The sequence below is a fragment of the Lissotriton vulgaris genome, chromosome 11 (genome assembly GCF_964263255.1).
Source record: "Lissotriton vulgaris chromosome 11, aLisVul1.2, whole genome shotgun sequence".
Classification (NCBI taxonomy): Eukaryota; Metazoa; Chordata; class Amphibia; order Caudata; family Salamandridae; genus Lissotriton; species Lissotriton vulgaris.
Window position 1 is genome coordinate 114,102,357 of NC_141699.1, and position 72,089 is coordinate 114,174,445.

At 45.2% G+C, this 72,089-nt stretch overlaps 1 protein-coding gene and 1 pseudogene across 1 annotated transcript; both read right to left on the minus strand.

Annotated features, from left to right (window-relative positions):
* Positions 1–9,467: 9,467 nt before the first annotated feature.
* On the minus strand, positions 9,468–44,988 carry UNC119B (unc-119 lipid binding chaperone B). The gene is made up of 5 exons (XM_086942848.1): positions 44,494–44,988; positions 29,342–29,455; positions 23,033–23,144; positions 22,421–22,593; positions 9,468–13,502 (listed from the first exon to the last, which is right to left on the minus strand). The coding sequence occupies exons 1-5, from the start codon at positions 44,711–44,713 to the stop codon at positions 13,390–13,392; spliced, it is 732 nt and encodes a 243-aa protein (XP_086798974.1). The 5' UTR covers positions 44,714–44,988; the 3' UTR covers positions 9,468–13,389.
* A 15,789-nt stretch (positions 44,989–60,777) lies between these two features.
* Positions 60,778–61,813, minus strand: LOC147679086 (presenilin-associated rhomboid-like protein, mitochondrial pseudogene; annotated as a pseudogene).
* Between the last annotated feature and the right edge of the window lie 10,276 nt (positions 61,814–72,089).

The following is a 72,089-nucleotide window of genomic DNA, read 5'->3' on the forward strand; positions in this document are numbered from 1 at the left end:
AATTGGACATTGCGTGAAGCAAGCATGCACGCCGAAAACAGGTGAAAGTAGCAAAAAGATGGAGTATAAATGAGGAATGGTTAAACCATGATGTGCTTCTCACCTCCCCAGGTCATGAAGTACCATAAGCGGCAATTAAGCGTTTCCAGGAACAAATTTGCTAGATCAAACCTAGAGGAATTATGTTGCGTTCCATGAAGACTCTCCTCGCATGGGCAAGTATCATATTACATCATGTATCAAGGTCACATACGTGGTGGATGTGCATTAAGTTTGGAAACAAAACACATTTTTAAAAGCTTTCCAGGCGGGGGCGAAGACAAGGACTATGGCAAAATAGTTGCTGCTCTTAATGCGCAGTTCAAGCCACAAATAAACCCGAATTATGAGCAATTCATCCTGAGACAACCATAGCAGCAGAAGAATGGGACTCTGGAAGCATTCTACAAAAGGCCTTGAGAACTAGAAAACATATGCACAGAATGAGGAGAAAAATGCTCTAAAGTAATATTTGTACCAGGTGAACTATTACCCATGCAAGCATTGCAGATGGAGACACTTTGGTACAGATGACCATAAAATAGGAGTGAAAAGAAGGTAAAGTTAAAAACAGTGGGAAAGTACTTGAGAACCGTTTGGAGACTACAAATTTAACCACCATTTTAAGACCAAGCACGCGTGGGGGAATCGTGGTTTAAAGGCACATTCACATATTGGGTGCTTGAGGCATGAAGGCTCTGGACTAATTGGTTGTCTGCGCACTCCCGAGTAGGACGTATTTTCCAGTGCCTATACCAGCCTCAAAGGGCTACTTTCCTTCAGATGTGTGTTTCGTGAACATTACGCGCACTAAGGAGTCAAGGGACGCGTTCTCCTGAGGAAGAGCAGAGCTGCAGGCTGGCATTAGTCAGAGACAGGAGGCCGGGGCTAATCCGGATTCCAGTCTGGGGAACACTGATATTTTAAGATCCTCTCCTAAGGAGCATATTGTCAGCTGCAGCCATGGAAATGACAGGAGAGAAAATCATTAATTTGTGTAACCAGATGTGAACAAGATCACCGGCTCCCAGGTCCCACTGCCCTTAATGACCTGGGACCTGAGATACATCATGCGTTAGTTTTGGAAAATCGCTTGGCCGGTGTTCTTATTTATTGTGGAAAACAGCTGTGCAGCTAGGATGAACATTCTCTGGAACCCCAGTGGCAACAAGCGACATTTTACATCAAGCACCATCACTTATCTCTTGCATGGAGACCCAGACTTTACTACATTCCTCCCACACCCCTTTAGCCACATTAATCTGGTAAGTGTGATCATACTGTTGGGACTTGGGGGAGAAATCATCCATGGATCAAGTCATTAAGCAGTCCTTCGAAACATCTTGGACCTGGAGCACGGTCGGTCCCTAGAAGACCAGGGTTGTCCGGATGACTAATGTATGGTCTACAGTTTCCAGGAAACTTACCTTTTTAATGCAGGAATGCTGAGCACAGCTTATGCGGTAGGGGGCTAGTGAATTTAGGAAGCAGGGGGCTCACCTCCATCATTCTGTCTCTATACCGGGTGTTTGGATTGGGTGCAGAGTCCGGCAAGGCTAGACTCAAGAATGGTGTATGAAGAGAGGTACCAGTCTCCACAAGAACTCCAACCCTACACCCCAAAGCACTTCTAATTTAGTGCATGGTATTTAACTTGACTGGCCCACAGGGAACCATGTTTTTAGGTTTCGGCTTACCAGACTGGTTGCTAAAGACCTTTCTGAACGTTAAATCTACTTACAGCCTGCCCACTGGTTGACTTTATTCTCACTCATTTGCTTGCTTCTTAGTCAAAGTCTTTCCTTCCTCCATTTGTGTTTGTTCCTCCTCTGGAGCATAGCAGCTTTACCACTGTTTACACTGGCTAACTTGTAGTCTTCCACTGTTCACTTTTAGGAAAGTTATTTTTGGTTAAGCATTCACGCTTGCATGTTCCAACAACTCAACTTTTTTTTTGCACTCTCCCCAGTGTGCTGCTTGCTGTCCTGCTCTCATGTGCTTCTTACCCTCACTAGCCCAGAGCTCTTTATTCTCTCCATGGTGTGCGCTTCTCCTCTTGCCACAGCTATTGCTATACCACTTATGTGCTGCTTTTTTACCCTCCTCCCCAACCCGCTTCTCCATTGCACACCACCCTCACGGTCCTTTATTTTAACGTAAATCTGAGTTTGCCATCTGGGATCACCTAATAAAAGAAAAAGGCATCAATGCCATTATGTAGACATGTGCATGCATTATTGCACTTTTTACTTTCATTATGTTTGCCGATTCTACTAAGCATGGATGCTGCACATCACTGACAAAGCCAATATGTCCTAAAGGAAAGACCTATTGCCTTGCCAATGCTTGATATTTAATTCTCCCTAATAGCACACTTGTAGTCGAAATCCTATAAGCCTTCTCCCACCTAAAATACAAAAGGGCCACAGATCATCTCAACGAGCCAGAGAACTGAAAAAACATTCTATTCTCTTACCATCAGAAAGATTGTTAGTTATAGATTCCTTACCTTAGAATTACCCCCTCCCCCCGGCGTCAGACTGGATCCGGAGAATTTATTCTTAGCAGTACCCCGTGCGTCTGTAAGGGGCGTCAGTCATCGGCGTAGTGTTTGCCGGGATGACGTTGCGGTGAGCATGAAGATGCCGCCCCTGCGCAATGACATCGGTTCTCTCTTTTTCCACACCAGCCTAGCGCAGTTCCGAATAGAGATACCCCTTTAGTCACTTTTTGACTACGCTTTTGTCGACTTCTTTTTTGAGTGTTCAACGCCTGATGCGCAAGGGATGTCTCATTGTCGGACCACTTTCAAGCCCTGTCACAAACTGATGTCTGCGACGGACCCACACCTAGTGTGCCTCTGGTGTCTGGAGCGCGACCACGACCTGAAGTACTGCTCAGACGGTCTGTCGATGAATCCCAAGTCTTTGCAGGACCGGTCCCGAAAGCCTTTGGAGGCCAGCAGTGCGCTCCGCATCGTTCCCGGTCCTGCTCGAGAGGATGGTCTTGAGACTGGGTGTGGAGCCCCCACACCCAGTCGCACTCCAAGTCGCCCAAGTCTTCAGGTAAGTTGAACCACAAGAAGACAAAGACACATCTTCGCTCTTTGCATTCTCCCCGGTTGGGTTGGCGTGACGTGGGACCCTAAGCGTTGTCGCTCAAAGTCAGTCTTCGGTGCCTCCTTCTGGGAAGACTCCACGCCGCCCGCCCTTTCTGGGTACCGGAGCATCCTCTATCCTGTTTCTTGCATTTTATAAAGCTCTCCACTCTATCTTTGGCAGCCCGACTCCGCCGGAGCACCTTCGGGCGCTGCATAGCCAGTCAGGAGTTCTGGGCCTTTGAAGCCAGCGGCTCTGGCCCCGGAGCATTTTCAGTTGGAGTTACTAGTGCCCCACGGGTGTTCACGAAAGTGATGGCGGTGGTCGCAGCTCATATGCGCAGATTAGGGGTATCAGTCTTCACCCATCTTGACGAATGACTGTTAAACGGGCTCGCCCCAGAAGGTTGTCTCCCACCTCCACTCACTGGGGTTCACCATCAACTTGCAGAAGTGTCACCTGACTCCCTCTCAGATGCTCCCTTTCATCGGAGTCGTTCTGGACACAGTGCAGTTTCGGGACTATCCTCCCGAGCAGCGAGTCCGGGATATTCGGGCTAGGATACCGATGTTTCAGCCTCTATCCAGAATTTCGGTGAGAATGACCATGAGGCTGCTGGGCTTCATGAATCCTGCTGGTGAATCATGCCTGGTGGCATATGTAGGCTCTGCAGTGGGACCTGAAGCTCCAGTGGGCGCATCATCAGAGCAATCTTTCCGGCCAAGTCCAGATCTCGGAGGGGACAGCGCAACAACTGCAGTGGTGGAGAACGAACCAAGCTTTTGTCAGAGGCAGATCCTTCTCCGTTCCCCAACCAGACCTCACAGTGGGGACAGATGCGTCACTCCTTGGATGGGCTGGCCATCTGGGAGAGGCGGAGATCAGAGGCATCTAGTCTCCGGCAGAGTCTAGGCTCCATATCAACCTGCTGGAGCTCCAGGCGATTTGTCTGGCATGAAGGCATTACTTCCGTCTCTCAAAGGGAAAGTGGTGTAGGTGCACAGAAAACACCACCACCATGTGGTAATAAAACAAACAGGGCAGGGTGGGGTTGTGGACCCTATGTCAACATGCTATTAGTCTCTGGAGATGGCTGGAACATCAGGGAAGGACCCTGGTGGTTCAACACCCGGCAGGTTCTCTGAACGCCAGGGCGGATGAACTGAGCCACAGGTGCCTGAAGGATCATTGCACCATCAGGATTCAAGCAAACCGGGCCGAAGACGGCTGTAATGCCAGAAACCGGTCCCCGGGAGCTTGTTTCCTTCCCAGTGTAAGAATTGGCTTTTGTAGTTTGGTTTGCCCTGTTCCCATCATGCACTGGGACAGGAACAGACTAATTTGCATACAGCCAGGTTCTGAAACTGGGATGGTGCAGTGAGCTAAAAAACGGTGTTGGATCTAGCCCTGATCTCTTGACTGGGTGAGAGCTTTCTGCTTAATTCAGAGACTCTGTCCCTCACCACCCCTTGTTGTAAATATTTTTGTCCACCCTAAGCGTGGAAGGGTATTCTCAGATGTGAGACCCTTGCTCATTGCACCATCAGGATTCAAGCAAACCGGGCCGAAGACGGCTGTAATGCCAGAAACCGGTCCCCGGGAGCTTGTTTCCTTCCCAGTGTAAGAATTGGCTTTTGTAGTTTGGTTTGCCCTGTTCCCATCATGCACTGGGACAGGAACAGACTAATTTGCATACAGCCAGGTTCTGAAACTGGGATGGTGCAGTGAGCTAAAAAACGGTGTTGGATCTAGCCCTGATCTCTTGACTGGGTGAGAGCTTTCTGCTTAATTCAGAGACTCTGTCCCTCACCACCCCTTGTTGTAAATATTTCTGTCCACCCTAAGCGTGGAAGGGTATTCTCAGATGTGAGACCCTTGCTCATTGCACCATCAGGATTCAAGCAAACCGGGCCGAAGACGGCTGTAATGCCAGAAACCGGTCCCCGGGAGCTTGTTTCCTTCCCAGTGTAAGAATTGGCTTTTGTAGTTTGGTTTGCCCTGTTCCCATCATGCACTGGGACAGGAACAGACTAATTTGCATACAGCCAGGTTCTGAAACTGGGATGGTGCAGTGAGCTAAAAAACGGTGTTGGATCTAGCCCTGATCTCTTGACTGGGTGAGAGCTTTCTGCTTAATTCAGAGACTCTGTCCCTCACCACCCCTTGTTGTAAATATTTTTGTCCACCCTAAGCGTGGAAGGGTATTCTCAGATGTGAGACCCTTGCTCATTGCACCATCAGGATTCAAGCAAACCGGGCCGAAGACGGCTGTAATGCCAGAAACCGGTCCCCGGGAGCTTGTTTCCTTCCCAGTGTAAGAATTGGCTTTTGTAGTTTGGTTTGCCCTGTTCCCATCATGCACTGGGACAGGAACAGACTAATTTGCATACAGCCAGGTTCTGAAACTGGGATGGTGCAGTGAGCTAAAAAACAGTGTTGGATCTAGCCCTGATCTCTTGACTGGGTGAGAGCTTTCTGCTTAATTCAGAGACTCTGTCCCTCACCACCCCTTGTTGTAAATATTTTTGTCCACCCTAAGCGTGGAAGGGTATTCTCAGATGTGAGACCCTTGCTCATTGCACCATCAGGATTCAAGCAAACCGGGCCGAAGACGGCTGTAATGCCAGAAACCGGTCCCCGGGAGCTTGTTTCCTTCCCAGTGTAAGAATTGGCTTTTGTAGTTTGGTTTGCCCTGTTCCCATCATGCACTGGGACAGGAACAGACTAATTTGCATACAGCCAGGTTCTGAAACTGGGATGGTGCAGTGAGCTAAAAAACGGTGTTGGATCTAGCCCTGATCTCTTGACTGGGTGAGAGCTTTCTGCTTAATTCAGAGACTCTGTCCCTCACCACCCCTTGTTGTAAATATTTCTGTCCACCCTAAGCGTGGAAGGGTATTCTCAGATGTGAGACCCTTGCTCATTGCACCATCAGGATTCAAGCAAACCGGGCCGAAGACGGCTGTAATGCCAGAAACCGGTCCCCGGGAGCTTGTTTCCTTCCCAGTGTAAGAATTGGCTTTTGTAGTTTGGTTTGCCCTGTTCCCATCATGCACTGGGACAGGAACAGACTAATTTGCATACAGCCAGGTTCTGAAACTGGGATGGTGCAGTGAGCTAAAAAACGGTGTTGGATCTAGCCCTGATCTCTTGACTGGGTGAGAGCTTTCTGCTTAATTCAGAGACTCTGTCCCTCACCACCCCTTGTTGTAAATATTTTTGTCCACCCTAAGCGTGGAAGGGTATTCTCAGATGTGAGACCCTTGCTCATTGCACCATCAGGATTCAAGCAAACCGGGCCGAAGACGGCTGTAATGCCAGAAACCGGTCCCCGGGAGCTTGTTTCCTTCCCAGTGTAAGAATTGGCTTTTGTAGTTTGGTTTGCCCTGTTCCCATCATGCACTGGGACAGGAACAGACTAATTTGCATACAGCCAGGTTCTGAAACTGGGATGGTGCAGTGAGCTAAAAAACAGTGTTGGATCTAGCCCTGATCTCTTGACTGGGTGAGAGCTTTCTGCTTAATTCAGAGACTCTGTCCCTCACCACCCCTTGTTGTAAATATTTTTGTCCACCCTAAGCGTGGAAGGGTATTCTCAGATGTGAGACCCTTGCTCATTGCACCATCAGGATTCAAGCAAACCGGGCCGAAGACGGCTGTAATGCCAGAAACCGGTCCCCGGGAGCTTGTTTCCTTCCCAGTGTAAGAATTGGCTTTTGTAGTTTGGTTTGCCCTGTTCCCATCATGCACTGGGACAGGAACAGACTAATTTGCATACAGCCAGGTTCTGAAACTGGGATGGTGCAGTGAGCTAAAAAACGGTGTTGGATCTAGCCCTGATCTCTTGACTGGGTGAGAGCTTTCTGCTTAATTCAGAGACTCTGTCCCTCACCACCCCTTGTTGTAAATATGAAGGATCATGAATGGCATCTTCACTCTGAGGTGGTGCAAGGTCTCTTTCAGCGGTGGGGAGAGCCTTGGTTAGATCTGTTCACCACTGAAGAGAACGCGCAGTGTCAGCAATTCTGGTGTTGGAATTTCCAAGGCGGCACTCGCTTGTCGACCCTTTTGTCACGAGTGGAACTCCGGCCTCATGTACATCTTTCCGCTTGTACCACTTCGGTCTAAAGTGCTGAAGAAGATCAAGCGCAACCAGGCCCAAGTTATTCTTGTGGCCCTAGACTGGGCACGAAGAGTCTGGTACCCAGAGCGCCTGAGCATGGCCATCGATCCTCCACTCAGACTGCCTCTTTAGGGAGATCTTCTGTCTTAGCAGCAGGGGAGGGTTCTTCACCTGAACCTATCCAGCCTCCACCTCCTTGTGTGGAGATTGAGCGGAGACAGTTGACAGCTTTTGACCTTCCTCTCGAAGTCTAACGTCATCTTGGCAGCCAGGCTTTCATCCACTAAGACGGTATACGCCTGTCAATGGGACAACTTTGAGGCATGGTGCACAGCAAAAGTTGTGGATCCCCTTTCTGCCCCCCTTTCAGAGGTCCTGTTGTATATACTTTTTTACCCAACAGGGCTCTGCCCTGGGCACTCTTAAAGGCTATCTTGCAGCCATCTCTGCTTTCCTTCGGCTTCCAGATCAGCTATCTTTGTTCAAGTCTCATATTGTATATAGATTCTTCAAGGGGCATTACTAATCTTTCCCCTTCTCCCTTCATAATGCCCCAATGGGACTTCAACCTGGTCTAAACCGATCTTATCTACGCTCCCTTCGAGCCTCTTCACAACTGTCTTCTCAGGCACCTCCCTCTGAAGACCGCTTTCCTTGTTGCCATCACCTCTGCTCGCAGAGTGAGCAAGCTCCAGGCTCTTTTCTTCTAAGCCCCCTTTCTTCTCTGTGCATCCGGACAAAGTGGTGCTTAGGGCACGGCCTTTGTTCCTTCCCAAAGTAGTTACACCCTTTCACATTGGAGACAGTTACTTTGCCCAGATTTTTCCCACCTCCGCACCCTTCCAAAGTGGAGGAGAGACTCCACCGTCTGGACCCCAAACGTGTGTACCTTGACCGCACAAAAGATTTCCGGGAGGACAATCAACTCTTCATTGGCTATATGGGTACCAAGAAAGGTCTGGCTGTTCAAAAGAGTTACATCGAGATGGGTTGTCCTTTGTATTACAATATGTTACGCTTTGGCGAAGGAGGAACCTCCAGTGGGGCTCGGTGCTCATTCTACCAGAGCTATGGCGGCTACTACTGCTCTTGCTCAAGGACTTCCACTCTGACCTGTGTCAGGCAGCCACATGGGCATCTTTGCAGACGTTCACCAGACATTACTGCAGCCAAGTCTGGAGGTACTGCTATTTTGCCCATTCAGTCCTCTAGGACTTTCTGGTGTTAACTTAGTTCGCAGACCCTCCTCTGGGGTTGGTATTGCTGGGGTATCTATTCTAAGGTAAGGAATCTATAATAGCCTCTTTCAGATTAAAAAGTTACTTACCTTTGGTAACGATGCATCTGTAAGATACATGCGTTAGTTATAGATTCCTTACCACCCCACCAATCCTCCCTGCTCTGCGAACTTACTTCTAGGGACAGGGATACCTTGCAGGGCCGTACTTTACCGCACCAGTGGTCAGTGTCTTGCATGGCTCTGTGCTTCTGGTGTGGGAAGTAGTGTCAGAACTGATGTTAGACCTAAGGGGCGGCATCTAAATAGGCACCGCAAGTCATCCCAGCGAACAACACTGACGACGAACGCGGCGTCGACCAACGCCACCTACTGACGCACAGATGTACTGCTAAGAAAAAATTCTACAGATCCAGTCTGACACCTGGGGTAATTCTAAGCAGGGCTCGAAAAATCATTATAAAACACACTAGCCCTGCAGGTCTAGTAACCTATAAAATCTCCTCGACCTAACAAATGCACTTTACCTCGGACTCTGAAAGCTGAGCAAATGTGACAAGTTAAGATTTAACAGCATTTTTATTGCTCGTTTACTTTATGAGCAATAAAGATGCCTTTAAATCTTGCTATCTTGTCACATTTCCTCTGGTTTCAGAGGCAGAGGTCATGTGTCAGTTTGTATTCCTACTCCCCAGAAAGGGCGAGTAGGACCTAAAAATAGCTCGACCTGAATACATACGATTTGCAAATGCGAGCGGTCGAGTGAATATTTCGAGCCCTGCTAAGGTAAGGAATCTAGAACATACGTCTCTTACAGAGACATAGTTGCAGAAGGTAAGTAACTTGTTCATTATCACATGCAGGCGCACTACACACACTCAATGACAAATTACTATTACCCAGCATTCCTGATCTAGATGGTGACCCCCAAGAAAGGTCTTACCATCAAATGAACACACAAACGTGTATCAACTCTGTGAAAATTCTTTTTATTTCTTTTATTTGTGACAAAATAACCATTTATACAAATATGTCCCCTAGTTCACTTTCAACAAGGAAAGCCATCCATTACAAGACAGACAGAAATCCAACTTTTAATAGCTAAGCAGGGAAATCGTTTTCCAAACTTTTTCACAGAAAGATGGGAGTAAATTAAGCATTTACAAATAAAAACACATTATGACAAGTTAGCAATGTCCATGAAAGAAACCTACTGTATCTAATATATTTCAGTACCTACAAAAATATATATACATTTAAATATGGACACTTCGGCCCTGGAGCTAAGGAAGAACTCGGCACAAGTATACAACGTTTGTATTGGTGTTTCAGGTGGAAAAAAACCTACCATTTTCAAAAGACAAGTAATGCTGACCAATTAAGACATGCTGCGAGGAATGTGTGATTTTTCCCGACAGAGTAGATAATACGAAAACAGCTGATAAAAGTGCAAGGTCTACTCTGCAAACCAAACTATCCCAGAGCAGACTACGACTGGAAGGAGTGCCAATAAAATTAACTACAAAACAGCAAATATGTTACGGTTTTCTTTTCTGTACAGTTCTCTACATATGGAACAAAACTGTTGGATCCCACAACTTAATACCAAATAAATAGAACGCATCCTGAAAACATTTAGTGGTCTAACAATTTGTCAAAGTCTTGTTTACACACTAACATTGCTCCAGGGCCTTGTGCTACAGAAACAAATGGTCCAAGTGTAAAGGAAGACTTGGCTGATTGGTCCTTTCCCAAAGTAAGCAGGCAGCATGTTGAGGGCTATGAAAAAACCCTCTCAATGGTAATTTTCAATGCCAACTTTCCTCACTGTGATTGTGGATATGGGCTGCTGTAGTCTTCATCTCACATAAACTGGGAAAAATGAAACTAGATACAACCTACTTAATGTGCATGTTAAAAACGCAAAACTGAGGGGACTGTGCTGGTAGAGGGAATTGAGATGGTGCACCAGCAACACGAAGTAGAGCACCAAAGCAATGCTAAAGAGAAAATGCATAAAAAAATAACAGGGTCTGAGACTGCACAGGTGCATAAAATCAGTGCACACCATTATAGGGCAACATCCCTTTTTAAATATACTTAAACGTAGAAAATAGATTGTCAGAGGAAGAAAGGAAAGATGAGCTAGCAGATTTTCAACACATGCTAAACATGTTTGCACCATATGCCAAGGTGCATAGAAAAAAAAAATGTGAAAGCTTACAGGGGTACAAAGTTACACATTACTTTGCATTCATGTCTATTTTTATGTAGTAACTCATCAAACATTCATGTGTTTGCTTAAAGTATTCCATTTTGTTTGAGGTTTACTGCTGCTGCAGGCTAATACTTCCATCAGGATTGGTTTCAGAAACTGAGTGGGTCGCTGGAATCCAAGTACGTTCAGTGAGTGATACAAAATACATTGCACACAAAGATCCTTCGACTAGTGCAACAGTACAGTGATTCAGGAAACAGTTTATGAATCTATCAGAACAGTTGTATGCCTCATTGTACAATGAAAAAAACTGCTGCTCATATCATGCCCAAAAAAGCAAATTTAGGATGGTCGTAAAAACTTGCCCAGTAGTTTCAAGTTTGCACCTTTTTTCAGTATAAACAAAATTTTATTTGAATCCCAAGAAAATTAGAATGGCTGGCACACTTGTCATATCAAAAGCTTGTTAGCAAGTCAAATCCTGCTGCTACAGATCACCAAGCAGCTCAGTAAATTCTGAACTGGCAAATTTAAAGATGTTCCAAGACATCATTTAGTACATTAGAAAGAGATAGGGCAATGAGGAAACACTTCAAAACAGGTTTCAAAACATCAGGAACAGATATTGAAGCAGAGAGCAACGATGCCACACTTCAGAGCATCATATTCTTGTCACTGAACCTGGGATTTTATTAGCTCCCCCGTACAGTTTCTCTGCAATTTTTAAGTTACGTCTGAGACTCCTATGGTCTCATTGGTAACTTTGAGCAGTGGAAAAATTTACTCAAAAGAGAAAAGTGAGGTACAAACCTAGAGACTGTAGTGCTCTTAAAGGCCGGGCCGACTTGGTGAGTACAAGTGCTTGGAATTAGACATTATGTTTTTTTTTTGGTTCAGTGCTATACAAACCTTGCAGGGGCCATTCTCAAAGTGCCTGGGCATAAAGAACACCAAACAAGTTTAGTTTCTCTTATCATACACCTTTCAAGGGTACTTGGGTGCGCTTCTGGAGCAAGCTGCAGTCGCTTACACTGAAACCAGAGGTATCGGATTTAATTCGCTGCTACAGTGTGCCCTGCAAGAAGTCCGTGACAACCAGAGACATTGCTTTTTACAGCTTACCAGGCGATGTTAGTGACTCCCCACTCACTCCATCAGTACTGCTGAACGTATATAGCTGTAGGAGTAGCCAGCCATGGCACACAAGGTGTAACCTGCGAGTATCCAAGAAAAAACTACAGTCGTTTTAAGTGATAGAAAAAGGATTCAAGGACGGCGGACCACTCAAATCTCAATGCATTACTCTGTCGTTCTTCCACAGGATAAACTTTAATCTACTCTTCCAAGCAAGACAGGACAACTATCACTATTTGGAGACAGAAAAACACTCCACTCGCCAAATTCTTTACCCACTCTTTCCACCTGTAAATAAGGTTTGTAATGCATATTGCTTTCTCACAAGTCTACTCCTCGAATAGACTAGACAACTCCCTGTTCTCTATAGAAAAAGTTGAATCACCATTGTGCTATATCAATTTGACACTCGAGGCTAGTGATCTTGCAAACAGCACGAGCCCATTATCGTTACAGTGAACCACAGACTCTGCTACCATCTTACATTCCCTTGGACCCCTGGAAAAGCTGTGGCATCTCCAACAATCAACTCAGACAGTTCGTAGCTAAACTGACATGTAACGTCACTTCATTGCTTCAAAAGACCAACTCAATGTGCAGCATCTGCTTTTTTGTGGGTTCTGACAGGTTAACAATGAGGGCCTGAAATATTCCATAGCCTTTCTGCTTAATGTACACCACCTGGATAGGCTGAAACCAACGAATGCTAGAAGGCATCCCTAAAAGGAGCAGGGTGCTACAAGTTTCTCTGCACGGTCTGGCCCAAGGTACCCTCTCACCTCATGTGTGCAAAGTCATGCCCACCCTGTTCACATGGTTGGCTTCCTTAGGTAGTGACAGACTATATCCTCGAATACGAACTGGTCTTGACCATGAGGCAGAAACGGTCATTAGAATGGTGTACACACCACAGGCACTTCACGGGCACACAATGAAAATGATCTTCCAGAAAACCGACAAGGGTAGGCATTACCAAACTCTTTACCAGTGAGGCATACTGAGACAGGAAGGAGAGTTGGGCAAAACTGTGCATTAAGTAAACTGATCAGCATGAAGAAGGCATCATAACTTCTCACTGCCAGATGTTCACCCACCAAACTCCCCCCTTAATATTGCATTGGCTACTTGAGTCTGCTGATTGCGGATAGTGAAGAGCTGGCCGATCTTAGACCCCTTTCCAAGGAGTAGCTGGCCAGCTTTGTCTGCGTAACAGAAACAGTAGGAATGAAAAAGATACAAAAAAATACTATAGAGTCAATAAATAAAGCTTCTTCCCTTGTAACTAGGCAAACAGCAATACAAAATGCTACCCTGCTGTTCTGCAGCGCTACCTTTACAGAGGTAACCTGACCATGTGTATTGCAATGCTGGAAGCAGGGAGGTTGGGGACGGGAGGAGCAGCATTAGCAGTACCACTTGGGCAGTCCAAGCTCCAAGATTCCAGTTTTGGGTGTTCAGAGCCGCCTGGGAGCCTTCTTCCCATCTTATATTTGGAATGGTTAGCTGCAGTAGAGACCTGCATGGGAGGAAGAACTCTGTTTCACTGTCCTCCATTGTAGGCATAGTCTGCTTTGTTGTGCATGATCAGCTTGTTGTCCACAAAGTAAAAGCTGTCAGAACGAGTCTCGTAGGGGTTCTCAATCATCAGGCGAACTGTGGGACAAATGAAGGAATCGGTTAAAAGGAGTGAACGGACCATCTGAAAAGGAAACAACTACGCAACAGGAGAGGATCATGGAAGGACAATACCACTGATGCATTTCAGAACCGTAGCAGCATTGATTTGGGAAAGAAATATGTAAACGAAAGGGATGGGGAAAAAATTAAAAGCATAACAGATTTTGGCAAATAACAAAGAATTTACAATGCTATTCATACGTAACTGGCAAACAGCTATAGCATACATCACAACACTCTGCATTTCAGTGTACTGGTGGAAGGAAAGGTCTACTAAAATGGAGACAGAAGGAACTGAACCCAAAATCGATTTCTAGAATTTCTCATGTGTCTGCAGAGACGTAGCTCGACAACCATAACATAAAACACACATTTAGTATTTCAACAGCTCCCTGAATCGGCTGTTCCTCAATGATAGTGCTGCTGACCTGACACCAAAAATGAACAGCACTGGTGCACGTAGCTGCCTGTAAATACCCCAGTGGACAGCAGACTGGGTGGCATATATTGCAAGAAAACGAATACTCAAGTTTATTTCTTGACTCTAGTGTGAGCACAGTTTCTGAAATCTAAACATGCTATATTGACTTTACATCGAACCAGAACCTGGCGTACTGGCATCATGCCCAGTGCATGGTTTACATCTAATGGGCTGCCCTATATAAAACTGAAGAGCACAACCTGTGAAACACATAGCATCTGTACATCAAAGTCTACTAAGTGCATCCCTGGCATTACAGGTTTCTGCACAAAAGGGTCAAATACTGAGAGGATTCATATCTAGAGATAGAATTATGTTAGAACTAACCTTAAACACACAAACGCTGAACAACCTGTTCAATTTTCTTCTATCAATGAAAAAAAACAGTGTTTTAACAAGTAGACTGCAGACGGTCCAAAAATGCACCAGTCCAACTGTGCTTAATTTGTAAATGAAAAAGTGGTGGTGCCTGAATTTCTGCTCAGCACACAGCTGTTGCAATGAAATATAGGCCCGTCGAATACAAAACATGATCGTCTTAAATCCACTACCAGAAACTCTGCCCTTTTATCTCATTCTTGCAGGGTCCTGCTTTATCCCTTTGTTGGGGCTTTGCCACCTTTCTCTTCGTCCATTTTACCAATCTGTGCGTTTCCCCTTTTCTGGCGCTCGGTAAATCTGATGCGGAAAAATAAGTGCCGGTGGCCCCTTCGGATCAAATTAAGCACTGGACGGACTAGTCCTCAACCTCCCACTTTTGAGGCCACATCACACTACGCCCTTAGGGAACTCCACTGGCTCCTGATCCAGGTGCCTTCATTTTGTGGCAGGTCCTGGTAGTGACAAACACCCTATTTCGTATTTCACTACTGCAAGTGCTGCTCCTCTCATAGGTTTGCATTGGGAAATCCCGGATTTGCTTTTCTGTGGTAATTATGGATCTGAAAAGAATAGCGTTAACATGTTTGGAATAGTAGTGATATATCCTTCTTAAAGGAGTAGATGGATTTTTCATTACTATGGTTGTAATGCCACATTTAGAAAGGGGCCTTTCTATGTGCTTATAACTCTTCATGCTTTGCTGCCGGACTCGAATCCATGGTTAGGGCAGAAAGGCAGCTTAGAACGAAATCTTGTTTATATTAACAACAACATTTAATCAACAGTTCTAGTCATTAGCCTTGTTGTAGCCAAAATTTGTTGTGCTTTAATAAATCGCTAGCAAAATTCCCAGATTGATGGGCAGTGAATTACAATCAAGAATCTTTCAGATGGAATTCAGCCAAGTAAATCTAGAAACGTGGCAGGATAACCAATCAACTTAAAAATGATCCCTGTGGAGCTGTAATTACTATGAAAGATAGGAACTTCAATTGATTGTGTGTTCCACTTACAAAAAACCCAGGTACTGTTGATGTGCCTGATGTAAAGGGACAGGATAGTAGGAGTCGGAGCTTCAGTGTCACCATATGAACTATGCAGCTAGGAGTGGCATAAATTATTGTACCGAGATACTCTTTAAGTTAGATAACTATTAAGCACTAAAGATGGATCTTGGGGATTTTGTCCTTTTTGAGGATTACAAAATATAAAGTAAACTCCTTGTTCCAGTTGATGTATTGGCACTATGTCTGTTCCTACATTCAGTAGAAGTGCTTTTACCTCTTGCAATGATGGGTTGAGGTTGTCCTTTTTGATTTACGAGAGCTGGGCGGTACAAAACTCCAAGCAGTAACTGTGGGTGACAGTGGAGAAAACAGACCGAGCAGAAGTTCTGTCCTCCCAATATGAAAGGTACAACTCACAGGTGCGGAGGAGAACGAGAGGAAGGTTATTGTTTGGCAGCTGGGGGACCTCATCCTTGAGCACCTCTAGTCATCAACTAGATGACCTGAGAGGTGCTGCTAGACTTCAAGATGGAATCCAGAATTTCTTAGCCAAGCTGCTAAAGGATATCTGCACTGACATGCCTTGAGACGGCCTGCACTGTTTCCAAGAAACGTCTGATACGAGCATTGGAAATAAGTCTGCCGCTGTGTAAGATCTCTGTAGCCCTCTTTTTATAATCATGAGGATGCTGCTTTAGTTCCATCTCCTATTGGTGCTGGCTTGACATGCCACTGCATTATAGCCCCCCCAACAAGAGGCACTTCATGCCACAACAATCTTACTTTTGAAGGCAGGAGGCAGAGTGTCTTCTGTAACACCTACAAGTGCCGACTTCTTAGCGATGTGTACCATGAAAGAATCGGAAGGCAAAGTTTCTTTGTCAAGTATATGGGTGCAGTGTCTTCTTGCTGCATTTAATGTGAAATGGATGATGACTTGCTTGGCTTCAAATATCCTCTGGTGTTGAGGGAGCCCATCTTTCAGCATCTGACTGGCAGCAATGGCATTGTGAGGCATCAGCTTTCGATCTTTTTTCAGACTGTTCTTCAGACAAGAAATGGTGGTTCTTCGTCCTGGGTATTTTCAAGAAGTAGATATGCTTGATGTCCAGCCCAGGACAAAAGATCTTTAGAGTGAGCATCTGCCCAGAAGACTTGCCCTGCTCAGCAGGGGTGCACCCATCACCAATGTCTGCTCTGGATGCGAAGTGAGGAATTTGCCGCTGGCCAGATTGTGTTGTTGTAGCCACCAATACAGATCTCGCACCGTCTCCTCTCAAACCTGGCACAGTGGACAAGTAGAATACATGAGGCCAGCAGGCCTAGAAGTCTCGGAACCCCTAACTGAAATCCAGGACCACAGCTAAACATGAGGTTTAGAACTTGAATGTCCAGGACTAGTCATGAGAAAAGAAAGCTCCAAACGGCAGTGTCCAGAAGAGCCCCTATAAAAGGGAGCCTCTGCAAAGTAGTCAGGAGAACTTTGGCTCTTTGACGGGGAACCGCAAAGAGGGAAGTAGGTTTTCAATCATTGTTTGCAGTTTACAACAGACTGTGGCGAGCCTACCTTCGGCAGCCACCAAGAAAGGGAAAAACAGGTATCTCCCAACCTCTGGCAAAAAGGCAGCAATCGCCACCATCACTTTTGTGAACACCCAAGAGGAACTAGTAAGGCTAAAGGGGGCATTGCAAACTGAAATTGCTTCAGTCCTACCTTGAACCGCAGGTAACAGGTCATGCATACCACAAGTCCAAGGCAACCATCCGGTCGCCCGGATCCAGGGCAGACATACATCGGGCCAATGAGAACATTTTTAATTAAGTCGTTCCCCTGTAAGGCATCCAGAGGGCAATGTCCTGAAGAGGGTGAAGGCCTCTGTCCTCCTGCAGAAATAAATGGAGGGAGAAAACAACCGTATTTCCAAGGCTGGTACTCTCTCGATGGCCCCTTTTTCCAGAGGGGCTGAAACATGTTGACCTTTTATGGACAATATAGTGCGCAAGACTAATATGTCTACACACGTACAAAACTGTTTTTAGACAAATCTGGAACCTATACCATTAAATCATTTTTAAACTAGGTAAGCAAGAATTTTTTATTTTTTTTATTTTTTTAACATCACCACCTTGCTTCACACTCACTATAGCACTGTTCATCACTTACCTTCTAGTTGATCACTACTGTAATAACCAGTGGTTCTCCTCCGAATGGAGGAAGCATACAACTAAAACAAAACCCAATGATGATGCTGTCACTTTTTTTAATATAAGGCGGAGAACCAAGATATACCGCCTCACGATTTGAGATGTGAAGGAGGGTTTTTTTTATTGAGGATTTGGATGATTATTGCAAACCCTGGTTACTCCGTCAAGTGATCCATTCCTAATGGATTTTGAATATTATGCTAGTAGGCTGAATGGGTCAATATCCCTTCCACCTTCCCCTTCTTGATTTCAAATTAAAAAAGCAACTGGATACCTGCCTGTTCACTGATGGGGAACAGCAACGCTTTCCTTGCCATACGGGTGTCAGTGAGTGCTTCATTAAACTAAGTAAGGGTTCAGATGAGGCTGGCCCAGGTCTGTGAAGCTTGTGCTTGAAACCATAAGCCCAATTAAGGACCCGCTAACTCCAAAAATAAATGTTGGGTGTGTGGGCCTCTATGACCAGAAAATTGAAACAAAAGTGTCACTGAAGTTCTAGGTGCTTTACAGAACACCAACTTGTGTTAAAAGACCCCCTCAAAACTTTCACCTAAAAGCACATTTTCATTGCAGTCATTGTTACGAATTAAAATCGAAAAAACAGTTTAAAAAAAAGCGAATAAAAAGTTATGGTTAGGACCACAATCCATAACTCACACAATGGCCGAGCAAACCATAACTCGCAGACCAGATGCAATGCTTATCTTACGATATTCATACCAATAAATAACACTAAAGGGCAGTCAGGACAGTTGAAGTGGGCTTGCCTCCACCAAAAGCAGAGATGCTTCCATCAGGCCTGCAGGACCAGCACGTGAAAGTACTTATCCTATAGGCCCAGGGACATCATCCAATCCTTGGGGTGCAAGGCCAGCCGAATCCGAACAAAAGATAACATTCTGATCTTTTTGAGAAGCAAGTTTAACAAACTGAGGTCTAAGACACAACCAACCAACGGTCTGATGTGTTGGAATGTCAAATTAACCCACCAGGGAAACCCAATTGTCCCCAAGGAACTGGTTCAAATACTAATCATACAAAAAATAGTCCTTGAGGAATTATTTTGATCACAATTATTTCCGTACTTCATGCCAGTCCACAAAGTGAATCCGAATGTTAAATCATGCAAAACAGAACTAACAGTCACAGGATATAAAGAATAAACATATTTTTACTTCATTAATGTAATATTTTATTTTATACATGGGTATTCCATTATATCCAAACAGTATTTTCATTCAAATCATGACTGCCAATTCGAAATAATCTCAGCATCTGTTCCAGTAATTCCATCAAGAGATAAATGGAAGTGCAGTCACTCCTTTTAACGCAGATAATATTATCAATTGTAATCCCAGATTTATAAGCCTTGCTTCCTTAACCATCAAATCCAAACAGGCAGCATAAATCCCAGTAGGAGATCCAGTTCACACATGCCGACTCTAAAGTCTCGGTGTTTCACTCAGACGGCTTCTTACCAAATGCGAAAGAGGAGTCCAATTCATTTGCTATTGGTAATACTCAAACGTATGCTGCCTGTTTGGATTTAATGTTTAAGGAAGCAAGTATTCACAGGAGTGAACTGTTCAACAACGCTGAGTCCTGAAGAAGGGCTCACGGACCTAACTGGCCACTGAAGAGTGAAACGCTAACACCACATCCTTTATAACCCCAAATGTTATATATTGAATTGGGTTATATCCAACTGATACTAATAACTTCAGGCTTATAAATCTGGGATTACAATTGATGTTATCATTATCTGCGTCAAAAGAGGGGACTGCGCTTCAATGTATTTCATGATAGAAGTTACTGGCACAGATACTGCTAACATCTACATTTGCCAGTGTTATGATTTGGTTGAAAATACAGTGTTTGTATAGAATGTTGGGAACATGTATAATACAAAATTGTACATTAATGAAATAAAAGAATATTTTTCTCCTTAATATTCCCATGACTGTTAGTTCTATTTTGTATAATTTAACATTTGGATTTACTTTGTGGACCAACATGGAGTATGGAAATAATTGTGATCCAAGTAATTCCTCAAGGAATATGTTTTTTGTATGATTGAATATCAATAAGGCATGCAATGCTGGACCACCAATGGTCTCAAGGTCCCAATTAAGCTCCTGTGAGCATCATGTCTGTTTGCTGATATAACTGGTAAGCATGGGAAAGTAATCCATAGAACGAACCATAGTTCTGCTGTATTCAAATTTCTTGTCGCAGAGGTCTATCAATCGGTATGGCAATCAAGATGGCATGGAAATCCCCTGAGAATCAGGCTGAATACATCCATACATGCCATCTAATGAGGACAACTGTGCATACAGAAAGGGAAACAACATCTGTAGTGCCCAATGCAGAAGGTTCAATAAAATGTTCTGCATCCTTACCCTTACACTATTTGAGTGAATGTGTTGCACATGTCCTCAGGCAATGTCGACAAGATCTTCTTACATGCCATGCGCCATGAGTGAGTGTAAGGGTCCAGAAGGCTAACTCCATTCAGGGAGCATTATGCCAAATTGGCGGGAGAAATCACTTTTTTGCTGTTAGGGCAAATTCGTTAAGATTCATTCAGGAGTGGGGGAAAATAATGTGGGTTTGCCTTTATTAAAAGATTTTAAAGAGTTTGGTGTGGGGTCAAACATTTTGGATCCCCTGGAGGTGAACTGTGAAATCACACAATTAGGGGCGGGGCGATTTGTTTTTAGGCAAGCTGCCAGGATTGAGTTGGTTAGGGAATAGTCAAATGGCAACAAAGGCTCAAAAGAGTACAGCAGGTTTCAAAAATGTCTGAAATGTTAGCCATAGTCTCTTCTTTGAAAGTGTTAGGTCCAGGAATTCCACAACCATGCCGAACCACTACAGCATAAGAGGCATTCTCCTTCAAATAAATGCTCAAGTGTGGTGGTAGGGTGAACTGTGGAGCAGTATCCAAGCTACTGGAAAGGTAAAGGGTTAATGAGACATGGGAAAAAGAATCAACCGCGTTATTGTCTTACTCATGTTGCCGACAGAGGGCCAAGCAGTGGAGAATGTAGCAGTGTAGTGGAGACAGGACCAGCACAGTCTATGTAAGGGCTACTTTTTTCAGGGTCAGTCAGAACAAGGGAGGGGCCCGCTGAAGGAAACCAAGCTGATGAATCAGATGGGTCAATGGTGGTGATAGGTGCACCAAGGAGACTCAGAATGAACGTGAAAATCTGCAGAATTAGACCTTCATTAGGGAGGCCTTGATCGAGACCTACCCCACTAATTGCAATGTAAAGTTTGACCTCTCCTTCTCTGATGACCTTCAGATGCATAAGAACACTCGTTTCACAACTTGTAGTCATGCTTGGGCCCCATGTGCCACAAACAGATGCTCTGCGGATCTGTTATGGACATCCGTAGCACTGCTTGATAACGGCCTTAAGTGGAAACAGTGCAAAATGTAAAAAAAAATGGTGACAAATGAATCCAGTCTGACGCCTGGGGAGATTGATACAGTAAGGAATCGAAGGTTAGAAGTATCCACCAGAAAAGTGTGTAGCAACCTAACCTTTCTGCAGATTACACTTTACTTAAATGTTCCAACTCCCAGTGCAAGCCCCCGCAGTGCATAGAAATTGGCTCTTTAAAAGGTAAATCAAACTATTCCTCAATTACAATTCTTTCTTTTACTTATTGGCTACTGCTGAATGACTGTTCATGTATCCATGACAGTGTTGCCACTAAAACATGCATTTGCTGTACAAGCACAAGTGAACATCCATTCACGTGCAAGGTTGCCACTCTAGTCAACGTAAAAAACACCTGCCTGTGCAACTGTGACTTACATATCCCTTAAAGTAAAGGATGTCTGACATATAAACCGATCCATGGCCCTAAACCTATTCTGTACTACAAATACCGCAAATAAAATAAAGACAATGGTGCTTCAAAGGCCATTCTTCTCAGTTTTGTAGTTCTTTCACGGCTTAAGTATTTTGAATTGTCTTTTGACCACAACCAATTCCCTTTTCTACTTTTCCCAGTGGAATCAGATTTGTTCACTCCAATGTTTCCTGTGTCTTCAATTTAATCCGTGCCACTTTGGCTGTAAATTGGCCTCTCTCATCCTCATGGCATTCCAAACAATCCCCACCTCTCAACCAGTGACTTAGGTTTTCTTCTTAAGTCTCATTAATGTCTGTGTATTGCCTTGGGCCAGTATTTCACCTCCTGTGAACATGTACAAGATGTTCAGTGGCTGGTTCTTTATTTGCTAGGTTTACACTAGTTACTTGACTTGTGTCACACTAGAATTCAGAGAATTTGTCATCCCAAAGTGGGACTGTTAGATCAAGGCTAATTAAAACTCACTACCAAACTCAGACAGTAATCGAGATTAATCCCTTAGTTCCACATTTGTGCATATACCAATAGCATTTACAATGGCGTGGTAATGCAGATAAATACTATAAAGGAATAAAAAGTTGCCATCCCACGAGTCCTTCATAAAGGTTTAACTCCAAGGGTAAAACTTACCTAGTCAGCATGAAGCTGTGCATTCTGACTTAGAAATGGTCTCTGAATCAAAAGCAGTAGTACAAAAAAGACTGGACTTTCTTCAAATACGGACTTTAAAAACGATTGCTTTCTAAACTCCAAAAAATCCAACATTGAAGTACAAATTGAGCCACATCACAAATACTTAATGTGTTTTTCATTACATCTTCACATCAGTTAGCAGAAGTAGTTTCTTATTCATGGATACTTGCTATTTACAGCTACCAATAAGGTATACATTTACTCATTTTTACAATAGATGGTGAAAAGATTCATACCAAGGTCCTCTGAGAGCTGGGGAAACTCGTAGATGTGTTCACAGGTGTTCCGACTATTCGGGATACAGAACCCAAAATCAAAGTCGAAGCTTTTCAGCACATGGTCTCGGAAGTAATGCCTTTCAATCATTCGGAAATTGCTCACTGGTTTGTCTCCAACTGTGAACTCAACTCTGTAATCCAGGTCAAAAATAAACTCATTAGATAAAGGACACCCAGGATCATTTCACTTGTCTAGCACACCTCTTTTGCCCAAGCAAGACCACTTGACCAAACAACTCTATAATTGCACTAGTATGAGCTGTGGTCCTGCTGCTTTGGTCTGTTAAACCAGACATTACCACCACACAGACTTCTGGCCAAGAAATCAAATTATAACATTCCAAGATTGGAGTCATAGTATGCATAAAAATGAGCAAGTATTGCGTGTAGTAGAAAACATTTAAGGGCAGGATAAATTCAGACCTCCCAGAGTAAGAAAAAACCGCTTTAGCATTTATAAACACAAATTCAGACAGCCCGGGGAAAAATGACCTCTGCCATGCATGAGGGAAGAACTGGGAGGGAGTTATAAGGGGGTATTAGAATTTAACTGGATAAAAAATTACTTACGTTGCCCCAACTGTACGGAGCCGGAGGAAAGCTGGAGTGAACTGATAGCGTACAAAACGACCAGCGCTTGTATCAGGGTCGACATTATCTTCTTCGCCATCATCATCTTGTTCTAGAACATACATTTAAAAACATTTGGTTGTTGGATTTATTGTACCACAGAAACAAAATACTGTCAGGGAAACCAAATCACACAACAAAATACTACCTACCTGAAAAAAAGCAGTTTTTGGTGGAAAGGAATTAAAAGGAGCAGAAATACTTTCGGGGTAGCAGAGATGGAAGAAATATAATCTCATATTTCTGTATTTGCTTTCTTCTACACTATTTTCTGCAGTTAAACTACCCTACACGTTGACATCAGTAACACTGCTATTTATTTTGCTAACAGTCTTAGAACAAAATAGTATCTTACAATGGAGATGAACAAACAAACGTAGTGCAGAACTGCACAGCAACTTTTACTAAAAGCATAAGTAGGCCTTTTTGAATGGTATAATCCACATGCGATTTTTCACCATCCCTGAAGTTTGATTAGGTAATGTATAAGGGTCAAACTTCTAAAAATTTGAAGGAAATGGGGGGTGGAAATGCTGGGATCATTCACCCTGCAAGTACAATACATTTGAGATTTCAGTCTTTAACCATGAAGTTTCAGCTGGTTTCTCGAATCAGAGTCCTTGTTTAGAGCCAGAATTAAGTTTGGCATCACAATGATCAGCAGGTAAACAAAAAGCCCACTTCTGCTAAAGCATATTACTCCACTTTTATGCATATACTCTCCTGGGGTAAGTCCAAATCCATTATCAACAACAGACTGATGTAATTTGCAGCCCTGCACACCGAGCTTGAACTGTGCAAAGAGCCTGCAAGCAGCCAGCAATTATTTAAAAGGGAGGGTGGGGGTTTAGGAGATATATGAGCTACTTACGCACTGATCTGGGAAACCCATGAGCTCCAATAAAGACCAGAGTCTCATTCCTGAACCCGTTGTTACTTTGAACTGGTGTTGATGAGTAACAACTATTTCAGAAGTGTTCAGCTAGAAAGAGACCTCGGATATACAATGTCAAACGTTGGCAAGGCAGTCCTTCAGACTACCTAACGATATTCTAGCAATGACTGACAGAGCAAAGCATATTCCACACTTTAGCAGCTAGTCAGACTCCCTGTATAGGTTCAAGCTGACCAGCGATTGGGCAGATCAATGGTGGGCACAATGCAGTTGGATAGCTTGAGTTCTGGAGTGGAGGAACTCTTCTGACCTACTCCCCTTCTGATACCTACACCCGATGAAGACATTAATGACAAAAGAGGTTACAAATTCCTCACTGCCACTCGTTTTTTGCCCCTCGATGAACAGCAGCACTATATTCAGTATCCTGCTCCTTTCGGTCAATGCCTTAGGTCACACTTGAGACCAATTCAGGCCCCTTAGGACGGCCTACACCCCAGTTATCACTCTGCTCTAAGCAATCTACTTGGCTTAGCATTTGTAAAAAAAAAAAAAAAAACAGGACATCCAGGTAAAAGCATACGCACTATTAGTACCAAAAAACAACAACCAACGCTACCATATATTGGCTAACTAGTTGCTATCCCAATGGTACACCCAGAGAAAGCCATACACAAGCTTACCTCCTTAACAATATGGTAGATTAGACTACTTCATTACTCAGTCTTAACAGTATGAACAGCAAAGCAACATCAAGAGTCCTGGACTAGGCTTGATAAGAATTTTGGAAACAAAAAAAAACATCTCTAAAGTACATCAGGACCATAATAATGGGAGGAATTTCTAACCATACAATTTAATATGTGCTCTAGCTTTGCAAATTACATCCGTAGCAATGACCAACAAGGTACTTACCATTGGGTAATGGTCTTTCCGGTGGATACTCGACCACAGACTCCTCATCTTGGAATACTCCTGAAATGCTATTCTTGATCCAGACCTTTTCCAGCTCTAAGCTAGCTCTATGCCATCTAGAACAGATGGATTGGAGATGCATACAATCGCCGCCACTGTGCACAGTGGCGGCGATTGTATGGGTGCCCTTGTATTCCATGCCCTCAGATGTGGGAGTGTGAAACTAGCATCAGTACCACTGTGCAGAACCTTAACTTGGAATCTTTTTAGATGTTAAAAAGACCACTCCACAGAATATGGAGTTGCGAGGGATCTGTGGAATTTGGTTAGATAGAGTAGCCACTAGAAAGAGTCTTACTGAATGCAAGTAACTTCTTGTTCTGAATTTATTTTGATTTATTTTGAAAGTTTTATATAGCGCGGACAAGATCTTTGCAGATATCAGAGCGCTTTACACAGAAGGGGTACATGAGGGAGCATAGTCAAACAGGTAAGTCAGAAGAGCAAACAGTACAAATAAGTAGGGGCAAAGCCAATCATGTAAATCAATATTACAAGTAATACAAATAAGCAATGGGGTCAAACAAGTAGTACAGATCGGTGCAAATTCTTTAAAGAGTCCGAAATAATAGTTCAGGTGTATTTTGCCATGAGGATAGCTTTTACTTCTTTCTTAAAAAGTGTAGTGGAAGAGATGAGCCTGGTTTCGGGAGGGAGTGAGTTCCAGATCCTGGGTGCCATTCCTGAGAAGGAGCGTTTATAGGTTTTTTTCCTTCCGGAATCTACGAGGTTTCAGCAGAAGATTGTTTGTGCCTCTAGTGTTTCTAGCGCCGCCAGAGATTGTCAGCTTCTGAGTGAGGTAGCCGGGAGAGTTCAGGTGTAACGCTTTGTGAGTCATGCAGGCGATTTTCAGATGTATTCTGGCTTCAAAAGGCAGCCAGTTCAGGGATTTCAAGTCAGGGGAAATATGAGAGTGCTTTTTTGACCCAGTGATGAGTCTCGCTGCAGCGTTTAGAGAAGCTCTTAGGGGTGCGGTAGTAGTTAGGGGGAGTCCGCAGAGGGCGACGCTGCCATATTCTATTCGAGGGATGACTAGTGCTTGTACTGCGGTTTGGAAGTCTTTGGCTGGGAGGAAAGGTTTAAGTTTCCTCAGGGTATTGATTTGGAAGTTCGCTCCCTTAGTTGCCTTGCTGATATGTTGCTGCATGTTGAGATTGGTGTAGAGGGTTATGCCTAAAGATTTTGCTGAGTCCACGATGGTGGGTTGGACATTGAGTGTGGTTAGGTGTTTAAGCCAAATTTGAGTGGTGGTGAATGGATGCTTTTAACCGCAGATTCCTCACCTTACAATAGATACCTGTGGAATGGACTACAGTCATGCAGGACTTTTAGGTCTAACAGGCAAAAATTCCTTTCCGGGCACCTGGCTGTGAAGACAGTAGTGTTTGGCAAACTTGTTTACTGGTACCAACGTTGCAACCTGACATATCAGGTCAGACACTCAGTGTGCCAATGCAGTGGTAGAAATATTGGCTCTGTTGGAATGAGCTCTCAGACATCCCAGTTGCTGCTTTTTCACCAGTGTTCTGCATATCATAATACAGAGGACTATCCACCTCAACCAGATCTTAAGCACCTTCTTACCTTTCTTCGCCCCAGAGAACACAACAAAAATATGATAGTCTATCTACTAGTCCTTGATGTGATCAAATGTAAAAGCTTAACGCCTTTTTGGGGTCCAGTGAATGAAGTTCTCCTCTTGTAAGGGGTAAGGACAGATGAACACTGGCAGGGCGGTGAATTGGCAAACATGAAATGGAGACCTGACTTTTAGTAAAAGGGTAGCCCAAGTCCTCAACACCAGTTTCTGGTGGTGTAGAGCAGCTGCACCAACAATGTCTGAAATTCATTCATGCATGAAGCTAAAATGATCAGAATAAGGAAGATTACCTTTAAAGTTAGAAGATGCAATGAGCAATCTGTAATCAATAGGATGACTTGCGGTCCTACCAGATCAAGGCTAGATGAATGACTCAAAACTCCCAACAGATTGCTGTAGAGCTACGTTTTTGCTGGAGAGAACAGTTTTCTAATCGCCCCTTCTCCCAGTTGAGCTCCCCAACCCAGTAGCATCAGGGAATCACTACAGCAAGAGCTAGACGGGAAAGCAGATGGACTAATTGTGTTTGAGCAGCCACCACTGCAGATTAGGAGACATTCTTACAAAATCCTGATGGCATCCATCAGACTTCCTTGGGACTGACTCACTAACCTTCAAATTCCACTGCAGAGTCTGCTCGTGCAACCTGGCATACTTGACCAGCGATGTGCAGGAGGCTAAGAGACCAAGAAGCCTCATGGATACTCTCATTGAAATCCAGAAGAGAAGATAAAGCAGCAGGATTGTAGCCAAACGGCCACGGACTTGCTGCTGTTAAGTTAAGGCCTTGAATTGACCTTGTCTAGGAGAGCCCCAACAAATGACAACCTCTGCAAAGGAATCAGGAGTGAATGATTCATTGATCATGAACACAAACAATGTAAAGAAGTTTGCCAAGATCTTGAGGTGCTTTAAGACTGACAGCAGCGAGCACGTCTGCAACAGCAAGTTGTTGAGGCCAAAAGGGAGCACTGCAAACTGGAAACGCTCCTGGCTTACCTTAAAATGCAGGTAACACCTGTGGGACTGCAGGACTGTTATATGAAAATACGCATCCACCAATGCCTGTCGCCAACCACTCCCTCTGCCCCCACGTCACAAGTCCTAGGTTACCCCATAAATGGGCACTAGTGCAGATGTGTTGGGTGTTTATAAGTTGCCTATGACAGTGAAACAATCAAGAGCTGTAGAATGCATAGAGGTTGCTCCCTCAGAGGTCCTGTGAGCCCCACACACTATTCAACTGACAGCAGTTGCAGATGTGTAACAAATGGAAAAGTTGTGCCAAATAATAAGATTCAATGTATAGTATCCGTAGGCCTCCATAGACCCTTGATGATAATGATATTACTTGATACTAGTGTGCATTTGTGACTTGAAATTCATGAATACTGATCAGACCGGACTGGATTTATTTCTCTGTATTTGTTGTATGTTATTGTTTATATAATCAAAAATGTAAGATTTCATTTTAAGACATGAAATAAATAAATACAAAGCAGTCATGGCAATGCCCCTCTACTGCTTCAAGAGGCACTCCACTGGCCATCGCCCAATACCCAAGCTGCAAATAGACACAGTTGTGACCATGGAGATCAGCTTTTCTCCGACCATGGTGTGCAACTTTTGCACGCTGCTAATCAGATAGGAGGTCCAGAGGGACTCCCAGTATGGAAAAGCATATTACACTTTAAGCAGAAGGCCCAATAGTATGTCACATAAATTACATAGTAAGCAAGTCTGATGGGATATGTTCAGTAAGAGCAATTTTAAAAACTGCATACTCAGACAGTAAATTTGACTACGCAATTAGTTTTTGGCACAACAATTTTGATAAAGGGCATATACTGAGCATTTCTGTTCTGGTAATACAAATATTTTATGGCAGAGTTATGCAGTCAGTGCGCACGGAGGAAAGCAGCCAGATAGACCAATTATTTTTGCCTTTTCACCCCAACATGGTACCGCTTTGGCCTTAAATATTATTTCTCAGTGAGGTTTGTGAAAATAAAACTCAGCTGTTTCCTTCGGCTCTGGTTGGTTAATTATGTCCTCCAGTTCTAGGAAAACCTCTTGGCAAAAATAATCCATTACGCTTCATGAACTAGATTTCTTACCCAGTAGACCTGGACCATCTCTTCATCATAGTGGTTCTCCTGCCACAAAAATGTGGGAACCTCCTGCCACAAAATGTGGGAGCATAACACAGGGCTCAATTGGCAAGTCTTTTACTCTAGAGGAGGCATCACCAGACCGTGTCTGAATCTGGCTCTATGGCTTCATCAGCGTTTAGCAGGAGGTCATCAACTAAGACCAGCTATAATACCCCTTCTATGCCTTTAGTATGTTGAAGTACGTAGGGCACTGCATGACAGGTATTTAATACATATACTTGTTGAGTTTTCCTTGAATAGGACACCTGCCGTATTTAAGTATCTTCATGTGGTAAAGAAGGAACTCTTTTCCATGCATACTTTCCTGAGATCCCGTCTTCAGTTTAAGGTACACGTTATGATTAGGATGGTAGTCTACAAAAGTACACTACCACCAAAGTTTACATTATGAACTCTTCTGTGCCCCGACAGGAATTTCTTTCAACATGGGAAGCCACCAATTTCACTATTTTTTTGGGAAGCCAACGACAATTAAAGAGCAGCAGCAAATAAAAGACAAAATGTATTAAAAGAAAAAAACTCCAAATTCAGAAGGCACACAAGTGTATTTAGGACAGATTACACTACCGCCGCTTTACAAATGGAACATAAATTAATTAAATTACCCGAGGCTGAAGGCTTAGCGATCTCAAAAAGTACTGTTCCAGTTTCCAAGTCACGAATCTTGAAACGTGTGAAGTCGATGTTGTAGATGTTATCTTCAGGTTTGCACAAATAATCTGTGAAAAGAATACGAGAATAAAGAATGACAGTGTGACAAGGGAGGGCCACTATTATAATGAAAATCACCTTCACAACTCAACCCCCAGCCTGACCGGTCAAATTTGCTGCCCAGCTGTCAGCATGCATACACCCATCACATGGATATGGATGAAACACAAACAGAGCAAATGAGACTATAAATAAAGATTAAAACGCCAGTTTTGTAGTCAGACTGTAGCAATACGTGGTGTGTACACAGTTGCGGCTCAGAATCCAAGTCAACACCCTCTCCATCTCACTTCAATGATACCGTAATTAATCAATATAGCATACAAATGCATCTCAGTCATTTTCACAAATTGCAACTATTTAGCAGCTCATAAACAGCAATACTTTGGTCCCTAAACTGAGATGAATAAAAAGATGGATTGTTCAAACTACTCAATACAAAACATGAGGAACCCAGGAGTACACGCAAATTGGAGAGCAGAGGGAAGCGAATTAGTTACACATGTGCAGACTCACAAGCACTGTAATGGGATTTATGCCTATATCCATTAGCTTAAACATCCTTAAATAAATAAGGCAAAGGAGAGAGTTCATTTGTAGGTTTTTGAGCAAACTTGTATACGCACAAGATCGAGCCACAAAACTTTTTAGGTAGCGCCTAGAGTCTACAGCGAAATGTAACTGAAGTGCAGTGAGATCCAGCTGAAGTGCACTGCAGTGAGATCCAGCACACAAGGATGCGCATCTCAGATTTGAGAAAAATACTGCTGTCGTGTGAGTTTACTGTTGCCTTTTCACTGCTTGGTTACTGCTTTCTGTGATTTCCGGGCTTTGTATATGACTTCAAGAGCAATATCTGGAAACCTTTTATCAGGAATCTTGCCCTATTTAAGCTCCTTGCACAGGGAGTGCATGTATTTAATTAGATTAGAACATAAAACAGCAATCCCTGCTCACGAGGGAATTGGAAAAGTCAGGTTTTGCGCCATGCTACCCAAATGATGGTAGGTAGCCAAATGTCATGAAGTTCCACAATAAATGTTTGCATTTGGTCTATGTACTTCTAGAATTTGAATACTTCATTTTAGAACTCTGCGGACAACAGCAAATCTGAAATGCGTCGTAGCCCAGTTTAAGTGTGTTGTTCCTTCCACCTTCTCCCCCACCAACAAGTCTGTAATTGGTGAAGGCCAGGAAGCCAGCTATTATAAGCATACTTTGGCCTTGCAGTGTGCGATCTCACAAAACCCTGATGACATGTCGAACTGCACATGGTAAGCCCCCCATCTTTAATAGGATGAGGACACACCATGATTTTCGGGTGATGCATACAAAACAAGGCCAAAAGCAGTGGTAAAAAGGCAAAAACGTATATTCTTAGAACAATCATACAATTTGTGCAGATTGGTGCTTGAAGAAGAATGCAGGAGTGTGACAAAGCACAGATTGTTGTCCCTTGCTCTGCCTATTAACGACATACTACCCAAAATAAATTAAATTAGAATCTCTTGGCCATTCCCAAGTTACAATTTATTTGCATTTCCTGACTCTCCGAATTTACTCCTCAAATCCATAACAAAGTGTTGCAGCAAGGGTGCCATGTATACAACAAGCATGGGAAACTGCTCCATTTAATGTGCGGTCTGAAAAAGCCATTAACTGGCCGCAGTTCGCACGCCCAGAATGACTACATGTGATCAAATATTCAGGTACCTTGCAGCAGTCAAACTGACCACTTAGCAGGAACTAGAACAAGTATCGAAAACGCAAGACCCACATCTTGCCCTAGGTAACTAAAGAGGAGTTTAGAAGTCTGCATGCAGATGGACTTCATGCAACAGAAAGATTTTAATGAAACTAGCACATTAGGCGCTCTTAGTTAGTCGATAGCATAGGCCATTAGATCAAGGCACAAATGCAAGAATACGCACAAGGGTATTTTTCAGCCTGTTCCAATGCCTGGGTTTTGACAGTGCAGCTGTCAAACAGACCTACTGCTTATAATACAGAGTTGTATTTGGGGCGGTCACTTTGAACCAAGGCTTTCTCCGAACAAAATCTTTCAGCCATTGGTTTGAGACTTCAGGCTCAATTTAATGGAATATTCATCTGTCACCCACTGACTGACATTATCTGAGTAAAAGTGACATCTGTTTTCAAGAGACCTGGTCTGTTTCCATCGGCTCTCCATGGCTACTATGAACTTTTTCAATCAGCGTCCCAGCCTAAATCCTTTGGAAGACCTTCTGGGGGACTCTCCATTTTCATCAAACATAGGTGCAAGATCGCAGCTACCCCTCCCAATCAGAACTCAACGGCAGGGCAAATTGTACTAATGACCGGTCTTTCAACTTCTACCAGGGCCTTCCCTTAGCTTTTCATCAACTGTTACCAAAACACAGCTAAAACATCAGTCACTGGCAACAGCCCTTTTGGTCAAACATCTGGAAGAGCTTTTACTGGAGTTTGCTTCTGCAGAAGTTTTGTTATTAGGCGATTTTAACATCGGAGAACTGGGATCTAACGCTCATTTAGTCACCAAAACCAAAGAGCAAGAAGTCATGATCACTTTAACCAATTACAATTTACACTCTGCGTAGCAAATCGCATTGGAACAGGACCCAGGTGAACATCTGTCTCTAACATTTAAGAATCTCTCGACCATTGACTACATTTTCTTATCTCCATCTCTGGCAAGTAAGTTAGTCATGATGGAGATCCCCACTTGAACAGAGAGGGGCCATAGCCCTCTGACTAACAATGGACCTGCAAGTTTGTCGCTGCCGAAATAAATTAAGTGGGGCATTCAACGCAGATGGAACTCCACACTCTAGTCAGATGAATCAAATGGTAATCTTAAGGTGCAGATAAGGTGGGCACTTGGCTTACGGGAATAACTTCAAATTTCACTCACTACCCTCTCACGGACTATCATCACTGGTGGGACAATGCCATTGTTAAATTACAAGGCCTTCTAATAGGCCCTAAAGTTGATCACAGACTTCCCAGGTCTCGCCCGCAGCAGATTTTCGATCCGGTCTTAGTCACCCAAAGAAGAGCCCCAAGGAGGGCTGTGAGCATGCATAAAATCAAAAGGTACAGAGCTTTCTGCTAATATGCCCTTACTACACAAAGCCAATAAAAAAAAAACACGAGAAGCTAAGAAACAAAGAACAGAACGACGGTCTACAAATATTTGCCCTGTTAAAGCAACAAAACCTGACCCACGTTTGGAATCATATAAACAAACGTATTTCCTTCAACAAGAGCAGGGGGAAGGCTGTTCGTTAAGAAGTCTGGTCCCAGTATGGGATTCAACAATGATGCTGTGATACCCCGGACCTCGCAGAGGTCGAAATTAAAGATCCTGCCGATACTACGGGGATAGAAACCCATGAGCTGACTACCCCGGCCAATGTAAGCAAGTGTCTGAAATCCATGAATAACGATGGTGCTCCTGGGCCCAACAGCCTTCCATCTGCTGTACTCAAATGTGCGCTGGAAGATTGGGCTAAGCTATTAGTTCCCTTCTGCAACTTCGCGTTTACTACCAATCTGTTACAAGTCTCATGGAAAGTCTCGATCTTATGCCCAATTTTCAAGAAAGGAGATCCCCTCCCTTCCAGCCAATAACCGACTCATTGCCCTATTAGATCTTGAGACTGAGGTATATGCTCTGTGTCTTCTCAGTTTGCTAGAAAAATGGTAACGGAAATTAACATTTTACCATACTTTCAAACTGGGTTCTGATCTTTGGCATCCACAATAGACATCACCACCGCCCTAGCCATGCTGAGTCAACAAGCAGCGCAAAAAAATAATAATATTAAATTCAACTCCTCCTCTATTGCTGCTTTATAGACTACAGCGCTGCCTTCGACAAAGTGTGCCGTAACACTTTATGGAGGAAATTGGACAAGTGAGGGATTCCACAGTCTGCTCCGAGCCTTTATCTCCTTGCATAAGAACAAAAGTCAGAACTGGCCCAACAACAGTCTCTGAAAAAATTCCACCTTCAGACAGCATAAAGCAAAGATGTGTTCTTGCTCACCTCTTGTTCAACCTTTACACCGCCGACCTGGGGAGATTCCTGGAGAAAAGTAGTCTCCTTCTGCCAAAACTGGGCCTTGCAAAAACAAACCTGCACATTCTGCAATACGCTGATATTGTTATAATGGACTAGGCACAGCCTGGCCTCCAAAGAGCATTGTGCACGCTCCACAAATACAACACTGCTAACGCTCATAAAATTAACCAGGATACGACCACGGTCTTGATTTTCGGCCGTTGCAAGAAAAAGAAAAGTTTAACGTGGACCATTGGGTACGCAAAGATTAAAACGTCAAAATACAATTACGCTGGCGTCTGGTTTAGAAAGTCTTCCAGACCTTCAGCCCACTTGGCAGCCTTAAAAAAGAGAGCTGAAGCAACAACATAGAGTTTGACTCTACTCAACCAGTCCCTGAGTAGACCTTCTGACAAACCCATTCTGAAGGTGATTAAAGCCACTCTTCTCTCTGCCTTAACGGGCACCAGTCCTTTCCTGGTGCATGCTCGGCCAGTCTCGACCAAGTCCAGGTCACCATTTATAAAAAAAAAAAATCTGTCTCCCGAATTACATCCACAGGCCAAGACTACGACTGGAGCTAGGCCTTCAAAGACAATCAATTTTCTGTAAGGCTGACACCTTGAAGTACTACATAAGGACACTAAAAGCTTCTGATAACATGCTTAAATTCAGTTAAAAGAAACACTTGCCAGCTCTGGGAATCCATGGAACTGTCAAATTGTAAAAGCCATAAGAATGCTACATATTGACGAAACATTACTAACTGCAGACTCTATTCCAAGAAAAGGGCTATCAACAAGCAGGTCAGACAAATTTCCTACTAGATGGACTTTCGGGTCCTAAAAACAACAATTATCCTGCTTCCCTTGAACGACTCATACCTCCCCAGGGGTACCTCAACCTTACCTTCAGCATAGTCTGAACACAGTGGCTCGCAAAAATGTTATGTTCATGCGTCTCCTAGGTTTGCGCTCCACTGCCTTCAACTGATGGGCTCCAACAAGCGAGGAGGGGGCTTGTAGATTGTGGAATTACAGGTCTGAATCATGGCTGCATCTTCTGTGCTGTTGTCCCGCCCTTGACGCTCCCAGAAGACTTCTTTTAAAACCCTTATATTTAATAAAAAGGGGCATCAGTACATGTTGGGAGGCATCTGATCTCTGCTTTTCTTCCCCAGATATTCAAGTACTTGAAAGGTCTGGAAAATATGTGAGACTCTAGGACAATCTGCTTTCACCCTCTCCTGCCCTACCAGTTCCTCCCCCAAAAAAATGATCACAGACTATTTTAGCACTTTGTCCTAGCGTCTCTGTACCAAACTATTTTATCCTTGGTTTTTGAAACCTGTCAAGTGATTACAATAGTAACTACAAGACTGCCTCGTCAGTAATTTGTGTATGAATTGAAATGTTATGAGTTTGCTTCCTTTTCGTTTTTAATGTGGTAACAGTGCTATGATGACTTTATTGCAATGGTTTTAATTAACTGTGCTAATTTAATAAGCTAGATGTTGCAGAAATACATCACTCGGGCCTTACGAAAATTATATACAACAGAAGGGAAAATAAGGGTGCAGAAGAACCCGAGAACAATAAAAGATTAAGGTATAAACATGAGGTGTTGTATCGCTGCAGCTTGTATCTAAACACCTCTTGCTAAAGTTCAATCTACCTTGGCATACACCGACACAAGAGGAATGACTTTTGAGGGGACATGCGAACATTACATACAAATCAGGCCTAATTGTATGGCAAGAAAGAGAAAGACTTCGGGCCTAGAAAACAATTACTATGAATTGCAATAGCCGCAAAAAGTGTCTGTAAGATTGCCATGATATTTTAGAAGCAGATTAACATTAGTCGCCAACAAAAATAGCAGAAAGGCAGCAAAGAGGAAACTTCTGATGTCCAACATGCAGCAAGCAACACGGCCTACACAGTGCTCATGTAGAAGGAAGCATACTTTGATACAACTGCTTTCCCTTCGGTTAGGTTTCTAACTGAAGCCTTGTTTATGCAATGAGACAGATACAAGATACTACACAAACGTCCCCTCCCCATACAGAATCACATGGAAGAAAGGTATAAGACCTAAGCATTTTTGCTTGGGCTAAATGCCAGTGAGACAATGTATGACTGCAGGTCTGGAAGCTTACTAAGGATATGCAGGAAAATACGTGACTTGGCATAAGGTTGTGAGGAAAAATAATCATTCAGCCAATACCATAACTATGATGCAGATAACTCTATAGACATATCCTTCAAGTAGTGTTTACACCAATTATTACTGGTAGTAGGGATGTGCACTGTAAACATTGTAACCCAAAGCATTTTCTTTTTATCATGGCTGCTGATATTACAATAATTTCAATCATTCTGATACACAAGATCTGTGAGTGGATTGTAAATAATAAAATATTCTATTATGTAACACCTTCAACTGTACATCTGCTGCCTTTTTGGGCCCAGGTGACGGTCCACTTGTTCATACATACCCTGCAGAAAAGTGCTACGCTGACAGGGTTGTCAGAATCATAACACTCTGGTTCTAGATGAGCCTAATTTTTCACAGCAAAATGTGTAAAACACCAGTTCATGTTCCTCTTATTCAACAACGTAGTTGATTGATATTTTAATTCAGTTCATAAGAATCACACTGATGGCACTTTAACAACAGGAGATTTTAAAGGACTGGAGCCCACTGAGCTCATCCCTGCACAAAATACAACAAGAGTCTGTATCAGATCCATACTGTCACGCCAAAATAAGGCAAATGGATGAACCTTCATATCAGTAAGTGCTGATAACCCCAACTGAAAAGAGAAAGGTTGCACAACACCAATGCACAGACGCGGATACAAAAATGGAACATTATTGGTGATAATGTAGCGAATGCCCTAGAAAAAAAAAAAGATTAAAAACAACCCATTTTCCAGTCTGTCCATTTGTAAACACAAAAAAATGGAAGCAGCAGAAAACAAGGCCAGCAAAACCCTCTTGGGTCTAGTTCGCGCTATATAAAACGTTATAAATAAAAGGAGCACAAAGCTGCTATAAAACTCCAACGTTTCCCAATATAAAGGGAACAAACTGCAAAATTGTTTGAGGGAACTCCACCTATAAGACACCTGCCCCAATAAGTTCATTATAACTTACTGAGCTACCTTTTCTTGGGGTTCAGGGATCAATTAACAGTAGTCTGCCTAGGTACTGTTTACTACTAGTGCAACAGGGCTACCAACACCATAGCACACCAATTGAATGACCAAGCAACTCACTCTAGAAACTAGTCTATAGATAAACACAAGCAAACACAGCTCACTCAAGGGAATGGGATAAGGATGGAAACTTAGAAAAAAACGCCAAGTCAGATTGATAACTTAAAAGAAAATTACTCAATTCACAAGTAAATGTAAAACACCAGTTCTAAATAACATGCACAACAACTAAGACACTAGCACCGTCAGGGGGCCAAACTTCAACTCAAAACATTAAGCCCCAGATGTTCTATGATGTTTCCTTATAGTAAATGTTAAGCAAGTAAGCAGAATTTGTGGAAAGGATACGGAATAACACTGATGTTTCTAATAGCTAAAAATAGTGTTTTGCTTATTAAGAGTTATGGTACTCCGTTTACCAACAGTACCAAGTTGGGTGGTAGAGTCTATCCTGCCAAAGATTGAGACTTGTGACCAGATCAAGCTTTATGTCAGCTGTGAATGCTTATCTCCTCGAGTCATCCTACTGGATGTGAGGACTTTGACCAACCCCCTGAAAACATTTCAACTCCTGAAAATTATCACAGGGAGTCGACTGCAATGGTTAACTCTGAATTAAGAAAGTATTGAGCCCTAAAACGTACCACCCCCAAACGTGAACAGAGCCCTACCCTAACTTCTGGTAATGGAAAGTGCAGATCAGTCCAAGTCTCTGGAAAGTTAACTAATCATGGACACAATAAATGGTGCTGGGCAGGGGAAAGTCCTTTGCGGTTCACAGCTTGCTTGAGATCCTAACTGGACCCTCGAAGTCATTGAAAGCTCAGCCGCTTAATGATATAGAGGTAGAGCTGCAGGTTCACAATACAGACGTTGATATTCGGACTTTCTATTGGCTCTGGGTCAGCTCGTTACATGGATCGTGTGGCTCAAGCAGGTTATGTATATTGAGGTGACCTGCATAAGGATACTTCAGTCAGTTGATCCTCATCGGATTTCCTGGGTTCGAACATCGCTTCTCTTGGCAAGCGCAATCTACCATGATATCTGTAGATAGATATTCTCCTTCCAGGTCACAACAAGTAAGGCATCATACAATATCTAGTCTCCGGCTTAGTCTGGAGGGAAAACAGCAATACAGCAGAGGTAGCTCATTCTCGGTGAATCAAGGCAAAAAGCCAGAGCCAACAAGAAGGCTGCCTTTTCCAAACTTCAAACACCTCCTTATGTCTTGAAGAGTGTATTTTCCTTGTGTCCGGTTTTACAGGGCTCTTAGAACAGGAAGAGCAAGGTTAGTTACATTCCAACAAGCTTAGACATGTTTGTATATGGGACAGTAGACAGACCGGTCGTTGCAGGTCACAGTTGACAGATTACGACAGGCAGCACAGGAATAAGGGAATGGGGTGAATTTGGCTCAAGCAGGGGGGACCTAGATTAACAAATAAATAATCTGACTCTCCCCATGAATAGAGTACCTGTTTAGCGGATTCTAACGATTACACTGCAATAGGTAAGCCTCCTTGAAAGCATGCTCATCAATACAGTAAAAAACAAGCATTTGCAATGCAATGGTCTCGGCATCATTAAAGGTAGAGCAATTGGCATTGCTCATGACATTTCTTTTTTTTTCTTTAAATCATAAATAAATGGCATTGTCATTTACATTGCCAATACACTGCACTCTGCACGCACCTGCACTCACTACTCTGCACACTCACTGCTCTGCACACTCACTGCTCTGCACACTCACTGCTCTGCACACTCACTGCTCTGCACACTCACTGCTCTGCACACTCACTGCTCTGCACACTCACTGCTCTGCACTCACTAACTGCTCTGCATTCTGCACTCACTAACTGCTCTGCATTCTGCACTCACTAACTGCTCTGCATTCTGCACTCACTAACTGCTCTGCATTCTGCACTCACTAACTGCTCTGCATTCTGCACTCACTAACTGCTCTGCATTCTGCACTCACTGCTCTGCACTCACTGCTCTGCATTCTGCACTCACTAACTGCTCTGCATTCTGCACTCACTGCTCTGCACTCACTGCTCTGCATTCTGCACTCACTGCTCTGCACTCACTGCTCTGCATTCTGCACTCACTGCTCTGCACTCACTGCTCTGCATTCTGCACTCACTAACTGCTCTGCATTCTGCATTCTGCACTCACTAACTGCTCTGCATTCTGCACTCACTAACTGCTCTGCATTCTGCACGCACTCACTGCTCTGCATTCTGCACGCACTCACTGCTCTGCATTCTGCACTCACTCACTGCTCTGCATTCTGCACTCACTCACTGCTCTGCATTCTGCACTCACTCACTGCTCTGCATTCTGCACTCACTGCTCTGCACTCACTGCTCTGCACTCACTGCTCTGCACTCACTGCTCTGCACTCACTGCTCTGCACTCACTGCTCTGCACTCACTGCTCTGCACTCACTGCTCTGCACTCACTGCTCTGCACTCACTGCTCTGCACTCACTGCTCTGCACTCACTGCTCTGCACTCACTGCTCTGCACTCACTGCTCTGCACTCACTGCTCTGCACTCACTGCTCTGCACTCACTGCTCTGCACTCACTGCTCTGCACTCACTGCTCTGCACTCACTGCTCTGCACTCACTGCTCTGCATTCTGCACTCACTAACTGCTCTGCATTCTGCATTCTGCACTCACTAACTGCTCTGCATTCTGCACGCACTAACTGCTCTGCATTCTGCACGCACTAACTGCTCTGCATTCTGCACGCACTAACTGCTCTGCATTCTGCACGCACTAACTGCTCTGCATTCTGCACGCACTAACTGCTCTGCATTCTGCACGCACTAACTGCTCTGCATTCTGCACGCACTAACTGCTCTGCGTTCTGCACGCACTCACTGCTCTGCGTTCTGCACTCACTGCTCTGCGCTCTGCACTCACTGCTCTGCACTCACTGCTCTGCACTCACTGCTCTGCACTCACTGCTCTGCACTCACTGCTCTGCACTCACTGCTCTGCACTCACTGCTCTGCACTCACTGCTCTGCACTCACTGCTCTGCACTCACTGCTCTGCACTCACTGCTCTGCACTCACTGCTCTGCACTCACTGCTCTGCACTCACTGCTCTGCACTCACTGCTCTGCACTCACTGCTCTGCACTCACTGCTCTGCACTCACTGCTCTGCACTCACTGCTCTGCACTCACTGCTCTGCACTCACTACTCTGCACTCACTACTCTGCACTCACTACTCTGCACTCACTACTCTGCACTCACTACTCTGCACTCACTGCTCTGCATTCTGCACTCACTGCTCTGCATTCTGCACTCACTGCTCTGCATTCTGCACTCACTGCTCTGCATTCTGCACTCACTACTCTGCACTCACTACTCTGCACTCACTACTCTGCACTCACTACTCTGCACTCACTACTCTGCACTCACTACTCTGCACTCACTACTCTGCACTCACTACTCTGCACTCACTGCTCTGCACTCACTGCTCTGCACTCACTGCTCTGCACTCACTGCTCTGCACTCACTGCTCTGCACTCACTGCTCTGCACTCACTGCTCTGCACTCACTGCTCTGCACTCACTGCTCTGCATTCTGCACTCACTGCTCTGCATTCTGCACTCACTGCTCTGCATTCTGCACTCACTGCTCTGCATTCTGCACTCACTGCTCTGCATTCTGCACTCACTGCTCTGCATTCTGCACTCACTGCTCTGCATTCTGCACTCACTGCTCTGCATTCTGCACTCACTGCTCTGCATTCTGCACTCACTGCTCTGCATTCTGCACTCACTGCTCTGCATTCTGCACTCACTGCTCTGCATTCTGCACTCACTGCTCTGCATTCTGCACTCACTGCTCTGCATTCTGCACTCACTACTCTGCATTCTGCACTCACTACTCTGCATTCTGCACTCACTACTCTGCATTCTGCACTCACTACTCTGCACTCACTACTCTGCACTCACTACTCTGCACTCACTACTCTGCACTCACTACTCTGCACTCACTACTCTGCACTCACTACTCTGCACTCACTACTCTGCACTCACTACTCTGCACTCACTACTCTGCACTCACTACTCTGCACTCACTACTCTGCACTCACTACTCTGCACTCACTACTCTGCACTCACTACTCTGCACTCACTACTCTGCACTCACTACTCTGCACTCACTACTCTGCACTCACTACTCTGCACTCACTACTCTGCACTCACTACTCTGCACTCACTACTCTGCACTCACTACTCTGCACTCACTACTCTGCACTCACTACTCTGCACTCACTACTCTGCACTCACTACTCTGCACTCACTACTCTGCACTCACTACTCTGCACTCACTACTCTGCACTCACTACTCTGCACTCACTACTCTGCACTCACTACTCTGCACTCACTACTCTGCACTCACTACTCTGCACTCACTACTCTGCACTCACTACTCTGCACTCACTACTCTGCACTCACTACTCTGCACTCACTACTCACTACTAATAAATATGTTGTCAACAGACTAACTCGATGTACTCCCAGGCCGATCTAGTTTGCAGGGTTAATTGGAATTGGCCATAAATCAGTAATTTAGACAACTGATGGGTATACAAATGTAAGAAGTTAAGACCGAAGCCTACATTGAGCTGCACATGATGACTAATGGGGAAAATGTCCTGTCATTTAGAATTTGGCATTCATTTACATCACACGCCTTAAATTAACGATGGGAAAACCACAAGTGCTTTAAGGTTGAACTAATCGATAAGGAAATGGCCTGCTGATATGAAGTACAATACAAGTACAACATTACTGACATGAAAAACCTATAAATGAGATTAGCCTAATCACTATATAAAACGGATGTGACACACAGGCTAAACAATTCCACTCATCTCAGCTACGTGCAAACGGCGCAGCTGTCATCGTACTTCTCGCGCATTGCTGGGTTTCCCCGAGTTTATCTGATCACTTTTCCATCACAGCCCACAAAACGTTCACCCGCCAAAGGAATATTTTTTTTCCAGTTACAATCATGACACGTCTTTTTTTCTGCTTAACTAAATCACGTAGGTCACGGCAAAAAAAGTAAATGTAAACGTTAACCAGACGTTCGCCATGCACATGTAATATATTAGACACGGTTGACGCTGAACAAACTCAAGTGGGACTTGGCCCCGGAAGTCAGGCACGGTCGCCTGTGACGGGGGCGGGGCCACGTTAACACCGGAAGAGGAGGCAGGCGGAGTCGTAGCGTCTCGCGGCCCGGGGCTCCTGTGAGCGGTGTAGAGCCCCGGGGCCGCGCCAGCAGGAGGTTGGGCGCCGCGTGCTGAGGTAAGGTAAGTTCCAAACGGCTGGAGCGCGATTGGTGCACTTGTGTGTGTGTGTATGCTCGTGTGTGTGTGTGTATGTATGTGTGCGACGGTGACGGCGGGGGAGGGGGAGGGGGGGCCTCGGTGCACTTGTGGGTGTGCGCGCGTGTGTGTATGAGTCAGGGGTGGTGTCTCTGTATGTATGTATGTATGTATGTGCGTGCGTGCATGGGCGCGTGTGTGTGTGTATGCGCATGCGTGTGTGGTGCTTGCCCTTCCCAGGAGACAGCGCCTGGCCACAGCGCGCGTTCCAGTTACAAATCGCCTGGAAGGATGCGCGTGGGCAGGACTGTCTCCTGGGACTGCTACTCGCTGACATAAGATCTCGGCGGAGACGCGCTTACGCGCGTCTTTTAGCCGAGACCTAAAAATACAACTAATTCCACTGCAATAGATCATAAATCTAGTAATGGGAAACCCTTAGAGGTAGGGTTTCATACACCAACTTCCACTTCACACCATGGTGTGCGTACATGTTGCTAACTTTACAAGCACCCTAAATAACACAAATGGTTGAAAGGAGCATCAGTTTCAAACGCAGTATTTTCATTATGTTCGGATAGGAATAAAACAATAAAATTGACAGCTGCCACTTAAACCGATTGCTGTTTTTGTTCACTAGCATTGTTACTGCGATGTTTACAATCATCACACTCCGTTTCTTGGGCTGCCCACACGTGACAAACCTTGAAATCTAGGTAAACAGATTGTGTCCTGTTGTTGGCAACAATTGTTCATTGCAAACAGGCAAGTTTGTGCCTGTAACCATTAACTCCCTGGTCACACCTAAAACACTTTTTCGGAAATGTACGCGTTACTGCAGAAATCGTTTCTCATAGTAGGAATTACATTGACTTCCTCCCAACGGTTTGGATCAAATTTCTCCCCAATTGCTAAAAGTCAGTTTATTATGTGACAACTCTATGCAGCTTTCGTGCATTTGTTAACGCCATTGAATTTGTACAATTGCAACAATGGCTCGTTAGTTTGAAACCATCAAAAGCCAATCACGTCACACATGCCGACAACGCTGGAAAGCCAATAAGTCTGGCGAGCTTGTTGGCTTTGTAGTCAATGTTTGCTTTGTTATGGGTTAGGCAGATCTTTTTTGTTGGGGGAAGTAACAGTCTCGCAAACAGTTACAATATTTTTTTTTTAAAAGACAAAGCAAAAATATATTTTGGTCACAAAAAGCAAAGTGGCACTTAACTACTTTTGTGAGGATGTACTTACTCCTTGTGAAAGGACATCAATTCAGCATGACCGCCATTTCCAGGCTGAAGAGCTGTCATTCCACAGTCTACTAGTCTAAATGCATAGACGGCCCAACGACGCGGACTGATTACACCCAACATCAAGCCCATGATAACTAGGATCATGCAATTTCAATCGTGGCAGAACCAAACATTCTGCTACATGGACCAAGATGAGATGTTATACCAACCTGTGTGCCCTGGTTGACTGATACTTCACACCTAGCCAGTCTACCTCAAATCAGTCACCTTTACCTATCTACCGCCTCCACTATTTGCTCTCACCAGATAACGATGACAAACTGACCTTCGAAAACTCGTCTCTTTCTAATGACACATTCAGCAACCCAACACATTCCACCGCAAACATATACCAAGTTTCATATAAAGTATGCAAAATGGCTTTTAATCCCGTTTTAAAAAACAGGAACTATTGTCCATCCATTTAGTAGATGCACACAGGAGTATACTTAAACTGGAAGATGAGCTATTTTTCCGTGTTGGCTCGCAAAACGATGTGTGATCTATGAATAGTGTCCCGAGGGCTCCGTCAGATACTTGCTGTATGTGTTTTTATATATTTTGCACTTGTGACCAATGTCACTGAAATCTTTTTATTGCGAACATGAATGTGTGCTTTTAATCTGGTTTATGTGATTTTGCTTCTATGGACATGGACCTATCCGAATAAAGTATTTCTGAACTTGAGGAAACTTATACCTACATTTTCCTCAACTCTTACTTTCACGACTTCCATGGGCCTTATTGTTGCCTACTGCTGGACTTGATGTTTTTGTAACCACGGAATAAAGTAGTCGTAAGGCTACGTGAACTCTCTACCACACGGACCAAGGAACATTTAGAGGAAAGATCAGTTAACTTCCCCACATCTCAGATTTCACGTGATCTCATTGGGCACCGGCTATGATTGCCCTCTCGCTTTAGATGTCCACTTACCTGGACTCCTAGCCGGTCTCCGGCTCCTGGTCGTTGAACTAGTAGGTAGGCTGGCGTCCTCTGCCCCATCACCTCCCACTCTTACACCGCCCCAGCGTCCATCCAGGTAGTTCAGTTTGACTTAATCGGTTAACTCCCCTAAAAATGTTCTCACCACCCCCTGCCCAGCACTTACTCTCGGTTACACGTCCAAGCCCCAGAACATGCTCGGGCCTCAGGGCGTCCAGCGCCCGCAACTCCTGCTCCGTGATGGGGGTAATACGCCTGTGCTCTGGTCCACCCTCGCCCCCAGGGGTGCGCCGAGCCTTCAGCCGGTTGAGAACGCTGCCGCCCGATTTCTTCTTATCGTCCTTAGCTGGTCCCAGAGGAACCGTTTTAGGATTTGGGCCGCTCATCGCTCCGGTAAAGATGGCCGCCGCGCAGCTCCGCGCGCCGTATCAACGAGAAGGGCGGAGCCTGGTGGGGGTCAAAGGGCGCGGGGACCCGTAACTAGGCAACCAAGCGCCACGCCAAAAGTTCGCGGACAGAAAAGAGGAGGGGCTTCTTTGCAGTCGAACAATGTATAGGATCACCGAGGCGTATCGGAGGCGCGGTCTTAGCTGGTGGGCGGAGCTTTCTTCCCTATGGAGCAGCTGACAGTCCTTCAGAGGGGCAGGGCTTCCTGGTTAGTATGAGGTTGGTTTATAACGTCCTCGTTTAAGGGCGTGGCTTCCTTGTTTCAGAGTTAGCTTTCTTGACGCAGCCCCGAAAAGGCGTGGCCTTGTATTCATGCTGGGCGTGGCTTCCTGTTCTAGGGGGTAAGAGGAGAAGGGCTTCCTGTGTACGGATGGGGCCGGGTAAAAGGACTGACAGAAAGGGGCGGGGCCAGGGAGCGGGCTGGGCATTTCTCTATTGTTATGTCAGTCTTATGTTTCATTGGCAACGTGTTGTTATATTGAAGGAGACGGGACGTGCTGAGTTTAATGGGGTGCACCAGAAAGATAGCATCGTTTAACTTAAAGTAATTATCGTAGAGACAAAGCGATGGCATTTTTTTGGTACGAATTATATCTATTGTGGGGTAAGGACCAGCGATAAATTGGAGACAGAAATAACTGGAAACTGCATCAAGAAACAAGCTACTCCTTGCCTTAAATTTAAAAGGCAAACATAACAGTTGATGGACAGAATGCAGAACCATGTCATACTTGTAAAGTTCCTTCCTCTCCCCACATGTACACACTGAGCCACTGTAAGGTGAAGAACTGATATTTATTCAATATACAAAGTATTCTGAGCTTAGGGCGCCGAGCGTCTATCTAGCCCAAGCTCCGGTCGCCAACTGCCGCTTTTCCTTGTTCGCGCCTTCCTCATCCGCTCTCTGCGCATGCGCGCGCCTACCGCTCCAGTCTATGGCGTGACGCGTCATCGCGTACACGCTCATAGACTAGAGCGCATACCACATATCTCCCCCCTTTAATATAAATAACATAACATTCCCCCCAACAGGTTGCGTGTCCCCGGCAGTGAGTCTATGTCTCTTTGGGGCACCTAGGGAGGTGGCACCATGTATCTAGTGTCCATCCATTACAAAGTCTCTATAACGAGAGGGCACAGTAACTGCCCTTCCACTGCGGGTGTGTCTTACCGGCATGTTCTCTTCCACCTCTGTCTCTCCTTGGGACCTCTCATCTTCTCTCAACTCTCCTCTCTGCGCTGCGTTCACCGGTGTGCCATCTCTGTCGGTAGACACTGCATCAGGAACATCCACTTCATTGTCCTCTCCTACGCCTTCCCACCGGTCTTCTGTGCTGTGCCCCGATTGGGGTCTTGCTTCCTGGAAGTCCGTCCGTCTCTCATCCTCCTCGGACTTGGGCCATACTATTATTTTATTGACTCTGGCCATGCGGTCTTGTGACCACACCTTGCCGTCGCTGAGGAGAGCCGCCCTGCCTCGTACTTCTTTAACCTGTAGGGGCCGGCTAAACTTACTTTCACCTTTCTTTTGTATGGTAGGGAGTTTGACCCTGACCCATTCTCCCTCTTCCAGCACGGTTTCCTTTGTGTTGCGTCTTTTGTCATAGTGTGCAGCATAGATCTTCTGGGCCTTCTCCAGATTGTGCTGCACCACCGCTGGGGACCACTTGCTGGTGATGGTCTTCTCCCTCCACGCTACGTTGTCCCGGGTGAAGGGATGCCGTCCTCTTAGCACTTGGAACGGACTGTACCCCACTACTGAGGGAGTGATCCGGTAGGCCCACAGCATGCTCATTACTTCAGCTTCCCAGTCCTTTCCTTGTGAAATGGCTGCCTGTATGGAGCCCATGAGCACACGGTTGAACCTTTCCACCTGGCCGTTGCATGCCGGATGATAGACGGCTGTGTGTTTCACCTCGATCCCGTTCCTCTTCATAAATCGAACCCACTTGTCCGATACAAATTGCGGTCCATTGTCACTGAGAATGGATTTGGGTATACCCTCTCGTAGGAACACCGAGGTCAGGAATTTCAATATCGTGTCAGTGTCCATGGACTCTTGTATGTCCACTTCAGGCCATTTGGAATACTTGTCTATTATCACACATATATATTTGTTCACACCTCTACTGTCTAGGACGGGCCCCAGAATGTCTATTGCCACGTTTTCCCAGGGGTTTTGCGGGGTGTCAAACTTCCCCAATGCAGGTCTGAGTGGGCGTAGCACCTTGTCCGCTCCTTGGCACTGCCCGCACTCCCGCACTTGTCTTTCTATGTGGGCATCCATGCCTGGCCACCAATACATCTGCTTGACCAGCGCTTTGGTTTTCACAATGCCCAAATGTCCTTCATGCAGTAGCTTCAACAACCGGGGTATCAGTGTCACTGGGGGCACAACCCTTTCGCCTCTATACAAGAAAATTCCCGAATCACTCAGGGACAGTTCCTCTCTCATCTCATAGAATCTTCGCACTCCTTCTGTGAGCTTCTTTTTGTCCGGCCAGCCCGACGTGAGGTGTCTCCTTACTTCCACCTTCTCCGCATCTAGCTCGTAGGCGGCCTCCCATTCCTGAGCACTAATCGACATCTCGTGATCCTCCATACTGGCCACCATCTCCTCCCGGTCCGGGGCCTCCTCCGGCGCTTCCTCCATAGCTGCAGCCCGGCTGAGGTAATCAGCTACCTTGTTTTGCGTACCTGGAAGATATTCCACGTCGTAGGTGTAATCTAGCAGTTTTAAGGTCATTTTAGCGATTCTTGGGGTCGCGGTGTCATGGCCCGAGGACGTCAAGACTTTGATGAGTGGCTTGTGGTCTGTTTGAAGCTTGAATCTTGTGCCCCAAATAAACTGCCGAAACTTGTTCATGGCCCAAGTAACCGCCAGCATCTCCTTTTCAATTACGCTGTACCTTTGTTCCGTCGGGGACAGCGCTCGAGACGCAAAGCTGATCGTTTCCTTGGATCCGTCCTCTCTTTCCTGTGCCAAGACCGCCCCCAAGCCCTTGTCGCTTGCATCTGTTGTCACTATGGTCATGCCGGTGGGGACGTACCCTTGCAGTGGGACAGCTTGGCTGATGCAGTCCTTTATTGTGTCAAATTCAGATTGTGCTTCTGCGTCCCACTCGAATTTTGCATTGTTTCTGATTAGTTGTCTCATTCTGTATGTTCTAGTGGCAAAGTGTCTGACAAACTTGCTATAATACTCGGCCATTCCAAGGAATGACCGCACTTCCTCCTTGGTAGATGGGGCTTTGGCATTCCTTATTGCCTTCACATTCTGTTCCTTCGGCGAGATGCCATGTGTCCCTATTTCGTGTCCTAAGTATGTCACTGAGTGAGTCCCAATTCTACATTTGCTCCATTCCGCCGTTAAACCTTTTCCTTGCAACACTCCTAGAACTCTATGCAGCTTCTTATCGTGCTCTCCTTTGTCGGAGCCCATCACTAAGATGTCATCTTGAAAATACTGCACCCCCGAGATGTCCTTGAACAGCCTATGCATCAGCTTCTGGAATACGGCCGCGGCGGATGCCAAACCAAAGGGCATCCTCCGGAATTGGTAGCACCCAAAGGGCGTAATGAAGGATGTGTACTTCCTACTTGACGGATGCAGTTCTATTTGGTAATATGCTGACGTGAGGTCTATGGTGGAGAAGTGGGTGATACCTTTTGTTCTCGCCAGCATCTCCTCGATCCTGGGGAGCGGAAATCTCTCCACAATGAGGTTTTTGTTGAGCTCTCTGAGGTCCACACAGAGCCGGACCTTACCATTAGGTTTCTTGACCACCACCAAGGGCGATAGCCATTCCGCACTGTCCACTGGCTCTATGATGCCTTGTTCTTCCAACTTCAGCAGTTCCTGTTGCACTGCTCCACTCGTAGATATGGGTATGTTCCGGACTTTGTGTACAACTGGTACTGCCCCCTCCTTGAGGACCATTTTATGTACGAATTTGTCCAGTTTGCCCACCGTGCCCTCAAAGACCTTGGGGTATGCCGCCTTCCAGTCTTCATCTTTCGTGAGGGGCCATTCATCCGTTAACAGTATCTGCTCTTTCCCTCCTGGGTTGAGTATGATGCCGAGATCCCCGGCGTCTCTCCATCCCAACACCGATGGGCCCTTCTCCGCCATGTACAGGGTGCACGTGGCCGACCTTCCTCTGAATTCGAACACAAAGTCCCGGCACCCCACCAGGGGGATGGTATCCTCTGTATACGAGATGGGTCTGATGTCCGGAGGCATTAGGTCTGGCCCCACAACAGGTGCAAAGTCCTCTTCCCATATCGATCTTTGCACGATGGTCCAGGGGGACCCTGAATCGACGGCCACATGTACCTTCACTCCCCCGATGAGCATGTCCGTGCGGGGCTTATCTCTTCGCTTCCCTGCCACTTCCAGCACCTGGTCCTCTATGCACAGAACCAAATCATCCTCGTCTAGGTCATCCTCCTCACTCAAATTTGCTGTGGCTGAGTCGATGCACTTGACGGTGGACTTCGACCCCTTCTTCCGACACACCTTTTCAAAATGGCCGGTCAAACCACAGAACGAGCACCTGGCGCGGAACGCGGGACAACGTCTGTCCTGAGCCGTGTGCGCTGCGCTGCCACATCTGTAACACGCAAACTTATTTCCAGGGCTGGAGCGGGCCGTCTGTTTTCCAGTCCCTCTTGTGTCCTTCCTCTGGTCTCCATACGTGCCTTTGGACTTGCTGGACTGTGGTGCCTCATCAATCTTGTTAATCATCTGCCTCGGCCCACTTTCCCTTTTTGCCGCGTCTGCGCCTCGCTTAGACATTTCTGCCTTCTTGACCATCGCCACCACTTCTTTAAGGGATGTCTCGTTCTGCGCCCATAGTTTGTCCTGGACCGCTCTGCTGGTGGTGTGCATCACAATTTGGTCTTTTATGTATTCATCCTGCAGAGCCCCATACTGACACGTGATAGCCAGGCGTCGGAGCGCCGCCACATAGTCATCAATGGATTCACCCACCTCTTGTTTTCTCTGTTGGAAATTATAGCGGTCTATAGAGACACAAACTGCTGGGCGGTAATGGCTGTCCAAGTCGTCCAGTGCATTCTTGAAGACATCTGTCTCCGTTGCACCCCTCTCCTTGGGTACCAGATTCTTAAACACCCTCACCCCTTCCGGGCCTAAGTTGTGGAGCAACAGTCTCTTTTTTCTTTCCGGTGTGTATTCCCCTTCACTTTCATCTCCGAGAGCCTCAATATAATTCAGAAAGTATTCTTTCCAGTCTTCCCATTTTAACTGCGGTTCTCCCGGTCTGGGTAGGAAAGGGACGGGTGCCATCAGGGCTGAAGCTTGATTTGCCATTCTGACTTCGCCTCTGGGGTCTCCCTCCTGGGCCCTTCGTTGGGTAGGCTCACCGGATGCTCCTGCACTCCCTGCCGTGTCGCCTTGGCCCCTGGGACTACCTGGGGTATTGTCCCTCGCACCCTGCGCGGTTTGCTCAGTCTTCCCCCCGTCCTCTAGCTTGGGGGTGGCGCCCTTGGTTGCCAGGGTGCTGGCTGAAGTCTCCTTGTATTTTGGGCAGCACTAACCTGACTTATAAGGTCGGTGTTTTGGCTTGTACCGTGCTGCTGCGCTGCTGCCACGCCCTTTGCTCTTCCTTTTTGATGCCCTGCCTTGCTGGCTCGTGTGTGGGTTGTAGGGGGTGCTTGCTCTCGTCCACTGCGCCTGGTGGTGTTCGGATGCCAGCCTCGTCGCCACTGTAAAGTTCCTTCCTCTCCCCACATGTACACACTGAGCCACTGTAAGGTGAAGAACTGATATTTATTCAATATACAAAGTATTCTGAGCTTAGGGCGCCGAGCGTCTATCTAGCCCAAGCTCCGGTCGCCAACTGCCGCTTTTCCTTGTTCGCGCCTTCCTCATCCGCTCTCTGCGCATGCGCGCGCCTACCGCTCCAGTCTATGGCGTGACGCGTCATCGCGTACACGCTCATAGACTAGAGCGCATACCACAATACTTTCACCCCTGTACAGAGATCTGGGCCTAAATCCATAGTTTTTTTGCACTCCGCACCACCCTAGTTAAGACATGGCCATATGCAAATCAGCCTTGACCCTGTGCCTCATGGGAACAGTCCAGCCTGAACTGCCAAGCCATGTCTTTCCTGGACCTGAATAAAGCATCCTAGGACCAGTTTCTGGCTATCAGCCGTCTTCAGCCAGGATAGCTTGACTCCAGTGGTGTGGAGAGCATGGGACTCACGTCTGAGCATACCCATCACACTCGGGGTGACAAAATGCAAAAATAACAGTTGATGGACAGAATGCAAAACAATGTCATACATTCACCCCAGTACAGAGATCTGGGCCTAAATCCATCGTTTTTTTGCACTCCACACCACCCCAGTTCAGACATGGCCATATGCAAATCAGCCTTGACCCTGTGCCTCATGGGAACAGTCAAGCCCGAACTGCCAAGCCATGTCTTTCCTGGACAGGAATCAAGCATCCTAGGACCGGTTTCTGGCTATCAGCCGTCTTTAGTCTTAAATTGGCAGGGTATGTTCAGATGTGAGTCCCTTACTCACTTTGCCACTGGATTCAAGCAAGCCCGGCTGAAGACGGCTGAAATGCAAGAAACCGGTCCTCGGAAGCTTGTTTCCGGTCCAGGGAAAGCATGGCTTGGCAGTTCAAGCTGGACTGTTCCCATCAGGCACAGGGTCAGACTGATTTGCATATGGCCATGTCTGAACTGGGGTGGCAGAGTGGGCTGAAGAACGGTGATGGATTAAACCCAGATCTGTTGACTGGGTGTGAGTGTTTGATTGGTTCAGATGCTTCGTCCATCACCACCCCCTTTTGTACCACTTTGATCGCCATAAGTTGGCAGGGTATGCTCAGATGTAAGTCCCTTGCTCACTTTGCCACTGGATTCAATAAAGCCGGGCTGAAGACGGCTGAAATGCCAGAAACCAGTCCTCTGAAGCTTGTTTCCGGTCCAGGGAAGGCATGGCTTGGCAGTTCAGGCTGGACTGTTCCCATGAGGCACAGGGTCAGACTGATTTGCATATGGCCATGTCTGAACTGGGGTGGCAGAGTGGCCTAAAGAACGGTGATGGATTAAACCCAGATCTGTTGACTGGGTGTGAGTGTTTGATTGGTTCAGATGCTCCGTCCATCACCACCCCCTTTTGTACCACTTTGTTCTCCATAAGTTGGCAGGGTATGCTCAGAAGTGAGTCCCTTGCTCACTTTGCCACTGGATTCAAGCAAGCCAGGTTGAAGACGGATGAAATGCCAGAAACCGGTCCTCGGAAGCTTGTTTCCAGTCCAGGGAAGGCATGGCTTGGCAGTTCGGGCTGGACTGTTCCCATGAGGCACAGGGTAAGACTGATTTGCATATGGCCATATCTGAACTGGGGTGACAGAGTGGGCTAAAGAACAGTGATGGATTAAACCCAGATCTGTTGACTGGGTGTGAGTGTTTGATTGGTTCAGATGCTCCGTCCATCACCACCCCCTTTTGTACCACTGTGTTCGCCATAAGTTGGCAGGGTATGCTCAGATGTGAGTCCCTTGCTCACTTTGCCACTGGATTCAAGCAAGCCGGGCTGAAGACGGCTGAAATGCCAGAAACTAGTCCTCGGAAGCTTGTTTCCGGTCCAGGGTAGGCATGGCTTGGCAGTTCGGGCTGGACTGTTCCCGTGAGGCACAGGGTCAGACTGATTTGCATATGGCCATGTCTGAACTGGGGTGGCAGAATGGGCTAAAGAACAGTGATGGATTAAACCCAGATCTGGTGACTGGGTGTGAGTGTTTGATTGGTTCAGATTCTCCGTCCATCACCACCCCCTTTTGTACCACTTTGTTCGCCATAGGTTGGCAGGGTATGCTCAGACGTGAGTCCCTAGCTCACTTTGCCACTGGATTCAAGCAAGCCGGGCTGAAGACGGCTGAAATGCCAGAAACCGGTCCTCGGAAGCTTGTTTCTGGTCCAGGGGAGGCATGGCTTGGAAGTTCGGGCTGGACTGTTCCCATGAGGCACTGGGTCAGACTGATTTGCATATGGCCATGTCTGAACTGGGGTGGCAGAGTGGGCCAAAGAACGGTGATGGATTAAACCCAGATCTGTTGACTGGGTGTGAGTGTTTGATTGGTTCAGATGCTCCGTCCATCACCACCTCCTTTTGTACCACTTTGTTTGCCATAAGTTGGCAGGGTATACTCAGACGTGAGTCCCTTGCTCACTTTGCCACTGGATTCAAGCAAGCAGGGCTAAAGACGGCTGAAATGCCAGAAACCGGTCCTCGGAAGCTTGTTTCTGGTCCAGGGGAGGCATGGCTTGGAAGTTCGGGCTGGACTGTTCCCATGAGGCACAGGGTCAGACTGATTTGCATATGGCCATGTCTGAACTGGGGTGGCAGAGTGGGCCAAAGAACGGTGATGGATTAAACCCAGATCTGTTGACTGGGTGTGAGTGTTTGATTGGTTCAGATGCTCCGTCCATCACCACCCCTTTTTGTACCACTTTGTTCGCCATAAGTTGGCAGGGTATGCTCAGACGTGAGTCCCTTGCTCACTTTTCCACTGGATTCAAGCACGCCGGGCTGAAGACGGCTGAAATGCCAGAAACCGGTCCTCAGAAGCTTGTTTCCGGTCCAGGGAAGGCATGGTTTGGCAGTTCGGGCTGGACTGTTCCCATGAGGCACAGGGTCAGACTGATTTGCATATGGCCATGTCTGAACTGGGGTGGCTGAGTGGGCTAAAGAACGGTGATGGATTAAACCCAGATCTGTTGACTGGGTGTGAGTGTTTGATTGGTTCAGATGCTCCGTCCATCACCAGCCCCTTTTGTACCTCTTAAATTTAAAAGGGTCCCAAACTGTCCATGTTATTTAAATGGCGCAGAGGCTTAGTAAGGGCCAAGGCACTCGAAAGTATCTTGGTTGTTGACTGTTAAATTCCGGATTGCCATATGGCCAGATGTTCAGTGCACCCTTGAGTCAGTAATGATTGCATTATACTGTGCATTTTAAAGCACTTTCTATATATATATATAGGAAGCTCTTAAATATGCGGAGCGCTCAGTCGCTTAACTATGTGGATTGTACGCTATTACCATGTGGGGGTTGTGGTTGGGGGTGCCTTTGCTTTGATCCTGTATAGGAAGTGTTTCCATGTGCGTGATGATCACCAAGGATTCTTTATTATGTTATGGGATGCAGTGCTTTGTGGCGTGATGGATGAGAGAGTGTGAGAGATAGACATGCATTTTTATAGTTCACGGTATGCTATTAGCTCTGCGTGTCCCTTTATTGTGCTAGTATTTTTTAGGTCTCTGGCCTAGCGTACTGTTACATTTTCATTATTACATTTTATTACTGTACCTTTAAATGCTCTTTGTTATGTTTTGCTTGCTCATAGTTCCATTGGAACTCCTGTGTTTTACTAGCCTTGAGATTCAGTTATCTTACTGGACTACACTCTTCTGGCTAGCTGTCTTCTCCTGTTGCTGTGCTGCTTATCAATAAACCTAAAACTACAATCCTCCTGCTTCCTGAAATTATTACATATTTTGGCGACGAGGTGAACCTTCTATCAAGCAGCACAGGTGTGGAACTGAATTTTGACTATTTTTTCATATTTTTCCTGCGTGAATTTTAATACTACTGGAAGCATCCTTATGGACTAAAGATTTATTTTCATTACCTATTTTTTCAACTGCCACCGAAAATCCTGGAAAATGCATTCCTACCAACAGTGAGTTAGCTATTTTTGATTATTTTGAGCAAATCTCTACTCTCCAAGACTTTGTTTATATTTAAGTGTGTCTGTACCTGAAGACTCGCGTGCAACATTCCGCTGCACCAGACGACTCGTGGTCGTGCCTGAAGATTCGCAGATCCGAAGGGACTCGTGCAGCATCCAGAACGTGAGCATTCGCAGCGCGCCGTGCAGCATCTAAAGCCTGAGCGTTCGCAGCGCGTAAAAGGAAAACAACACGCTTCCCGCATTCACTTCGTTCATTTGACGGTGCGTATAGCGTCATCACGCATCTGACGGTGTCTGCGCATACCGTCATCACGCATCTGGCGGCCATTTTGTTTATGCCGGTTTCTATGGCAACTTGATTCATCGCGTATACCGGCTATTAAAAGCGCTGCAACTCCGTTCATCGCGTGTGCTGGATATTAAAACTGCCGTTTTTGTTATTCTTTTCCTTTCCTATTTGTTTAAAAAAATACCTTATTTTCCAGCGGAATACAGAGTAAGTTCGGCAATTTTTTGTTTTTTGTTTTTGGAACTAATTTTCATCCTCAAAGGATAACTATTAACATACTGTTTGGAACATTATTATTTAGATACATACTGTTTGGAACATTAGTATTTAGACATCAGGTATTTTATTCTGTTACTTCATTGACAGTTTTATTCTGGACCTTTTTACTCATAATTGTTTTTCTTAGATAACTTTTAATTTAAATCTACTCGACCACTATTTACAAAAAACATGCAGTTTGACCCACCAGAAAAATTTCTACAAAATAAAGGTGATCCTCCCATTCCGTGGACACGTTGGAAAGAGGAATTCTTCAATTATATGAAGGCCATCGATGGTGAACGTATGGGATCTGAAAGAAAAAAAGTATTTTGCTACATTGCTTAGGTTCAGAAGGACAGATGGTATTCAGGGCTCTACCACCCATCGCACCAGCGGAGGGGGAGGGTGATGGTTCAAATGTATATAAGGAAGCATTACTTAGAATAGAAAAAAGATTTAAACCTGTCTCAAATATTGCCTTGAATAGGTATAAATTTTATACACGTGCGCAACATGATTTGGAATCATTTGATGATTTCATCACTGCACTAAGATCATTATCTATTCATTGTAATTTCGGTAATATGTGTGATGAAATGTTAAGAGACCAGATTATTGTTCATGTTAAAAATAAGAAAACCCAAGAACGTTTGTGGGAGTTGGGTGATCCAAAATTATCAGAAGCAATTTCTATAGCTAAATCTTTAGAACAATCAGAAAAATGGATGTTAACTGTCAAAAAACATTCAGAACAAAAATCAGAACCCATTGATGAAGTTTGTTTGGTTAAACAGACAGAAAGTCAAGCTTCTGAAAATTTCCGAGTTCCACCAAATGTTTCTAAAGCTAACAATTCAAGTCAGTTTAAAAGATTTGACAAAAATGTTACTTGTTACAAGTGTGGAGCTAAGGGTCATTTCGCTTCGTATGCTGGGTGTCCTGCCATCAACAAAGAATGCAGAAAATGTGGCAGACTAGGTCACTTTTCTACTGTGTGTAGAGATGGGAGAAAATTTGTGCAAAATACTAGGAGCAAGGTAGCTTATACTTCTGGGGATAGTGTAAAAATGTGCAATTGCTCGTGTGCGTCTGTTTCGCCTTTTTCTGATGATAATAAAGGCTTTGTTGTGTATCTTTCTGAGGATATTAATTGTGTCAATGCATGTTTGGAGGTGTGCTCCATTAAAAAGCCCGTTTGTGAGATGTTTGTGTTGGGTTCAAAGATTGATCTTATGGCGGATTCAGGTTCCCCGTGGACAATAGTTACTAAGGACTATTTTGAGGAACGTTTAGGTTCATTGTTGGATTTGAACAACATTATGTCACCGGATGTCTCTCCCTTGAGTTTTAATGGTACTAGGATTGACATGTTAGGGTTTTTTCCAGTTGATCTTACCTTTAGATCTAGGTGTGTCAAAGTGAAATTATATGTGGCAGTTAAAGGTGTTAATGTGGTAGGTTGGAAGGACCAGTGGAAATTTGGAATAATTCTTAATCCTCGTTCTAGAGACCCTATTTCTTTGCATCCCACATTTGAAGGTGACAATGTCTCGTTAATAGTATCTCAAAGAAAGGCTGACATGGTTAAATTTGAATTTGAGGATGTTTTTTCTGACAGATTGGGTATGATAAAAAAAAATTTCACATCAGATAAAACTCAAATTGGGTGTTATTCCAGTCAAACAGAGGTTAAGGGGAGTGCAAATAAATGTCAGAGAAGAACTTAAGAAAAATTTAGATGATTTGGTTTCAGAAGGTATCATTGAGCCCATTGAGTCTGCAGAATGGGTTTCTCCCATTGTTTTGGTGAGGAAACCTGACAAAAGTTTGAGGATGTGTATAGATCTAAGACCTCTTAACACAGCCATTATTGTGGATTGTCACCCCCTTCCCAACATAAATGAGGTTGTATCCATGTTGGAGGGAGCAAAAGTTTTCTCCACCCTCGACTTGAGATCTGCATACCACCAAATTCCTTTGACTGAAGACTCTAAGTGTCTTACCGCATTTATTACTCCCCAAGGTCTGTATCAATACACTAGGATGCCGTTTGGCTTGGCATCTGCTGCCACTGTCTTTCAAAGGGTCATGTTCAATATTTTCAGGGATGTTGATAACTTTGTCAAGTGTTTCCAGGACGATATCCTCATTTATTCTGCCAACACTGAAGAACATGTTTCGCATTTGCGTTGTGTGTGTGAGAAATTGAGGAAAAGTGGGTTAACACTTAAGTCTAATAAGTGTAAACTATTTCAGGATTCTGTAGAATATCTGGGTCATACATTATCCGGTGATGGTGTTGTACCCAAGAAATCAAATGTAGAGGGTATTAGCAATGCTCCTCCTCCATTAAACAAGGACCAGCTACTTTCTTTCGCAGTCATGTTCGAGTATTATAGCAAATTTGTGAATAATTTTGCAACAAAAATGGAGCCGCTTAGGAAACTTCTCAGACAAAGTAATGTGTTTATATGGGGTACTGAACAGCAGAATGCTTTTGAAAATATAAAATTGGAAATTTTAAATGCTCCAACACTTAAACCTTTTTGTTTAAACAAGACTTGTATTATCACTGTAGATGCTAGCATGTATGGAATTGGTTCTGTTTTATCTCAGAGATCTGGAAAAGAGGAATGGAATGTTTGTTTTGCAACACAAACTTTGAATGATAGTGAACGCAGATATGCGGTCATTGAAAAAGAACTCTTAGCGTGCGTTTGGGCAATAGAACATTTCAGGAACTATGTGTGGGGTAGTAAATTCATTTTAAAAACGGATCACAAACCTCTTGTGAATATCCTTTCTCCAGGTGGCGGATGGAACTCAACTGCACGTATTGCAAGGTTGACCTCTAGACTACAAGAATACTGTTTTACACCAGAATATGTCCCTGGAAAAAAAAGTCATTGCTGACTTTATGTCTCGCCTCCCTTGCCAAATGTCCTCAAATGATATTCTTGATGATAGTGATGTGGTCACATCTTTGCAAGATGTATTGTCGGGTACGTTTGAGGATATTTCTGAGGAATCTTGGTCTCTTGCAGACAAACAAGATCTGTCTTTACAGACTATTAAGAAATATATATTAGAAGGTTGGCCTGACAAGAAAAATGTGTCTGAGGATTTCATGCCCATGTTTAAAGTGAATGATGAGTTAGAGTTAGAGAACAGCTTTGTTTTCAAATCTGGAAAATGTGTCCCTCCTTTTACAATGCAAGGTGTTATCTTAGATTCAGCTCACAAAATGCATCCAGGTATGTCTGCAATGAAGCGTTTGATAAGGAACTATTTTTGGTGGCCAGGCTTAGATCGCATGGTTGATCGGAAGGTCAGAGAGTGTTCAGTTTGTATGGGGAGTGAGAAAATGTTGAAAGTTAATGTTCCTCCGTTGAAGACTACACCTTGGCCTACTGATCCTTAGAAAAAAATAGCGTTTGACATTTCTGGTCCCTTTATGTGTTTACCGTCTGATTCACGTTATGCCTTGGTTCTCATTGATTACCACTCTAAATGGCCTGAGGTCAAGTTTGTTTCTACAGCCTCTACATCGAATGTAATTGAGTTTTTTAAAGAAGTGTTTTTCTAGAGAAGGTTGCCCCTTAACCCTTGTCTCTGATAATGGAGTTCAGTTAACTTCTTTAGAGATGGGTGTTTTTCTTAAGCAACAGAACATTATTCATCATACTGTTTCCGTTTATGAACCCCATGAAAATGGTTTAGTTGAGCGTTTCAACAGGGTGTTAAAGATTTTTGTTTCTGATGTTATCAAATCTGGATCAGATTGGAGGAATGTTTTGAGGGAAAAACTTTGGTTGTATCGCATAACTCCACATTCAACCCAGGGCTTAATTTGAGCCGGAGCTTGCTGGTGCTTAGCACCGGCACCTAATTATCAGGGCCGGGTCTACACAGTCACACTGCATTAAGTGCACCTGCGGTCCCGTCCCGTCAGTAATTGATTTATGTGACTCGTGTGTCGCACTGGCAGAGAGAGCATGTGCTGCTGCTGTACCGTACGTGCTGTGCGCTGCAGTCACTTAGTTTTAGTTACCCTGTCGTTATTGTTGCCTAAACACTTACTGTGTGTGACTGTCTAAATGGTGACGTGACGTGGGTGATTCAATTTCTCCTCCTCACTCTTTCTTCAGACTTCCGGCGGCCGGCCTCAGATCAGTGTGGAGTGGGCGGAACACTGTATAGTAGTAGTTGTTGTTGTTGGGCAGGGCAGGGCTTTGCCTGGGCTGGGTCTTCCTCTGCGGGGGCGTGCGCAGATTTGAGTGCGCGCGCATCCGCTGGTTTAATTTTGCCTCCGCACGCCCACCCCAGCATACCAGCACCGCACCTCCCCACCGAGTATCAAACGCCGCCTTTCTAAGAAGCAGAGGTGTGGGTGTCGGTCGGGACCTGCTCCTTGGACGACGTTGAGCCTGAGTGAGGCAGGGACCGTTAGCTAGAGTGACCACTGCTGCAGAGCAGACAGGACATAGCCCTGCTCAACAGGTGAGGGCGAGCGAGGCATGGCCTGGGCAGTGGGTATGCCGTCGGCTGTGCAGGTGAGGCAGGGCAGGGCAGGGCAGGGCCTGGCAGGCCACAGGGGGCGCCGTGAAAGTGATTACTCATTACTATTTTTGTATTTTTAATTATTATGTTGATTGTGTCTGGTCGCGTCGTGATGGCCTGGGTTAGGCCGGCGCCGGCGACTAAATCATGATTTAAATAGCTGCGCAGGTGAGGCAGGGCAGGATTACTGTTTTTTTTATCATAATGATGTTGATTGGTGACTGGTGGTGAGTGACTGTCTGGTTTGATCATGATGGCCTGGGGTAGTAGGCGGCGTATGCCGGTGGCAGCAAAATCATGATGTATTACAAAATAAGTAAAGCTGCGCAGGTGAGGCCTACTGCTGGTTTTAATAAACTGTACTTTTTTTATCATGTTGATGCGGGGTCACTCTGATCATAAGGATGAGTTTTGTGTTTGATTTGATGATGATGATTATCAAGATGATCATGTTGCTAGTAGTGTGCACTGTGACTGCAGGCTATTGTTGCGGCGTGGGCCGGCCCAGCTGCCTGGATAGATAGATCAGTACTTGCCCTGATTGATTCAGTTTCGATTCAGAGCAGGCTCCTGAAATCTGTGGGGGTTGGGGCTGTGGCTGTGCGCGGCAAGCAGCGTGCGCATATTTTTTCACATTGTAATGGGTGCGCATTCACTGCTTGCCACGGTGCCACCACACCCCAGCATACCCGCACTGGCTCAGGCGGCTCTGAGGCCCGCTCACCACCACCGGCATCGTCCTAGTCATCATGGCCCGGTGGCCAGCCAGCCCAGCCAGCCGCCGACCAAAGTAGTGGTGATCGGATCGGGCGATGATTGGTTTTGTCACTTGTGCACAGTACATTCACATGGTCCAGGCTAGCCTAGTGCACAAGATCGATAAATGCGGATTGCTGTGTGATGTAAGTTTGTAAGTGCAGTCAAGTAATACTGCATAATGATAACACGCACCAAAGCCACCACTGTCAAATATTTAAAAAGTACATTCGGTTTTAAGGGTTTGGCAATGGTGAAAACTTGAGTCCAAGAGTTTATTAAAATATTTTACACATACATAAAAGCAGGAAGTCCAATTTGTTCTGTACAGCAGATAAAACCCCTCAAAATAAAAGAAAAATGTGGCAAATTACAATGACCACGGTAAAGGTCTCATTTTCCTGGGGTTTTAGTTCTCCATTCATGCCACATTTTCACAAGTGGTTCTCTGTTCTTCCAGATCAGCTCATGTCCATAGGTCACGTACCATATTCCAAAAATAGCTCCACCGAGACGAGATGTGCTGCATGATCAAATATCCTCCAACCAAGAATTAAACCTGCAGTATCCAGTGCGGTGATGATGGCCTTCTAAGCACTTCCAGCTGTGAACGTGAACATAGGAAAAATTCTTGCTAGTTTTGCTTCTGGCATCTTGGTACATACTGCTGCAAGGATTGTCGTAATGGCCCCGACGCACTAAGTGATGGACCAAATCGTCCTGTGGCCATTTTAGCAATGTAGCTGGCAAAACTTGAGAACACCTGAGCTGACAAATAAACTGCCATGAACTGCTCACTTCCCAATATGGATACAAAACTCCACAACACATACATATTTGCTGCCATGTGAAACAGAGAAAAATTACTGAATGTTGACAGAATCATCGATAGGCAAAGAGTTTTGGAGACCGGGTTAGAAGTGAAGTATTTAATCATTGTGCGCTGCATGGACGGCACTTTCCAGAGACAGAATATTAAGACATTTGCTGCTATGATGCCTGCCGCCATCTGTTGCCCTTTTATTCAGGCTGTTCCACCACTTTTTCACCTGTTTTTATTAAATCCAATTCTTTTTTTGGCATCCTGGTATCCAGCCAATCTGCCTGTACCTCATCAAACTAGCTCTGGACTCAGTGCTTCATACTGCCAAATAGAAGCAGAATCAAATGCACAACCTGTAAACCCAACAGTAAAAACAAAAGGTTTAAATAGACACTTTATTGAATTGGAGGTGGTCTGAAAGACAGTCTCCTGCAATGGCGGCTTCTCAGGATTTTGCGCTTCAACATTTTTGCGTGCTTTCCTAAATCCATGTCTTTGCTGTGTGAATAATGTAAACCTGTGTCTGTATTTCCGTGTCTGTGTCAGGCTGTCCTGAATCCAGCCTTGTGCTCTGCAGCTCCTCAGTACCCAAGTCCCACAGGCCATTCCACAGCCCTTCTCTCACATTATTACGGTTTTAATTCACAGGACTCCTTCACAGTTGCACTGCAGACTGGAGCACGTCCCAATTTTCTGTGCAGTATCTCACCTTGAGTCAGTTAGATACATTCACTAACATTTTGTTGTAACAAAGTGGTTGTGCAAGAACCAAAATTGAAAGCGATAGGGGTGCTGGTGCGACCGATAATAGCAGCATGATGTTCGCTTGAAGGTACCGACCAGCGACATTGCGTAACACCGAGGCCGCTGTTACATGCTGAAATAGTTACACACAATGGTTGCGGAGTGCTAACAGCACTTCTTGTGAGGGGAGCTATTTTACTGTACAGTGTCAGAATGATACAACACAAGAGAGTCAATATCTCATGTGAGTGACACTGGAGACTCTAGGTAAACAATGACCTGTCGATCAAAGCAATGAGCATATTTAATATAACACTATGGGGGTAGGGGTGTCAGTTTGCCACTATATCCTTTTTGTAAAAGCAGCTGCAGCTGAGTTCCTGGGCTCCAGTAATATTCAGACGTAAATTAAATTGTCAAGATAACTCTGGTGATTAATCGTCTACCTGGAGAGAGCCAGGGGCTTTGTCTAGGTGAAGCTGTGACTGCTACAAAGGTGGTACAGGGTTATATACCTGCTGCAAAGAACTTTTACCATGCAGATCAAAAAAGTGCATATAATGTAAAATAGGTCAGTGTGTTACTGCTTCTGTCGGAGAGATCCTTTTGTTACTTGCAGTTTGTGAGTTAATATCCTATCATAGAACAGCAAGCTATTAACTAGTCTGTCTGTCATCAAAGAGCTGCAAGCAAACAGCAAGTTATTAGAGCTAAATGTTTTGTTGGGCAATCTTTCATTATCCTAATCTTGCGAAAGGGTCTAATGTGGGTAGAAATCAATTCTTATTGAAGAGAACCACTAACAATGCTGTTATGTTTTAAATTCTAAATTTGCCCTTTTCAAGACTTTGAACTCCTAAACTATATTGCCTACAATGACAATCATGGATGACATGTGGCTCCTATTCCTTGTAGTCCTGTCTGATGTAACATTCCCTATATACTGATTTACACCCGTAGGATTGTATCTATGCAATGTGTGAATGATGCAAAGTGCTCTGACACCTTACACTGGTATGAGAGGCGCTATTAAAATACATTAATATAAGACAGTGGTTATGGAGACTTGAAGCCAAGGGCAGTGTTAAAGGGTGGTTCCAGCACCACTGGCTTGGGTGCCTTTCATTGACATTTTCATGCTTTCTTGCTTGAGTGCATTTGTGTGATGCTTCTATGCTTTCTGGCCTGGTTGGTTGACTTTGTGTGACGTTTCTATGATTTCTGGCCTGGGTGCCGTGATGTTTCCATTAGTGATTTTAGCTAATTTATTCCAAAATTGTGCTTTAAATGCACTTTTGAGTTTATCTTTTTCAAAATGTTCACAGAGCAGGGGAACCTCCTATCAAAACCTTACTGTGAGGAAAGCTCCCTTGCTGAAATTCGGATCAACCAGGTATATATTACCTCTGACTATTAGCAGTGTCAGTTGAAGGCGTGGGTGGAGCTAATATAGTAAGTGGGTGGAGCCAGTGGAGGAAGGGGGTGGAGCCAGAGAAAAGTAGGTGTGGCCTCCGACAAAAATTTGAGCACCTGCACTTCATATTTTACAAATTAAGCACTGATTCAACCACTGAAGTTAGTCCTTTTTGCCATCTTAAAGGACGTGATCCTGCCTCCAAAATCTGTCCTTGGTGGATCAAAGAGAAGTGTGCTGGTAAACCTTTCTCTGAAGTAGTCATTAATGATGTTGCTCACAAAATTGCAGATAAACAGGCTAAATCTAAAGAGTTGTATGATAATAAGTGGAATGTTAAAACTCCTAATTTCTCGGTAGGTGATTGGATTAGAATTAGGAAGCCTGGTTTCCTTACCAAGTGTTCAGCTAAGTTTGGTAAGCCCATGAAGGTGGTTAATCTTTTCTCTAATAGTGTGATCACACAGGATGGCAAATTATGGAACATCAGACGTGTCGCTAAATGTCCTGATTTTCACAATAATTCTGTTCACAATAATTCTGTTTCTGTTCCATCACACAACTGCTCTGATTCTATTGCTTATAGAGTTAAGTCCTCTTCTCGTCCCATATCTTTGCCTGCTAGATTTTCTAACTTTGTTTCTTAGCTTTCTTTTCTTTCTTTGTTTCCTATCTCTTTCTCTCTTTCTTTTTGTTTTCTTCCTTTGTTTTCTTCTTTTTCCTATTGGGGGAGATGTGTTACATTTTCATTATTACATTTTATTACGGTACCTTTAAATGCTCTTTGTTATGTTTTGCTTGCTCATAGTTCCATTGGAACGCCTGTGTTTTACTAGCCTTGAGATTCAGTTATCTTACTGGACTACACTCTGCTGGCTAGCTGTCTTCTCCTGTTGCTGTGCTGCTTATCAATAAACCTACAACTACAACCCTCCTGCTTCCTGAAATTATTACACGTACACTGCACAAACAGTGTCGCGCAGCCAGAGTCCTTTTCCTGGGGTTTTGAAAATGTACCTGGAAATTCAACGCGGTTCGTGCGTGTTATTTCCTAGGTTCATTTTCATTGTCCTTTGCGTGCGTGTATTTTTAAAACAGAACACGCAATAGGCCTTGGGCAATTGCGTAGCTCCGCCCATGGCCTATTGGTGTCTGTTACGCGCACCAAAGGCCATATATCTTCAATTATCGCAGCCAGACACGGGCGCGATAATTAAAGATATATGCTGGCAGTGGCGCGCGCGTGCATCACTCGCTTTTTTTTTTTTTACAAAAGCGATCGCGAAATCGATCGCTTTTAGTGCTGCTTGTTTAATAAAATGAAGTGGACACTGGATTTCACATTTGAGAATACACTTAAGTTGAACATTCCAGCTGCAAAAAAAATGGGCTTGTTATATTGCGCACACATAGCGCCTAATAGCTTCGCAGTAGTGCAAGGTTAACCGAGGAGCAGTCGGCAGTCTCTGAAAACCGCACGACAATTGCGGTGTACTGAAGGCAACCGCACGGAAAATACACATAGTATCCAGCAAACCGCGTCAATGTGAGTGGGTTTTCAGTATGTATGTAGTGAGTCTGGCTCTGAGATTCAAACTATTACCTCATGTTTCCATTCTGTGCTGCAGCATACGTGCCATAAATGACACCTTTTACAAGGCTGCTTTTCAGAGGCTACCAGCGCGCGGGTGGATCTCTCTGAGTGAGTGAGAGGGTCAGTCCCTTCATGCCCCTCCCTGCTGCTCTGGTATGATCCCCCTCGCCTCCACCCCTCCTCCCCCCAGACAATATATCTGTTAACAATCTGAATATCTGCTTCTGTTTGCAGACAGAAGCTATTGTCTGTCCCACATAGCTGCTGACCAGAGCGCATGTAATAGGCATAGCTCTGGTCAAATTGAGCTTAGCCCCAGGGATCAATTTAGCGCATAGTTCTCTCAAATTTCCTGGCTCAGCTGATTAGCCCTACAACAACTGCCCTACGTTAAGCCAGTGCATCGCACTGCGCACATTATTTTGTCGACTGAAGAAAGAAGGCCGCCTCGGGAGTTGAGCGCTCGCCACCGACAAAAGCGGTTGTCTGAAAATCATCAGTTGGCATCCTAGCGACAAACTCAACCTTCCACTTTGTGCGGCTGGTAAATCAAGTTCCAAAGTTGGGGAATGGTAACATCGAGTGCTTCGAAACAGCATAAGAGACATACTAAGCACTATTATTATTATTTTTAAAAGTCAGTATTAGCCTCTTCCCCGAAGTCGCGGGAGGAGAGGGCAGGGGAAATCTCAGTAAATTCTCAGCGCTTGGAGAAAGAGAGAGGTGGCGAAGTGCATCCCTATAGGGCGATGTTGCAGAGTGCAGGGACCCTTTTGATGGCCAGTCAGCTGACAAATCTTGCCGCATAGTTTGAGAGCTGTGACCGAGGCCAAATTCCCGGCCCCATTCCGCACGCTCCTGCTGCATGTACTGGGAGGCCGAGGTGCTGCCGTTAACTGCTGTCAGTATGGGTTTTGAACACGTGGCCTGCCGCGCGATGCCTCCATTCAAATCCCATAAGACGTTAGATTCCGTTGCAAGGCACGAGAGATTCAATAAATAATACATGGCATATCTCTACAAGCTACTCAAGCTCACACAAAATATTAATGCTCTTTTGTGACTAGTTTAGAGCTCCTCAGAGAACGAATCTGCACAGAGAATGCATAACTCCGAGCCCAAAAGATCCCCTCGGTATATTCCCTTGATATCTTGAAACATTGTTCTCTCCGACAGGATTTATATACCTTGCCTCACACAACCTACTGCTGCACCATTCAGCCTCCTCAATCCACAAGCTCAGCCTTTCATTTGTCATGAATAATACACTGGCCTCAAAATACACAATTGAGGACCTTATTTAAGCTGCAAATTTCAAGATGGCGCAGTTTTCGTCAACAACGCTGCAGGGACCATCTTATAGTTTTTCAACACCTCTTTTACAGAAAGGTATTTGAGGAAGATGTGGCCAGTCTGTAAGTTTTTAGACGTATGTATGTATGCATTTAGAGGAGAGGTGATCCAGAGCTGAACCAAGCGTCTGACTTGGCTCTAAGAGCTCATGGACAAGCCAAGCCCAGAAAATGGTTGCCATGAAAATCATGGAGCAAACATCATGTACAAGATATATGACAAAGTCTCCTCAAAATTCAAACAAGTGTGTTCTTTAACATGGTGTAGCTTTGACCTTAATAAGTCAAATTATATCACTGCACTGAGAGGTACTTAAGTTATATTCTAGTTCCAAATTCATGTTCTGCAAATAAGTAATCTTAACAGCTTTTCAAAAATGTTTAGTAATGTATGAACACAGCGACATCACGGGCGCAGTGCACTAGTGTAATACTGTGCTTAGTGAACACAAGGCCCGCGTTGGTGCAGTCAGCAGTGGAAGGGTGACCAGGGGCGGCTGGTGACATTTGAAAGTGGTGAGGCGCAAACTGATTTGCATACTGCACCGTAGCGAGCGCAGCGTGCGAGCCCGAACCATATAAGGAGGGTTTGGGGGGGTTACCCCCCCAAGCAAATTTGAGAAAGCAGGAAGGTTAACAAGCATTTGCAATGCAATAGGTCTCGCATTAGGAAAGTGTGAGCTATTGGTATTGTAAATGACACATTTTTTTTAGTATGTGTTGGCTTTGAAAATATATAAATTAATAGCATCGTTATTCACAAAGCCAATAGCTTACACTTTCCTAATGTGAGTCCTATTGGCTATGGCAATGCTTGTTGGTAGAAAGCAAGGACAGTGCTGTTGTGGAGCTGAGTGATGATGTGGTTGGGCTGGGTGATGTGGTGGTGTCCCAGAGTGATGTGGCGGTGTATTAGAGTGATGTGGTGGTGTCCTAGAGTGATGTGGAGGTGTCCCAGAGTGATGTGGTGGTGTCCCAGAGTGATGTGGTGGTGTCCCAGAGTGATGTGGTGGTGTCCCCGAGTGATGTGGTGGTGTACCCGAGTGATGTGGTGGTGACCCTGAGTGATGTGGTGGTGTCCCCGAGTGATGTGGTGGTGTCCCCGAGTGATGTGGTGGTGTCCCTGAGTGATGTGGTGGTGTCCCAGAGTGATGTGGTGGTGTCCCCGAGTGATGTGGTGGTGTCCCTGAGTGATGTGGGGGTGTCCCCGAGTGATGTGGTGGTGTCCCTGAGTGATTTGGTGGTGCCCCTGGGTGGTGCCCCTGAGTGATGTGGTGGTGCCCATGAGTGATGTGGTGGTGCCCCTGAGTGATGTGGTGGTGTCCCCGAGTGATGTGGTGGTGTCCCCGAGTGATGTGGTGGTGTCCCCGAGTGATGTGTGGGGATGTCCCCGAGTGATGTGGTGGTGTCCCCGAGTGATGTGGTGGTGTCCCCGAGTGATGTGGTGGTGTCCCCGAGTGATGTGTGGGGATGTCCCCGAGTGATGTGGTGGTGTCCCCGAGTGATGTAGTGGTGACCCTGAGTGATGTGGTGGTGTTCCCGAGTGATGTGGTGGTGTTCCTGAGTGATGTGGTGATGTGGTGGTGTCCCAGAGTGATGTGGTGGTGACCCCGAGTGATGTGGTGGTGTTCCCGAGTGATGTGGTGGTGTTCCCGAGTGGTGCGGTGGTGTTCCTGAGTGATGTGGTGGTGTTCCTGAGTGAGGTGATGGTGTCCCAGAGTGATGTGATGGTGTCCCCGAGTGATGTGGTGGTGTCCCCGAGTGATGTGGTGGTGTCCCCGAGTGATGTGATGGTGTCCCCGAGTGATGTGGTGGTGTCCCCGAGTGATGTGGTGGTGTCCCTGAGTGATGTGGTGTTGCCCTAGAGTGGTGCCCCTGAGTGATGTGGTGGTGTCCCTGAGTGATGTAGTGGTGTCCCTGAGTGATGTGGTCGTGTCCCTGAGTGATGTGGTGGTGTCCCCGAGTGATGTGGTGGTGTCTCCGAGTGATGTGGTGGTGACCCCGAGTGATGTGGTGGTGTTCCCGAGTGATGTGGTGGTGTTCCCGAGTGATGTGGTGGTGTTCCTGAGTGATGTGGTGGTGTTCCTGAGTGATGTGATGTTGTCCCCGAGTGATGTGATGGTGTCCCCGAGTGATGTGGTGGTGTCCCCGAGTGATGTGGTGGTGTCCCCGAGTGATGTGGTGGTGTTCCTGAGTGATTTGGTGGTGCCCCTGAGTGATGTGGTGGTGCCCCTGAGTGATGTGGTGGTGCCCCTGAGTGATGTCGGGGTGTTCCTGAGTGATGTGGTCGTGCCCCTGAGTGATGTGGTCGTGCCCCCGAGTGATGTGGTGGTGTCCCCGAGTGATGTGGTGGTGTCCCCGAGTGGTGTGGTGGTGTCCCCGAGTGATGTGGTGGTGTCCCCGAGTGATGTGATGGTGTCCCCGAGTGATGTGGTGGTGTCCCTGAGTGATGTGGTGGTGTCCCTGAGTGATGTGGTGGTGTCCCAGAGTGATGTGGTGGTGTCCCAGAGTGATGTGGTGGTGTCCCAGAGTGATGTGGTGGTGTCCCCGAGTGATATGGTGGTGTCCCCGAGTGATGTGGTGGTGTTCCTGAGTGATGTGGTGGTGTCCCCGAGGGATGTGATGGTGTCCCCGAGTGATGTGGTGGTGTCCCTGAGTGATGTGGTGTTGCCCTAGAGTGGTGCCCCTGAGTGATGTGGTGGTGTCCCTGAGTGATGTGGTGGTGTCCCAAAGTGATGTGGTGGCGTCCCAGAGTGTTGTGGTGGAGTCCCCGAGTGATGTGGTGGTGTCCCCGAGTGATGTGGTGGTGTCCCCGAGTGATGTGGTGGTGTCCCCGAGTGATGTGGTGGTGTCCCCGAGTGATGTGATGGTGCCCCTGAGTGATGTGGTGGTGTTCCTGAGTGATGTGGTGGTGTTCCTGAGTGATGTGGTGGTGTCCCCGAGTTATGTGGTGGTGTCCCCGAGTGATGTAGTGGTGTCCCCGAGTGAAGTGGTGGTGTCCCCGAGTGATGTGGTGGTGTCCCCGAGTGATGTGGTGGTGTCCCCGTACATGTATGTAGTGTGGAATTATGTAGGTTGGGTTGGAATTGTTAGTTGTGGAATTGTGCGACGGGTAAATGTGTGGTGTGAAGTGGATGTGTGTAGTGGAATTATCTGACATAGTATGCAGTGGCATTATATGGATAGTAATTATGTGATTTTGAGTGTACTGGTATTATGTGTAGGTTGATTGAGAGTTGGAACGTCTGGAAGGGCTGGGACAGTATTAGCGGAGTAGCAAAGCCTGCTTGACGTGCAACTCACTGCCACTGTAAAAGGTGAAAACTGTGGTGCCTTCTAGTAAAAGTAAAAAATTCCATGTTGCCATTTCAGATACACTGTAAGGGCTGGGGACAGTGTCAGTGGCATGGGAAGCTCCTGCTTAAAGAGCAGCTCACTGCCAGTGTAAAATACGAAAAATATGGTGGCTTTTAAAAGTAGATATGCTATAAATGTGTGTCTGCACGCATACCGCACACATGAAGGGCTGCATATTCTGTAATCAGTAGTTGCACACAATATGCCTCTTAATGCCAATAATATATCTCTTAACACAGCTGTTCATTGCCATTTATGTCACAATGTGAAGTGACATTGAAAATGTGCTTGTTGATGGAAAACGATTTGACTTCAATATACAAACACTTTGAAATAGCATTTGCGCCTGACTAGATTTGTGCGTGTGTTATCTCCAAGCCACAAAACACGATGAACTTAAGCACTCATAAAAAAAGACATTCATATCATGAGCAAGTCGTGTTTCGGATCAAGTTTCTGAAAGCCCAGCTATTTGTCCTCAAGGCCTCCCTGGTTGACACAGGCATTCTGTCAAATGAATTTGCAAATATGCTTTTATCCTTAATGAACGATTCAAATGTGCATTTATTTCCTGTATATATTCCCTGCTTTTTATTTCGTTTGTGTGCACAAATACAATATTATTGTATGCAAGCAGGAATTCACATTCAGGATTAAAGTGAATAGAACAGCATCGGGCAAATCAGTTTGAAAGGAAAACGCTTCTCTTCTGGGCAGAGTTGTGAGAATTCAAAGTGGAAAACATCTATTAGAGTGTCAGCATCACTTTAACATATGGCCACTTTGTGCGATCGACAGTGTTTGGGGCTCTTTTGTGGTGGAGTCGGTTATAGAGCCAATAAGATCTCTGCAGACTCCAGAGCAGCCAACCGCTTTGTTTCTGCATTGTCACTTTCATGTGCACAACACGTGCTGTAGGCTTTCAACCTATGTGTCACTTCCTTTTACAACCAGGGGCACGTGAAAGGGGCGTGTCTTTCTGTTCTTATCTATGTTTTTTATTTTAATTTGCAAGCCTTACACTTAAATTAAGGGGACAACTTGAAGAAAACAATGACTATGCTGCTGGGCATATCTGCCTACTATATTATAATTTATATCATTTGTACGAAAGGCTGTGTGACCACTGGCTGTAATGGGAAGCAGAGTAAACACATCATGAACATTAATTAACACCGCACCCAACGTAAACAAAACAAGCGCATTGACAGGCGAGACCTAAAGAATGAGAGATGGAACGAAAGAAGGATGGACAGACAGAAAGAAGACGGAAAGAGGAATGAAAGGAGAATTGAAAGATGAAAAGAAAGAACAATAGAAAGCAGAGAAGAAATATAGATCAAAAGGACACAATGAAAAAAGGATTAAATGAAAGAATCAAAAGAGAAAGAGAATGGAAGAAAGTGAATACATTTACATGAAGTTTTTGACCAAATTCCTTTAGACTATGCTATACAATGCATTATTATGAACAATTATTTGCAAATGTTCCTACTTTTCTCTAGCATTCATAGGAAAATGTGGGATGACTCATGGTGCTCTGTTATTTATGTCATATTATTATTTAATGTCATAGGGCTCAAATGTTCCTACCTACTTCCTTGTTGGTTGGTTAGTCTTCCAGAAAATCCTGAGTGTGCTATTTGAGCATATTTTCTCTTGTGCTTGGAGAGTTTGGCGGTGTATCAGGAAAATGTTGCCTTTTATGCCAGGTCCATGATGGGCAGTGGAACGAGCGCTAATGAGCCTGGGATAGATTGTTCTTGTTTCTCCTGACAGCTTATGTGTGCTGATCAGCGGCGTGCGAGGTAAGTGCCGGTCTTAGAGTGGGAGGTATGTGTAGGATGTTTGTTTGTTGCTTATTGTTAGCATGCATTCCACAAGCTTACTGGTGACCGAGGGCAGCGTTAGCAGCATTCCCTTCCACGCTATTGTGTGCTTATGCTGCTAAAGTAAATCGTGTTCATGCTAGTCACTTTTCCCCGTCGTCCATTTCCGTCCTCTAAACGCCTCTTGTTGTTATTCACTGCAGCTTGTTGGGGGGCTGCCAGGACGTTTGCCGTGAAACGAGATGCTGTGTCAAATAGAGGCAAATCTATTGAGCCTGTTCTTGCTCAATTGCACCCATTATGTTGGTAAAAGGCGTCGAAACTAGAGGGTGTTTTCAAGCAGCACTTGCCTGAACAAGCCATGTCAATGCACTCGGCATTCTAGTCTGCTCTTTTGTCACCAGGAGGACGGATCTGTGTGGCTCTGAATGCTTTGTCGAGCTGAACAGTCCACAGGTCAGCTAGCCTGACTGCTGTGCATGCCTGACAAGTGCCACTTACAGCTGCCCTTGACATCCATTTAAATGAGAGAACACCCACACCCACACTCAACACACAGGCGTGAAATCGTTTTTTCAGCGCACCCAAGTGT

What these genes read in the sequence shown, in the direction of transcription:
- UNC119B (XM_086942848.1), bottom strand. Translation starts at nt 44,713, where the DNA reads ATGAGCGGCCCAAATCCTAAAACGGTTCCTCTGGGACCAGCTAAGGAC. An exon ending in GCTTGGACGTGTAACCGAGA is followed by an intron (nt 29,456 to 44,493) that starts GTAAGTGCTGGG and finishes TTCTTTTCACAG; the next exon opens with ATTATTTGTGCAAACCTGAA. An exon ending in CCAGCTCTCAGAGGACCTTG is followed by an intron (nt 13,503 to 22,420) that starts GTATGAATCTTT and finishes TTTGTCCCACAG; the next exon opens with TTCGCCTGATGATTGAGAAC.